The sequence below is a fragment of the Dama dama genome, chromosome 22 (genome assembly GCF_033118175.1).
Source record: "Dama dama isolate Ldn47 chromosome 22, ASM3311817v1, whole genome shotgun sequence".
Classification (NCBI taxonomy): Eukaryota; Metazoa; Chordata; class Mammalia; order Artiodactyla; family Cervidae; genus Dama; species Dama dama.
The window spans coordinates 43,108,236-43,169,183 of NC_083702.1; the positions used below are offsets into that span (position 1 = coordinate 43,108,236).

The following is a 60,948-nucleotide window of genomic DNA, read 5'->3' on the forward strand; positions in this document are numbered from 1 at the left end:
CTCACGACACTTCTTGCTTGACCTTTCCCCCATCTCTCCATTTCTTTCTGTCCCTTCCTCCTCCCTCTCTTCCTCTCTCCTTCTCTCTATCCATCTGCCCTTGTCTCTCTCAGATTTCAGCTTCAGAGGGATGTGCTTTTCCCAGCCCCAGCCCAAGCTCAGGTGTTTTTCATCTGTATGACCTTTGTGGAAGCAGGCCCATCTGTCAATGACCTTGCCTGGGCCTCACTTTTCTCTTCTGTACAATGGGGTTAATACCCCTGGTGCCGGCCTCTCCAGGCTCACCGTTCCTACAGAAGCCCCTTGAGCATTCAGCAGGTGCTCGCTCTGCAGTAGCCGCCAGACGGTGATGGGATCTGTGGTAGAATTCACTGGACTCCAAGCACCTCGCCGCCTACCCGCCACCTGACTCTGACACCCGCCTCTCTCCGTCTCTCCACCATAGCGGGGGAGGCTGGACAAGTGCCCTACTCCTGCTGTTTCTCCCCTGGAGCCTCCCAGGAGGTTAATAGCAGTTTCTCACGGGGCTGTTTGGCTTTTTTCAGAGCCTCCTTTGCCTATTTCTACACTGTGAGGATATTCCCAGGGTGGGCTGCAGTGGAAGGGAAGGAGGGGAGACTCTGGAGGTATTTGCTGACTAAGGCAGGCACTTTGGGATGGGAGGGGGGCCTGGTCTGGGCAGGATATATATCAGGCAGTGCCTGTTTCAGAAAAGCATAGGCTCTGGAGTCAGGTTGCAGTTTCCACCAACCCTAGCCCAGGTTGTTGGACTGTGGGAGGGTCTCTGAGTCTGCTGAGGCCTCAGTCTTCTCTCCTGGAAAATGGGCCTGATGACCCATGCCCTGCCTCCCTGGGAAAGGGATAGAGTTTTGCCGAGTTGCAAATGGAGGTGCAGACAACAAGGACTTGGCTGGTAGAGCACTCAGGATCTCCCTGGCTCATCCCTGGGTCCCCAGGCTCCTGCTCTCCACCCGCCCTGGGCTCAGGGCCTGCCTGCCTCAGGCCTGAGGAAGAAGGCAGAGGAGAGGTCCCAGGAGCTCTTCCACTGCCCTGGGCTCAACGCAGCCCCTCACAACTCAGATCCCACGCCCTTTCCCAGCAGGGGCCCAGCCAGCCCTTCGGGATAAGGGCTGATCGCTTTCTTTGTTTTGTATTTTTTAAAAAATGTGATAGAAAGATGTAACATAAAACTTAACTGTCTTTAATCATAATACTTAATAAATTGTTAAATTAAAAAAAAAAACTTAGCCGTCTTAACCTTGTTAAAATGCACAGTTCCATGGTACTGAGCACATTCACAATGCTACACAGCCATCACCAGCATCCATCCTCAAAACTTCCTCACTTTCCAAACAGAAATTCTACCCATTAGACATACCTCCCCATTTGTCTCTCCTCCAGGCCCTGGTAACCACCATCTACTTTCTTTCTGTATGAATTCACCTATTTGAGATACTTCATGTAAGTGGAATTAGGCAATATTTATCCTTTGGGGTCTGGCTTATTTCACTTAGCGTAATCAGATGGCCTCTTTTAACAAAAGAGAAAACCGAAGCACAGGGAGACCATGGGCCTTCTGAGGCTGGGCTGTATCCCGTGCCCTCTCTGCCACCTCTTTTCTTTTCCCTTACAGCCCTGGCAGTGGCCCAGTTCACCTGGCATGCCCCCATTTCACCTGGCATGCCCCCATTTCACGGAGGAAGAGACACTATGAGGTCTGAGGCCCCGAGGGGCTAAGAATCCCTGGGTTGAGTGACTCCAAGTACAGTGTTCACACAGTTCGGGAAGCCACCCAGCTCTCCTCAGGAGGGGCCAGGGGCTGGATCACTCCCAGGGCTTGATGGGGATCATGCCGTGTCTCTTTCAGGTCTCAACGGCTCTTTCCCCTGAGACTGACCCGCTGATCAGACCCTGTGGGTTGCCTTGGGCTGTGCTGACATCACCCCTCCCTGGGGCTCTCAGCGTAAAGAAGGGGACAAGCTAGCAGAGCAACATGGCCTGAGGGGCCGCTCTAAGCAGAGAAGAGATTGATCAGGGCTCTGGGTGACCCACGCTGCCTGACACAGTCCCCCATGCCTCCCTCTCAGGCCTCCCACGCTCAGTATGTATGTGCTTGGAAAGGGTCAGGGTGGCTGGAGAGTTTTTAAGAACTGGCAAACCCATTTACTGTGCTCTTAATGTGAGCTTGGGGACATCAGCCAAGTCAGGCATCTGATGAGAAAAAGAGGAGGTGGAAAGATTTTCCTCAGGTCCCACTCACTTTCTTAGTGTAGTCTAACACTTAAAGCATTTGGTGATCTGGCCTGGCCCCTGTGTCCATCTGCAAATCCTACTCGACACTGACCCTTTCATAGATTCATTCATTCATTCATTCATTCAGCAATTACTGACTGAGGATGGCTATGCCCAGGAGCAGTAACAGACACTGGGGCCATGGCCACAGCTGTGAGAAGGCAAACATGCCTTCACACTAGGCGTTCCTGAGCCTGTGGTCCAGGGGCTAAACCCAACATTTAGGAAACACTCAGATGATGTGTAACCACAGGCAGCACCCAGGGCTTTGAAGGAAAAGATGGGGCCTTGTGAGGGAAAAAGAAGCAAGACTGGGAGGTGGAGGGGGCTTCCTTAAGCAAATGCTAAGCAGAGGGATGGATGGACCAGTGAGGCAAAGAGCTTCAGGAAGACTGTCCTAGGCAGAGGGGACAGCATGTGAAAGGGCCCAGAGGCACCTGGTGAGAGACTGGGGAACCTACATGAGGTGCTGGAGCAGCAACCACAGAGAGAGAGCGTGTGGGCAATGGGGTTGAGGTCTAGACACACAGGACCCATCATAGGGGCCTGCTTACACAGGATGACTAGAAGAATTAGAGGATGACAAGAAGAGATTCCCCTAGGCCAGGGGTGACACAGGAGGGGTAGAATTACTGCAGTTTAAGGGCTTGTATGGATGTGAAAGTTGCACCATAAAGAAGGCTGAGCATCCAAGAATTGACACTTTCCAATTGTGGTGTTGGAGAAGACTCTTGAGAGTCCCATGGAATGCAAGGAGATCAAATCAGTCAATCCTAAAGGAAATCAACCTTGAATATTCATTTGGAAGGACTGATGCTGAAGCTCCAATACTTTGGCCACCTGATGAGAAGTCAACTCATTGGAAAAGACCTTGATGTTGAAAAAGATTGAGGGCAGGAGAAGGGGGGCGACAGAGGGTAAGATGATTGGACGGCATCACTGATTCAATGTACATGAATTTGAGCAAACTCCAGGAGACAACGAAGGACAGGGAAGCCTGGTGTGCTGCAGTCCATGGAGTTGCAAAGAGTCAGACATGACTTAGCAACAATGACGACAAGGACCTTAGGATGAGGCTGAGCATTTCCAGCAGAGCTGGAGCCTTGGAGGAGACACAGCCATGCCCAAGGCAGACAAGGAGGCAGAAAGACCCAGACTTCTTCCTTCCTCCCATACTCCAGGCTCCCAGCCATTGGCCAAATCCAACTGGAAGCCAACTGCGATGGGAGCCCAGGAAACACAGCTTATGTGATCTTGAACAAGGCTCTTAACCTCTCTGAGCCTCAGTCTCTTCATCTATGAAAGGGGTAAGACCTGCATTGCAGGAGGTGGCCTGGAGAGAGTAAGGCTGGAGACAGGGAGACTAGGGAGGAAGGTCTTTCTAGGGGTCCCCAGCCATCCCCATCCTGCCTTCCTGGGGCTATGAGGGTGATCCCTTTTCCCTTGCCCCCAGCACCTGGGAGGTGCTGCTGCTGGGATTCTGGGAAGGTTCCCAGTTCCTGGACCAGCCTCACCCTGCTGTGGGTTGAGGCCACACTGGCACACCTCAGACTGGGCCCACCTGCTGATTACTTATTGCCATTTCTGGGTACAGTCTTGCCTGTATTGCCAAGAGGAGAGCTGGAGAAGGCTGGGGAGGGGAGGGGAGGAGAAGCCTAGGAGAAGAGGGAGTGCGAGGGGCCCCAGGCTCCTCAATGTGCTGCCCAAGGGTCCCCGTGATGCGACGACGGGCTGGTGGGACGGGCCTCTATCTCGCCCCCTGGCTCGACTGTGAAACGTCCCTGGCGCTTAGCTGAGATAAGCTGGGGTGTGCGACAAGGTGCTTTGCACCGGAAAGGCTTGGGGGGAGAAGAAGAGGAGGGGAGGGAGACGACAAGAGGCCAGGAGAAGGTGGGGGAGAAAAGAACAGAAATTGAAAGCAGGAGAGGGCTAGCGAGCCGGCAGTGACAACCAAAATAGAGACGGATCATTGAAATTTCCGTGTGTATGTCTGCTTCACACATACACACATCTCACAACACCTCCGGGTACCAGTATTATTTCTGAAGTTCAATTTTGTAAATGTTTGCCTTTTATTTAACCTAGTCATTGGAATTGCTAATGCATTTATATATCAAAATTTAAAAGACGCATGTGTGCAATGTCTCTGTGTTTCCGTCCCTTCCCTCAGAAGGCCAGGCTCCTGCCCCTGGAGGCAGACAGCCAGCTCCGCCCGCGACTTCGCTTTCCTCCCAGGGTGTCCGCCCAGAGATATGCAAACATGTACACTTTCCCCTTTTTAACCCATTAAAGGATGGCATTTCATCACTGGGGTCTTCCGATTTTTTTTCCCCACTTAAATCTATAACGGAGGATACTACAAAGCTCAGAGGGGTTAAGACACTCAGCTAGGGTCACACAGCAGGACGCAGAAGTGGGCCGAGACTGCGGTAAACCAGCCGGGTGGGGATCGGGGCGGGGAGAGGACTTGTTTCCGGCAAGAGAGTCTGGAGGAGGAGGGGAGCGCTCCGGAGAGGGGGAGGCTGACGGAGGCGAGCCGGGGCGGGAGACGGAGCGGCGGCGGCGCTGCGGCCCGAGAGGTTTGGTTTCCTGCCGCTTCCGCTCTGGCGGGTGCGGGCGCCTTCCTGCATGTCCTCCCACGCCCCTTCCAAACCCTCTAATAAGTGCGGGTCAGGTCCTCGCCTCCTCCTCTCATCCCTAGGCTCTCGATCAGGTCTGGAGATGGGGCGGAGAGCAACTTCGTTCCCGCTCGCGACCTCGGGCGAACCACCTGTAAAATGGGTGTTTTGAAGGGGTGGGTGGGTGGCTGCCGGAACGAGTGAAAGGGGATCGGGGTAAGTGGACGTTCCAGGGCTTCTCTCTGTGTTGGCATTGCCCCCCAATTTGCAGGAACCCTCTCTTCTTCCCGCAGTGCACTTGCCCTCTTCCGGCCCCCTCCCCGGCTTGTTGGAGGGGCGGTCCCCGAGGGTAGGGGACCCTGCTCCACCTCCCACCCCGCGCTCCCCTCCCAGCTGTTCTCCCGCCCTGGGTGCCGGGAGCGCCTTGGCGGGGCCGCAGCGGGCATCCTCCGCGTAGCTGAGCTTGAACGAAGGCCCGCGTGGCGCCCGGCTAATGAGCTCTGGGGCCCGGGGTGCGCGCTGTCCGGCCCGGTCTTCCTTGCGCCGCCTGAAGCGCTGACGCCGCTGACTGGCACGGGGTTCGAATCCCGACAGGACCGATCCTCCCTGCTTGCTCTGCTGTGAAGGACCCCTCTCTGAGTCTCACTTTGCTGCTCTCTAAGGGCTGGCGGGGGCAGGGAGAGGCTGGAGAATAAGAGAACCCCTCTTAGGATGGTGGGAAGGATAGACAACTCCATGCCATGCAGATGGTTTCGCTCAGTGCCTGGACTCAGGGAATGCTCAATACATGTCTGCCCGGTTGATGACCAGGATTGGTGGTGATGACCATGATGGTGGTGATGGTGACTCCAGCTGGCCCGACTGGAGGAGCCTGGAGCCAAAATGGACTTTGGAGAGACCTCATGTGACTCCCCAGCCCCCTCTACATTTAGGGATGGATGAGTGACTTGCTCAGGATCACAGCCAACACTGGGGAAGGGATATGGTTCCAAGTGGAAATTCGAGGGTTCTCAGCCCTGGACCCCTCCTCAACCCTTCCTCTCCCTGGCATTGGTGCCACACCTGAGCCCCGTTCACTCTGTCTTTGCCACTTTATTTGAAGTGTTTAAACTGGAAGAGTTATTAGGTCACCTGGTCTAATCCTCTAGTTTGCTGTGTGACGATGAGCTAGACACTCCTCCTCTCTGAGCCCACATTTACATCTGTCAACTGATTGGGCTGGACTACCCTCAGTTGGCAGTACTCACATCCTCCAGCAGCATATTAGCATCTTTTGAAGAAATTTTTTAAAAAAATGTCAGCTCCTGGACCCCTTTCCAGACCTGGTGTGCCAGTATCTCAGGATGCATGTGAGAGAATTTGCAGCAAGCTGAGTCCTGCTCCCTAGGAGGCACAGACCAAAGAGCCTTCTAGCTCTTGATTCAGCCCCTCCCCAGTCTCTCCAGGAAAGATGAAGACCCTGAGACACAGAGAAGGGAGGTCTTCTGCCCTCCTCCCAGTCTCTTCTTCTACTGGGCCCCCTGTCCAGCCTTCATTCCATTCTCTTGGGCTGAGCTGAAGCATCTGAGGGGGAGTGAGAGCAGAGGGAGCAGCCATCACCCTGCCTGTGGCTGACCCTCCTTTGCCCCTGTCATCTGGTTCTGACCTCAGCGCTGGGGGCCCTGCCTTATTTTTTTGAACCCACAATTGTAGGAATCTCTTGGGTGGTACCTGGGTGATGCTAGTGGTAAAGAACCCACCTGCTGATGGAAGAGACATAAGAGGTACAAGTTTGATCCCTGCGTCAGGAAGACCCTCTAGAGGAGGGCATGGCAACCCATCCCAGTATTCTTGCCTGGAGAATCCCATGAACAGAGGAGCCTGGTAGGGTATAGTCCATGGGGTCACAAAAAGTCAGACATGACTGAGGCGATTTAGCATGCACTCACGCTTGGGTGGTACCTGGGAAGGACAGATGTGGCTCTGGTGGGGGAAGGGTAAGACAGGCATAGAGGAAGTAGGTTCATCTGTCTGTGGCCTTGAGGAGCCTGTGTTCTGGTCCTGGCTCCTCTTAGGAGGAATGGTTTGAGAGAGGACCTGATTGAAATGTACTTTTCGTTTCGGGAAATTAAAGTCCTCAGTTTGAGAGCATGGTGGCAATTAGTGTTTAATCATGGGAGGGTAGAGCGTGGGGAAACGTTCCCAGCACACGGATGGGTGGGCTGACAATCAGCCATGCTTCCTCCTGGGGAGCCTGAGGCTCATTCCTCACCTTCCCCAGGACAGATTAAAGGTGTAATTTGATGAATCAATTTGTTTTCTGGAGGGGAAAAGAGGGAAGCAGAAATATGATAACTTGAATCAAGTTGCTCCATCCTGTCCTACAGGAGTCTTTAGGAAGGGGAGCAGGGAAAAGAGGCAGATCCAAAAGGTGGGGTCCTGGTGTCTTCTTTCAGCTATTTGCACTGATGTAGAGACCTTTGAAGTCTCACAGACCTGAGTTCAAATCCTGGTTCAGGACTGTGTCAGCTGTGTGACCCTGAGAAGTGACCCACTTTACCTCTCTTTGCCTCCATTTACTCTTCTTCATGAGGGTGACAGCCCAGCAGGGTGGCTGGGCTAACATTTGTAAATATGCCCCTTGCAGTGTCTGCACCTAGTAGGTGCTCAGGAAAGGGGATAAGAGACAACCTTGGGTTTGAAGTCCAATGGGCAAGGATGGAGAAGGAAGCTGGCGTCAGGTTGGGTGGGGCTGAGACAACTGACCCTTGTGGCTGGGCTTGTGATGGTGGGCCAGATGGCTCTCTGGGCAGCACCTTTTGGGTTCTGGAAGACAAGCACGATAATGGGAAACTTCTAGGCAGAGGGCAAAAACTCCAAACAGTGGGTAGCAGGAGCAACCTGTGTGGTGCTACTCCCAGAAGTCTTTCCCACCACCCTAAAACAGGTTGGATCCCCCAGTGCATCTCAGCATCCCCTTGACTTCGCTTCTGTAGCCCTGTGAGTCATGGTGGGTACCTAGTGAGCCAAGCATACCGCGGGTCCTCAATCAGTGTTGAACACTGGGGAGAGCTGGGCAGCAGCTGCACGGATCAGGAGAGCCTTGGCTGCAGAAGAGAGGCCTCAGGTCTCAACTGGGCAGACCTAGGTTTGAATCCTGCCTCTTTCTGATTGCATTTGCACTGCCTTTTCTAAATCTCCTCTGTAACTTACATTTTCCTGGGCTGGTTATTAATAATGACAGCAGTTGCCTCCTGCCTCCTCCTACTGAGGGTGTCCTGGAGGAGACCTAGGTCAGCTCCAAGGGATGGTTTTGAGCACTGAGAGGGGCAATGGGGATGGAGAGAGGGTCTTCTCTCCACTCACTGAGTACAAGCCACATGCCAGGCTCTGTGCTGAGGCCTCTACACACTTCATTTGACTCCACCACTCCCCTGTAAGACAGGGATAGTTATTCCTACTTTCCCAACAGAGGAACTGAGGCTCAGAGAGGTTACGTGGCTTGCTTAGGCTCACCAACAAGGAGTCAGTTGTCAAACGTGGGCCTTTCTGGCTCAGAGTCTGGGCTCTGTCCCATCCGGCTGGCACCATGGGAAAGGTGGGTGATCGGGGCTGGAGGCCACAGCCGAGTGTGGGTGGGCGAGCCCGTAGATCTTGGCTAATGATCCCTGGTGGGCCTGGTGCTAGTGGGCACTGGTAGTATCAGGCACAGATTTAGTGGGAAGGCAGGTGCAGCCTGTAGTGGGGCCAAGAGTTTCTCTGTTTTCTGCTTTCCTACTCCCATTCTGGCCAGGAAGGAGAGGGTTGAAGGTAGGGTCTTAAGGAGAGCATATATACCCAGTTTCACCACTGTCTCTCTAGTTGGGCTCAGCTTTCCTGTCTGCCCAGGGTGCTAATGATGCCCACCTCTCAGGCCTCTTCTGAGCACTGAGAGCAGTAACATATGGGAACCAAGTGTGTGAAAATCAAGGGGTCAGATGGAGTGGTCATTCTGTCACTTCCCCCTCCCCCCAAGAAAATGCACTTTCTTTGGAGATCCCAGGGTCTTGAGGATGCTGGCAGGTGTCCCCAGACTGTGCCAGAGCCCAGGTAGTCCTAGGTAAGGGACCTGCACAGCCTGGCCTGAGTGGGTGAGAGGGTGGGTGGTTCTAGCTCAGCCAGTGAAGTGTCTGCTTCTGATTGGAGCACTGGTTGCTATGGCGACCGATTGATTGCCCGAGCTGCAGAAACTCAAGGGGAATGAGCAATGGGCCTTTCTCCCAAGCTGGACAGTTTAGGCTTGGGCTGAGAGGCCAAGGCAGGGGAGACACCCACTGGGAACAGAAGGGCACCTAGGCTCAGTCCAGGATCTGCTTCTGGCCACATGCTGTGTGTGGGTGTGTGTGTCCTGAGCTATCAATGGGCTGGGAGAAGGTACTTATGAAGCAGCTACTATACAAAAATGAAGCTGCTGGACAAATAACATATGATATCACTTATATGTAGAGTCTAAAGAAAAGATACAAATGAACTTATTTTCCAAACAGACTCACAGACTTAGAAAACAAGCTTATGGTCAAAGGGGAAATGTGGAGGGTAGGGATAAACTAGGAGTTTGGGATTAACATATACATACTACTATATCTAAAATAGATAATCAACAAGGACCTACTGTATAGCACAGAGAACTCTATTCAATATTCTGTAATAACTATATGGGAAAAGAATCTGAAAAAGAATGGATATATGCATATCAGGGCTTCCCAGGCAGCACAATGGTAAAGAATCCACCTGCCAATGCAGGAGACAGGGGTTTGATCCCTGGGTTGGGAAGATCCACTGGAGGAGGAAATGGCAACCTGCTCCATTATTCTTTACTGAAAAATTCCATGGACAAAGGAGCCTGGAGGGCTACAGTCCATGGGGTCACAAAGAGTCAGACATGACTGAGCAACTGAGCACATATGCATAACTGGATCACTTTGCTATACACCGGAAGCTAACACAACATTGTAAATCAACTATGCTTCCAATACAAAATACAAATTAAATTAGAAAATGAAGCTGCTGGGACTTGAACCTGGCCAGGTGGAATCTCAAACTGTTTGTGAGGACTAAAGCACATTTATGGGGGACCAACATGCACTTTGGATCAGCAGAATGTAACCCCAGTAGCATCAAGTCCCGAGGGTAAGGGAGAGAAAGGCATTGTTGAGGGAGATCAGGGCTGCACTGTCTGAGGGCCTGAAGAGTCAAGGTGCATGGACAGGGGATGGTGAGTTGAGACTGGAGGGCATCAAGTGTTTGGAGTGGAGGAGATAAAGGCGCCCCTGGGGCAGGGGATTGGGGGAGCACCGACTTAAGCAGAAGTGGGGAGGTGGGATGAGCAGGGCAGGTGGCAGGAAGCGGACCAGCCTTCTGTGATGCGGGCTTGCACCAGCTGAGAGGAATGGCAGGGGTCTCTGGTTTGTTAGCCCCCAAGTCTGTGCTGGTCCCACCCTGCCTGCTATTTCAGCCCCACCCACTCCCTCTGCCTCCTCTCTGAGTCTGGAGGTAAGCTGATCTCTATTCAGCTTCCTCTGTGTGTGTGTGTGTGGAGTGGGGGTTTAGGTGAGTCCCTGGCCCCCTCTGGCTGTACTGGCCCCACCTGGCAAGGGAGGAAGTTGGCACAAGTGGGGCTGTCCCCAGGACTCAAGTGCTGGTGGCTTCCTCCTGTTCCCTCCCTGCTCACACTCCCCTCTCAGGTTCCTTTTTTCCTCCAACTCTTTCTCAGACTGCTTTCTTCTCACTCCTGACCTGGGAGGACCCCTGACTCTCTCACAGTCTGCCCCATGCGTGTGGTGTGATTTTTGTTTGGATCCCTGTTCCAGCCTCTTCTCTCCAGTGAGCCCAATCTCTGCTCCAGCCATTCTGGTTCCTGTCCCAGGCCTGCCTCATCCCAGCCCCATCCCGTGCTTCTGGCAGCCCCTGCCCTGCCTGGCCCTGCTCTGCTCTGCCCTCTGTATGCAGCCTCTGCCCCACCTTCATCCAGAACTCCTTCCCCACTGGCTGCCCCTCTCCTGCCCCTGCCTGTCCCTGCCTTGTCTTCATCCTTGAGCCTTGAGTTCCCAGATGGGCTTGCTTAGGCCTTGGCCTCATTGTCATTCCGTCCACGGCAGCATCAGTCGCTGGCTGCAGGCGCTGTCGGGGGTGAAGGAGAGAGGGGAAGAGAGAGGTTGGGTCTGCAGACTGTGGGGAGCTCTAGGTCTGCTCCCCCAGCCTTTTCTCGGGCAGAAAAGCTCCCACCAGGCCTGGAAGAGCTGCTGTTTATTGAACACCTACTGTGTGCCAGAATCTTTAAACCACAACATGTCTAACCTTCCAGCAACCCTACATGGCAAGTGTTATTCTCCATTTTATTGCAAGAGGTGAAGCGATGTACTCATAGTAAATGGCAAGATTCACCCTGGACCCAAGGCCTCCTGCTCACTGAATTTGCTGTGGGATCTGGTCAATGTGACGGTAGTTGGCTTCCCTACTTCAGGTGCCTCTGTGTCCCGGAAGCCTGGGCTCCCATAGGCACAAATCAGGGTGAGTTAAGAGGATGTACAGGGAGCAGGAAATGCACGGGCAAATGCTTGGAGACTGGGGCTGTTTAGGGAAGACAGACCTGGGGGATCCAGTTCTGTTCCTGCCCGCTTCCCCCACCCCCTTTCCCGTCCTTCACTGAGGTGTGTGGTCAGAGTCACTGCTTATAAGGCTTGAAGACTAGGCTGGGTGCCTGGCCTTTATAGAGGAGAACTGGGGAGCCACTGAAAGTTGTTGAGCAAGGGAAGGGCAAGATCCCATATGTCTTAATTCCTTCCTGCCTGCCTTGTTGCATTTACTAAAAATTTTACTAAGAACTTTCTCTGGGCCATGCCTTTGCTAGGACTGATGATACAGAAATGCCAGTCGTAGTCTCAGACCTCAGGGGACTCGAGGGCTCATGAGGAGCATGCATATTCATGCATTCATGTTCATGCATATTCATAATGGCACTGAAATCCCACTGGTGCCCGAATAGTTTTGTAAACTGAGGCCATGGAGGTGGGTGAAAGATCTGAAAAGTTTCCAGGAGGAGTTTGGGACTGAACTGAGTCTTGGGGAGGGGTCGAGTAGAGGATGCCAGGCCCATTGGACTGAAGGTAAGGAAGAAGAATCCAGGTGAGAGTGAATAGCATGAGTAACTACCTGGAGGCTAGATCCAACCTTTGGAGTTCTGGGAAGTACTAGCAGTTTAGAGGCTTGGTAAGACTGAACAAGGCCGGTAACTCAGCACCTTGTGTGTTGCCCTGGGAGCATGGCTTGAATAGAGGGAACAGTGAGGAGCCAGGGGGAGGTGTGACACCGGAGAGAGCGTGAAGGGGTGGGGGGACCTGGCAGGAGATGATGGAGGTCAGAACAGAGGGGATGGAAAAAAGGGAAAGACTGCCCATCCATTTATCTAGACTGTGTTTGCTGAGCATCTACTGTGAGCCAGGGACTGTGCTGGGAGCTGAGAGGAAGCCAGTCAGGCTTGATCACTGATTGGATGAGGGCTGGGGGCTCAGTTGGTATGAATGGAAAGAGGGCAGGCAGGGTTAGGCAGTGGGTGGTGAACACTTTGAGTTCAAGGTGCATTGATCTGGTAGCTCAGCAAGTAAAGAATCCTCCTGCAATGCAGGAGATCCTGGTTCAATTCCTGAGTCAGGAGATCCTCTGGAGAAGGGATAGGCTCCCCACCCCAGAATTCTTGGGCTTCCCTGGTGGCTCAGCTGGTAAAGAATCTGCCTACAATGCAAGAGACCTGGGTTCGATCCCTGGGTTGGGAAGATTCCTGGAGGAGGGAAAGTCTACCCGCTCCAGTATTCTGGTCTGGAGAATTCCATGGACTGTATAGTTCATGGGGTTGCAAACAGTCGGACATAATTGAGCAACTTTCACTTCATCCAAGTAGCTGAGATTTGGGATGGGAGGAGCTACAAGGAAATGAAAGATATTGGGTTGGCCAGAAAGTTCATTCAGGTTTTTCATGTTGTGGAAGACTTTGAACGTACAAACTTTTTGGCTAAACCAGTATTTCTGAGGTGGGCCTAGAAAGGAGCTAGTTGCCTGATGCTTTGCATTTAATGATGTCTTTTCATTTAATCCTCATTTAATGTTGTTCTCATTTGTTCAGACAAGGAAACTGAGGCTCAGAGACTTCATCACTTGTCCCATTAGTAGAAGGATGGGCAAACTTCCTGGAAAGGGTGAGGTTGTAAATATTTTTAACTTGGAGGGTAATGTCTCTCCATCAGAACAATTCAACTGTGCCATGGTAGTGGAAAGCAGTGATTTCAGTGGCCAATATTAATGGGGATAGCTGTGTTCTAATAACACTGTATATATGAACACTGAAATTTGGATTTCATATAATTTTCACGTGTCAGGAAATCTTATTCTTCTTTTGATTTTTTAAAATATTAAAATATGTAAATATCATGCTTGGTTCCTGGCAGCTTGGTGGACAGGATTTGGCTGGCGGGTTGCAGTTTGCTTACCTCTGCTTGGCATGTGGTAGAGCTGAGGTTCGAATTCAGTTCGGCAAGCCCGTGGACTTCCAGACCAGATCAGCTCCAGGTACCGTGCAGGACCGCGGCATTCCTTTTGTGGGCTCTGTGCAGTCTGTCTCCAAGGTCTGCTCATCTTGGGAAGCGCGTGCACCCTGCTCTGGAGGAGGCCGCAGGGTAGGTCTCGAGCTCTGGATCCGCCAGCCCCGAACCGGGTCCTTGCTCAGCCACTCATCAAAGGGAAGACCTGAAATCTCTCCAGGCCTCAGTCTCCCCATCTGTGAAGTGGGTCTTAGCAGAGAACCCCGGAGAAGGCAATGGCACCCCACTCCAGTACTTTTGCCTGGAAAATCCCATGGACGGAGGAGCCTGGTGGGCTGCAGTCCATGGGGTCGCTAAGAGTCGGACATGACTGAGCGACTTCATTTTCACTTTTCACTTTCATGCTTTGGAGAAGGAAATGGCACCCCACTCCAGTGTTCTTTCCTGGAGAATCCCGGGGACGGGGGAGCCTGGTGGGCTGCTGTCTATGGGGTCGCACAGAGTCGGACACGACTGAAGTGACTTAGCAACAGCAGCAGAGAACCCACTCTCAGAGGCTCTGTGAGGCCGCAGTGAAGATTTGCCTCCGCCCTTGGCTCCCCAGTTTCCCCGCTCTGCTCCTGTCCCTGGGGCTGGTCTACACTAGCTCGACGTCCTCTCTGCTGTCCCCCACCCCCACCCCCTTTAATGGAGAGAGTGACGACCCTGATGTATCGCAGTTGCCTCCCGCGCCCACGATTTCTTGTAAGCTTTTAAAAATGAGGCTCCCTCCTGGGCGGGTCGGCGGTGGGTGTGGTCGGGAGGGGGGCGCCCGGCGGCAGGAGCATTCCTGGTGGGCGGCGGCTGCGGCTCCCGGGCTTTTCGGAAGATCTGCGGCTGATTATTATGGAAATCAGGCCCCAGCAGCGCGCCTGGTGGAGGTGGCGCGGGAGCGGGAGGCGCGCGAGGCTCATCTGCGTGCTGCTGGGCCCGAGACCCGCTCAGCCGCCCGGGGGAGATAGGGGTGGGCGCGCAGCCGCCTCTGCGCTTCCCGCACCGGCCTGGCCTATCCGAGCCCGGGAGCCCGGGGGGCGCCGGCAGGGATGATGGGCTGAGGGTCTGGGGTCGCGCTTGGAAGCCTGGGCGCGCGATTGCCTTGAGGCACTGAGGTTCATTTCTGCGGAGACCTGGGGACTTGGGGCTCGCAGTGTTGGTATTTTCAGTCCACTTAGAGGAAAGGCTGTGGGGCTCATGCCCCCGCCCTGGAAACAGTCCCATTTATTTGAGCGCTTTCTTTGCACCCAGCAGTGTGCTAAGCGCTCCATGGCTGGTGACCTATTTGAAATTTACCATCAATTTCAGGTATTATCATTCCCATTTTAAAGGTGAGAAAATAGAGACTCAGGCGAAGCTTACAGGGCAAACACTTGAGAGATCTGAACCCGAAGCTGTCTAAGGCCTTTGGCCAGTTTACAGTTTTACAGTGGCCCCATCCAAACCTGAACTGTCCAGTGCCTCTCTAAGGGGGGCAGACAGGCAATATGGCTATGTCTGGGGCAGAGCTGAGGGTGTGCGGTGGTGGGTGTTGCTGAGAGGCCCTGGATTTCTGAACATGCCCAGAGGCATAAACCAGAGGGTTTGAGTTGGGCCAGTAGGGCACCCTCTTCTCACTCCCCACCCCACCCCCAACTGTCAGTGTGCACCAAATTCTATCATTCAAAATCCAGTTCCTTTATATTTTTCACATTCAGGGTAAGGGAGACAATTTCAGCTTAAAAGTGAGAGAGGAAATAAAAATGGAAAAGTCAAATGGATTTGGCCACTCTGTAAAATGACCAGAAAAATGACCTCAGTAGAAAGGCAAGCAGCAACCTTGGAGAATTTTTTGTAGCAAACAAGCCCAGCCATGGGGTCTGTCTGTTATCTTTGCTCTATAATGAGCTAGGGCAGACCATGAGGAAAGACAGAGAAAGCTGAGGGTAAGTGGGCAAAGGACAGGAGCTGACAATTCACATTCAAAAGGAAATACAAATGTTACATCACCGCATGGAAAAAAATTCATCCCCATTCAAGACATAAAAGGCACAAAAACTTTAATAACTGAAATTATATTCAAATTAACAAATATTTTAAAACATGAAGTTATTCAATCTATTGCTGAAAACTATAACCGTCTTTAACAGAGCTCTTGTGACACGAATTTGCTTTTTTTTTTTTTTTTTTGGCCTTGTGGAGTGGCATGCAGGATCTTTGTTCCCCAACCAGGGATCAAACCCATGCCTCCTGCATTGGGAGCTTGTAGTCTTGACCACTGGCACTGGGAAGTCCCTGATATGCTTTTAAAAGCCCTCCAAATGTTGCGTATGCTCATCCTCACAATGGCTCCAACTGACAGATGAAGAAACAGCTGAGAGAGATGAGTTACACAATTTTCCCAATCCACAGATGGTGTGTAGTTGAGTAGGATCACCTGTCAGATTACAAAGCAGGGACACTGAACCACTAGTGCAATGGTTCTCAAAGTGTGGTCTTAGAGCCCCATCACCCATCACCTGGGAACTTGCTTGAAATACAAGTTCTTGGGACCACCTCAGAACTACTGAATCAGAAACCCTTGGGGTGGGGCCCAGCAGTCTGTTTTAACAAGCCCTCCTTAACAAGAAGGGGATTCTGCTGCAAAGATTGGAGAATGACTGCCCAGGGTTCCAGGTGAGTGTTCAGGAGTGGACCTTGGTTTTGCTGTAGAAGGCAAGTCATGTTGTTCCAAACTCTTTTGAAATATGGAGGGACAGTGAGCATTCTGAGCCTGAAAATTGGCCAGTAATTGCACTTCTGAGAAGCTATATGAACAAGATTTTATTCATGAAGCTATTAAGACAGTGGATTTATAAACGTGTAAAACTGGAAACAATCTAAGTCTCCAACAATAGGGGATTAGGGAGAAAAACCATGACTCATCTACTAGATGGACTGTTGTGCAGTCATTGAGAAATGAGTTTGTAAAGAATATGTAACACCGTACAGGAAGGGTGAACAGCTTGTCCTGGTTTGCCCTGGACTTTTTCAGTTATGGCTCTGAGAGTCTTGCATTCCAGGAAAGCCCTTGGTCCTGACAAATGAGGACAATTGGTCATCCTAATTATAATGGGCATTAGTGCTGCCATTCAAGTATTTCTGTCGTCCTTTCCTGGTAGGCTGGTGGTAGAGGGTAGCTCACTGGCTCCTTGAAGTTAGGTGGCTGTGTGATTTGCTTTGGCCATTGAAATGTAGGCAGAAGTGATATCATGTCCAGACAGTACTCTGGATGGACTGTGTTAGGATGGCACCACCCCAGTCTGGGCCCCTGAGTGACTGTGATAAACAGAGAGAGGCCCCTGTCCAACCCCCACTAAGCATACAGTGTGAGCAAGGCATAAACTCTTATGTGTGAAGGTACTGAGATTTAGGGGTTATTTGTTATTACAGCATAACCTAGCCTGAGCTGACTGATAGAACTGGGGAAATATTGCTTCTGATATGTTAAGGACTTTTACAAACTTGTCTATGCAGTAGAAGCATTGCAGAGATGTGACACATAAAGTGTATAAGTGTGTTGGAAATAATCTGAAATGTTTATGATATCAGGTTGAAGAATTCTTGGTCTAAGCTTTTTTCTTCTTGATCATTGCATTTTCCAATTTTCTCCAATGAGCATGTTTTATTCCTTTTTCATAGGAGACATTTTATTCAAAACATAATTTCCTTGGGTCAAAGCTGGGTCCTTTCTGGGCTCTGGTTTATTAAATGAAGATCTTTTGGAGGAGGCAGGAAGAGAAGAAAGTTAAGCGTTAGTTTCAAAGGATCAAGGGGACTGTAAAGGTCACAGAGTTAATCCTCTACTTCTGCTGGAAGCTCCCTGCAGTTTCCTGGATCCTTCCGGCCTCAATAGCTCAACGAAAACAAGCCGATCAGATGCTGCTTCCTGGCCATGTTACTCTGGGCAAGTCATACACTCACTGAGCTTCCGCATTCTCATCTGTTAAATGGAAATAATCCTGTCTACCCTGTGAGCTATCAGATCAGATGAGATGAAGGATACTCAATAAATACTGGTACTTTCTGCCTCTGTCTTCCTCATGGAGCCCCCATGGCAGGTAACCCCTTAGCACATGCCCTTTGACCTCTGTGAGCCTCAGTTTCCTCATGAGGAAGAAGGATGGTTTTATAGGCCAAGGCATTTGTGAATGAAGCTGGAGACTCTCTGTGTAGCAGTAGAGAGATGGGGAGAAGGGGCTTGTGGGCCTTGGAGTCCAGCAGCAGAATCAAATCTTATACCCTTCCTTGAGCCTGAAAGAACCAGATCATGGAGCCAGCTCTCCCAAAGCCACAACTGTGAATATCTGAGACAAAAGTAGGTACTGAATCCCCTTAGTGGGTCCTGGGGCTAGGGGGCCTGTGTTCTGAAACTTCTGGGAGTCTTGAAGGAGCCCTAAAGGCTAGAGTAGTCAGGGACAACTTTCTGCAGGAGAGGGATCTTCAGCTGGACAGGGAAGGATGGGATGGGCAGCCTCTGGCATCTGTGGCAGTTCTGTCCAGAGTCCCCATTGTCAGTCTTGCAAGAAAGACCCCACTCTCATACAACAGTGGCTGCAAATTTCTGCAGAGGGTGTCTGGTATACAAATGCAGCCTTGCTACATTCATGATCCTTCCATATGACACCGCTTTGGGGCAGGACTTGGGAAGACTCATAAGGGGGAAGTGTTCCTTGGAATTAGGTGGTGGTAGAGCCCCATCTGCTCTAGATAAAACAGCTGCTTTTGCTTGTCCATGATTAAGCAACCCTGGGTCACATCCCTTCCAGCCCATGGGTCCACCTAGCATGTCCCCACCTCCTTGCTGGTCCCTAGTAGATATGTTCAGTATCCAGAGTGATCATATGTCTTGGGGGCCTGGGACAGTCCTCGTTTGCTCCTGTTGTCCCAGCATCCCCTCTCATTTGGCATCCTAGTACTCTCAGAAGGGGCCCATTTTGGTTGGTAATTTGATGACTAAAATCTGCATAGGTCTCAGGTCAGATGGTCTTGGTTCCATGTTGTCCCTTAGTCATTTCCCCCAGCATCCCATGCCCCTGCCTTCATGTACCTCCTTAATCTGTCCCTACCAGCAGCCAGAGGGACCACCTGGAAACAACCTCTAGCTCCCCTGTCTCCTGCTGTGACCCCTTCCCCAGCCCCTCGTGCTAACTGCTCCTTGGCCAGTCTCATCCCCGCTTCTCTTTGGCTTCCTAGTGCTGGTGTTCCAGGCCCCTCCATGCTGGGTGAACAGTTCACTGCACCTGGTCTGCCCCATCCATGCTCACTGCTGGGCAGAGGACCCACGCCTTTCCCTCAGCAGTCCCTGCAGTGCCCCCTCAACTGCCTCTCTTTTTCCCTGAGAGCCCCTCTTCCTTTGGTCCTCCCAGGTCCTCTTTCTACCCCCTTACTGCAGCCCCCCAGCCCTTTGCCCCACGAGGAGATCAATTCTCCCTCTTTTGTCTGCCCTGCCTCCAGCCTCTGACTCTGATTCATTCTTGTTTCTCTCAGAGCCCAGCACCAGCCAGGAACCCGGCACCAGAAGAGCGAGTTCTCTGGAAATGAGGCCCTGTGGAATCTGGCTTGTCTCCTGGAGGGAAGTTGGTAGATTTTAGGCAGAGGCGGCTGTGTTCACAGCTGTCTGAAAGAAGCCAAATTGGGTAGGAATGATACTGTCAGACAGGGAGACAGGCCCTGACTTGGTGGGGATCTATCCTCCCTGGTGGATGCAGGACCAGAGAGGGTCAGTCACTTGTCTAAGATCACGCAGCAATTTGGGGCCAGGCCAGGACTTCGACCCAGATATGTCTCACTCTGAAGCTTCATTCTTCAGCCATTCTGGAGAAGTCTGGCTGGTAAGGGGGCAGGCAGGGGATGCTGGCTGGAGGAGTGAGGTCTCTGCTGCCCCCTGAGGACCCTGCTCTCAGGGCACTCTGGGTGGTCCTTCCATTACAAAGGACAGGCTCCAGGCTGGCAGAGCCTGGGTGGGAGGAGGCCTGACTTTGATTCCTTGATACTCACACTTTGTGGACCCCTGGGGAATGCCTGAGTCATCGCTGAGCTGGCAAACATATTTAGCTCCTTTCATAGTCTCTAATAAATCAATTTCTCCAGGTCTCTCACACCTGCCACTCGACTCCTGGCTGTCCGCCCCCTCCCCATTTCCTGGCCCCAGGCATCTGGGCACAGGGCCCCAGAAACAGCTCTATGCTTCCAGGCACTGGGCAGGGGTCTTTCTTACCCACTCCTACTCCACCTCAGGCCATCCTGTGCCAAGCTTGTTCTCTCTCTTTCTGTGATGGCCTCATTCAGCAGCCATGTTACTGGGTCCCCAGTCAGAGTTTCATGACAAAGGGCAAAATAGCCTTGGAGACACAAGGGACTACAGCCTGGGGCACACAGCTCAGCCCCCACTCAACCTTTCACCTTCTTGCTTTGGGGTCTTGTTCTGGGACACTCAAGGGAGTCCCAGAAATACATTGCTTTATCAAGCATCCTTGTTTTGGCTCCTCCTGGCTAGAAGAGCCAGGCCTCCAGCTATTTTATCTTTCATGGGCATCTCTGCCAAGAAACTTTCCCAGATCTACCAGTCCCTCAACCCCTGCATGAATCTTTCCTCCTCCAATGGTCTAGCCTGTTTTGTATCTTCATCAAAGCATGTATATAGTTTGCCTTGAAGTGATAATAATAATAATGGCACTTAACCCTGAGTAGGTCCTCAGCACTGTTCTAAGTATTTCTATTATTTTCATTTTATAGATGGGAAATCTGAGGCTCAGAATGCCTAGGAAACTTGCTTAAGACACAGGGTAGAGTTGGGCTTTGAACCCATGGCCTCCGGATGGCCTCACTACTGCCCCCTGTGGCCTATTACAGTAAGGGGCTTTTGTGGCACCTTCTCACTTGCCACCCAACCCCCCCCCCCCCGCCCCACACACCAGTCTAAATTCATCTCAGGGCAGGGGCCACCTGGAACCCGTGTCTGAGACTTATAAGGAAGTCCCCGTTAAACTTTTATGTCCAGAAACGCACCTGTCTGAACCCCTCAGGAAGGAAGATCACATCTTCCTAGAAAGGAAGTTAAGTAGTAGAGAGGGCAAGCTACTAGTTCAGGGTCACACAACCAGAAAGCCAGAGAGACAGGGTATCCCGACTCCTAGGCTGAGAAGGGGTGACTGTGCCCCACCTGAAGGGAGTGGGACGGCCGATGAGCATCTGTGCCCTCAGGTGCTTGGGGCTGCTGGAGTCCACAGGTCCTAGTTGACCGGGTGCATCCTTCTCCAGGAGGCCGACGTCAAGGCTCTACTCTGGGCCTCATCCCTCCACGGGGCAGCCAGTTCAGCTCCCCTCTGGCTGCGTCGTGGAACCTCTCATCCACGAGTGGTGGGAGCCCCCTGCTGCCCAGAGCGAGGAGTGTCAGAAGGACGGGAAGGTGGGCAGAAGCCACCGGAGCTGGGGAGTCCTGGGCCAGCAAGGCAGAGCTGGACCAGATTGCGATGTGGCCCCGCCCACCTCCCTAGCCACGCCCCCACTTGGCCACTTCACTGTTCCCACAGTTCCCTGCGCCTCTAGATATTTGCGCTAGTTAATGCTGAGGCCCAGAGAGTCTTTTCAGTTGACTTCAGTCAAAGAATTATCGTGCCTGTGTGCCAGGCACCGAACAGTGACAGTCTGGCCTGTGAGGAGCTCGCAGTCAGGATGTGTGCGATGGGGAGGGGCAGACTTGACGTGAGCTCCCTGCCGTATCAGGTGCGTGTCTTTTCTCCTACCTGGCTGCCAAAACTCAAGTCCGGCTCCTTCGAGAAGCGCCCAGGATTGCCTCTCTGCCCAGCTCAGCCCTCCCCCGGCCCATGTGCTCCACTCTATGTAACAGCATGAGTTGAAATGGGCTGTCTTTTTCCCCACTAGACTCGAGTTCCTCTGGAGGGCAAGGGCTTTGCCTTGCTCATCTTTGGATCCTTGGTTCTGTGTGTGGAGCCTGGCACATAGTAGGTGCTTCAAAAACCTGGGCCGAATGAAAGTTGATCAGTTCAATGCCTTAAGGTCTTCAAGGAGTGACTCAATGGTGGCATTTCAGACAAGGGGCTGGATTAAGGTGTGGGGACCATCTCAGTGCCCTACACACCTGAAGGGGCTGCCTAGAACTCAGGACTGCCAGAACGTCAGTCCCATGCAAGCATGGCTTTGTCTTGTTCTACCAGTGCTTGAAACAAGGCACTTAATAAAGAGTGTGGAAAATATGAATGAAGAGTAACAAATTCAAGACCCTCTGTGACTCCCCAAGTGATCACTGTATCCAATCTGTACTTGTATCCCTTATCGGACAGGGAACTCACTACTTATCTCCTGAGCAGCATCCTTTCTCTCTTCAGACAGCACAGGCTATTGGGAAGTTCTTTTGCTTTCCCCTGGCCTTGGCAGAACCAGTGCACTCTTGCCCCTGCTCAGAGGGACCCTTGCTTCAAATTTAGCCCCTGGAGATTTCTGTCCAGGTGGCAGCCCCCAGTGGCCAGAGGATGAGTGGCCAGGGTCTACTGAGTGTCCACTCTTCTCCATCTGACCCTCCTGCTCTCCAGCTGGGAAAGGGATGAGAGTGAAGGGTCCACATTGGCCTCAAGTGTGGCAGATGTGATCACGGAGAGGACAGAGCCCCACCCACGAGTTGACTCATGAGCTTTATTCTCTATTCTGAGTGATTCCGAGAACAGCCACTCATGCCCAGAAAATCCCTCATTCCACCCTCTCAGTGACAGGGGAGGAACCCGAGGACCAGAGAGGGGAAGAGAGTGGACTAAGATTGCACAACCAGTGGCAGGAGAGGACCTCAGAGCCCATGATCCCTGGCTGCCCCTTCAGGGGCCAAAAAAGGCAGCAGATGTGGCACTCAGCTCCCATGCTGCCATGGGGCCTGTGGAAGACTTCAAACATCCTGTAAATCTTCTTCCTGTCACACCCAAACAGATCCTCCTCAGTGCAGTATCATTACGAGGTGCTTGCACACCTCCAGAGACAGTGGCCTCACCACTTGTAAGGCAGCTACTCTGTCCTGACCCCACAGAAAGTGTGTACGTGTGTGTGTTGTGAGGTGGGGGAAGAGAAGTTGCCTCCCCTCCCTGGGGGAATTCACCTTGTCCGGCTCACCTACGCAGGCTGACAGTCGAGCAGAGGTAACCCCATCTCCTGTTTTCCTGCGAGGGAACTTCCCTCTAGGGACTCCCCCAGGGCCTGAGTGGCAGGGTAAGTCGTGCTACTGAGAGGAAACCTGTTTGTGGAATGCTCCTCCAGGCTGGGGCCTCCCTGGAGACGGAACTGCCTGCCTGTGGGTAGTGAAGCCAGCTTCACTCTTGATGGTGCTGTGCCAGAGAGTCTCAGAATGCTAGGACCCTGCTGGGGCAGCTGCTCATCACCTCAGGAGCCCTGGGCAGTGGTCCGGCAGGGAGACTGTGGCGGAGACTCTGCTACAAGGGTGCACATCACTCATGGCATGGTTGCTGCCTCCAGGCAGCCCTCCTGGTAACCACAGATCACAAAGCTCTCTTCTTGGCTTCTTGGTTGTACCACCATTTCTGCTTGAGTATGTCTGTTTGAGATGCTCTCTGCCATTTGCTTGAGGAGTCCCACCTGTCCCTTCTCTGAAATGAACATCCTTGAGGATGGGCCCACTCTGCTCTCCGCCTCTCAGCAGTCTTCAGTCCAGAGCCCCTTCCGGCTCAGTAAACAGATGTAGACACCTCCAGCCAGAAGCTCCTTGGGAGACCCAGCACATTCCTGTTCTTCCACGGACAGGAAGCAGTCTGAGCGGGGCCATTGCTGGCAGGTTGAGGGGTGGAGTGCACAGAACCAGAAGCCAGAAGGATAGGCACATTCCTATCCAAGCACCACAGTTTTCCAGGAACCAGAGAAGGAGTGTGACTTGGTTGAGGGCACACAGCAAGTTGAGACGGAGCTAGGACTGAGACTGTGATGTCCAGGCTCCTAGTCCAGTGCTCTTGGGTCTCCCAGAGGTCATGTCCATGGATCTGAGATGTGTCTCCTGTGTCCCTTGGGCAGGGAGGGCCAAGCTCCCACTGAGGAATGGGAGGGGCAGGCTGAGAACCCCCTGAGCAGAAGGAGGAGGCGTCGCCATGGTGGAGGGTAGGAAGCACTCAGGCCCCTCCTGCTTTGAAGGCTGATGGCATTTCAGAGGGCATGGAGACTTCTAACAAAAGAGGAAACTGAGGCCCAGAGGGCAGGGTGCCAGGCTGTGGCCGCTTTCCTTACCCCTTCCTGTAGTGGACTTGGGGCAGGGGTGGGGCCTTTCCTGGATGCCCAGGGCCAGCAGCCTCATGATCGGGCTCTGAGATGGTGGTTCCCACCCACCCCGGCTCTTGAGCCCTGCCTCCCCCACCCTTGCCCCCCGCTGTCAGGTCAGAGTGAAGGGGGTTGAGGGAGGATGTCTGCGGGCCCTGGGGTGGGAGTGGGTCTCCAGGTACCACAGGTCATGGGGTTCGCAGGGCACCGGGCACCACCTCCAAGGAAGCTCACTGCTTGCTGGCAATCTTCTTCTTCCGAGCAGAGACCAGGTCGTAGAAGGGGACACGAGTGATGCTGGCTCTGGAGTGAGGGTAGGGAAAAGATTTCAGGGCTGGATGGGCTGGCAAAGGGGTCTCATCTCCCAGGGCTTGTAATAAGGGCATGCTTCTCCCAGGGCGGGGTTGGCCTGCCCCACTGCAGGGGAAAAGCCTGATGACCCCACCAAGGACCGAGCCTGGGTATGCCACAGACAGGCCTGAGAGCCTCCGGAATTCTGCCCCCATGTATCTTTGGACACCTCCCCAGGCCCCGTCAGACTCGGAAGGAGGTGACAAGAGCCCAGGTGGAACCAGCAGACCTGCTTGCCAGTCCTAGCTCTGCCCCTCTCTGGCTGTGTGGCCCTGGGCAGGTCCTTTCCCTCTCTGGACCTCAGTCCTCATCTGTAAAATGAAGGTGAGAGTAGGTTTGGCCTGGCAGGCTCACAGGGCTGCTGCAAGGTCAGAGGGAAAAGACCCTACAAGTCTCTGGGACATACATGGTCCCCAGCCCATTGACCACTTCCATGTCTTCCTCTGTCGAACAGGACTCACCCCCACTGGTATCTCCCCATGGACTCAGAGTCAAGGTGTTATCCTGCCCCTCCTCCTGTCCCTCCACTGCCCATCACACCTGTCACACTCTAGCCTCTGCACGGTGGTCTTTCTCCCCTGGCCACACCTGTCTGTGGCTCTCCAGCACACTCAGGAGAAACCTGAGCTCTCTGCCATGGCCACCAAGGCCTCGCCATTCTCTGCAGCCTCATTTCCCACTGCTCAGCCCCCAGGCTACCTGGTCCCCGCATAGCCCTACCCCCTGCACTGCCCGGCATTGCCCAGTCCCACAGTGCCCAGCACCAGCTATCCAGGAAGATGTCCAGGCATCCCTATGCCCGACCTGCCCTTTTGTTTTGGCCTGCATTGCTCCTTCCACCTAGAAAGTCCTCCTCCCCACCCTACACCAGGTCTTTCCAGGACCACTTAGGATCCTGATGCTAACAGGCGCCGGGCAAAGAGCTTTACTCGTAACATCTCCCATGATCCTCCACCATCCCCATGAATTCAGTGCCTTGCTCCTCTGTGTTCTGGGCCAGAGAGGATGCTCACGGAACATGGTGGAAGGGATTTGCATGCCAGAAACAGGAGGGAAGTTCTGGAGTTAGCCCTCTTTACAGACAAGGAAACAGGACCCTGAGAGGAGCAGGGGCTTCTGGAAGGTGACCAGAGACCCCTCCCCACCAGCCCAGCCACCCGTTACCGAATAGCTTCGATCCATTGGTCCCGCTCCTCGGCGCTGGAGGCTGAGATCCGGTAAGACTCGTGCTTGCCCTCCACCACTTTTCCGTCGCCATCAGTCTTGCAGGCCTTTATCTTCTGGCCCCGGCAGCTGGGGTTGCAGAGCTCCAGGCAGAACTGTGGGCAAGTGACCAGGTGAGGGCAGGGCAGGGGTGGGAGGAAAGGGCAGCTCTGTGGGCTCTCGGGGAGGCTCGGAGAGGCCTAGACACTTGGGCAAGACCAGCATCTAGAAGAGCAGCAGATACACCTGACTGCCAGGCCTTCCTGTGAGAGGAGAACGGGCAGGCGCTGCGGCTCCTCATGTTGAAAACTTACTATGTGCCTGACTTGACCTAAATCCATGATCCCTCTTAAAATCTCCAGTTGACAGATGGGAAAATGGAGGTTCAGAAAGGAGCAGAGACTTATTGAAGGTCCCAGAGCCAGTATCAGGGGCCAGGCTCTGCGAGACAGTGTGGCCAGGCCCTCTTGAGGCCTCTTGACACCAAGATCCCCGTCCCTAAGAGGGAGGCTGAGGCAAGCCTGAGCTGCTGGAAGGTGTCGCAGGCATGGCCTCGCCTCCTGGAGAGCCCAGCCCAGCCTGCACTCTGTTTTGGAAATTCCTACAGCTGCTCTGGCCTGAGGCCACCTCGCTGACACCTACTGGCTTCTTGGGGTCGTCCACCTTCTGCACTGAGAGATTCTCAAGGGGTATGATTCCCCGAGGCTCCTTGTCCTGCAGGAGAATAAGAAGGAAGATCAGGATCAGCAAAGGGAGTCTGGAGTCAAGGGCAGGGAGTGAACTTGGAAGTTTTAGATAAGTCGCCTTTAACTCTTTGTGACCCTATGGACTATAGCCTGCCAGCCTCCTCTGTCTGAACTCGGTGGCACCCCAGACCTCAAAGAGGAGTGTGCCCATCTTCCCCAGATTCTGACCAGCCCTGGAGAGGGCAGGGGAGCAGCGTGGGAAGAGCCCTGGCTGGGAGTTAGGAGGCCGGACTTTAAGCCCCAGTTCTGCCTTGCACCTTGGCCCAGCCCCTTCCCCTCTGTTTAGTAGCTGTTTCTCCCATCGGTAAGATGGGTGTGGAGGAGGACCGAATGACCTCAAAGAGGCCCCAGCTCTACAATGGACTGCTTAGTGAGAATCTGGAAAGGGTTTGAGGGGAGGGACAGGGTAGGGTGAGGCTCACAGTGGTGAACTCGAAGTAATAGAGGCAGCTGTCCGTCAGGATGAACCAGCGTCGCTTCCAGGTCTTCACGCGGCCGCCTGCAAGAGCCAGCCATGGAGCCAGTGAGCCCTCCTCTGCCCTGGGCTCCAGCACTTCTCTCCACGGAAGAGCAGGGCCTCCGATGCCCACCTCTGGGCCCCCACCCTGGCCCCCTAACCCCTAGCTTGCCACACCTCCCCCTCATCTGTCTCTCCCCAACTTAAAACCTGAGGGGTTCCATCACCTCCAGGCTGCCCCAGAGCTCCTCCCTAGTCTGGCCCCAGGGGCAGGCTGGCCATTCCTGCACCTTCCTCCTGCCCCCACCACTCTGTTCGTCCCTTGGCCTGCTCCCTGCCTGGTGCTGTGCTAAGCCTTTCATCTTTCACTTGCCAGGCAATGTTCTAGAGGATTCAAGAAACATTCACTTATTAATCCCTATGACTGCCTATGAGGAGCGGACCGTTATTAACCCCGTTTTACAGATGAGGAGACCGCAGGGCAGAGAGGGTACGTCATCTGCTCAAGGTCTGGCAGCAGAGCTGGGAATTGAACCCCAGTGTCTGAGCCCCAGAACCTAAGTGCATGGTCATTTCCCCACATGTTTAATCCTCCCAAGGATGACTGTTACCATTCCACAGCTATGGCAACTGAGGCCAAGGATGGATGGAGGAGCTGGGATCTGTGACTTAGAGCTGCCCTGGGGCTGAAAACTGTCAGCTGGGCAAGAAAAGGAGGTGGATGGACTGGGAGGTGGACCTGGAGAGATGGCGGGTCTGCATGGGCCCTCAGGCCAGGGCCCTGCTCCCACATACAGCGTCTGTCCTCCCTTGACTTGGAAAGCCTCTGTGCCTGGCTGGCTGCCCCTGCCCAGAGGTGCCCAGCATGTGTCGGGGTGGCAGGCTCAGACGGCCAGGTCCTGCAGTTCCGCTGCTAGAACCTGCAGCAGCTGCTGCCGTGGCACCCACCACAGCTCCCCTCTGCAGGCCCAAGGCCCTCCCTGCCCCCAGTCCTGTTGAGGAGAGGTTCCCCAAGCCACATCCTCTCACACTCCCTCCCCCCCGTCTTTCAAGGACACCCAACCATCTGCCCACCAAATTCTGCCACTGGCTGGCTATGTGGCCTTGGGCTGGTCCCTTAACCTCACTGGGCCTGGGCTTCCTCAGAATCACTTCAGGAAGAAAGATCTGCGGTTGAAGGGCTTATCTATGAATCTGTCAGCTTTCCGTCTCCCTTCCTGCTCATTGCTCCCTCCCCCACTGTCCCCTCATCCCCAGGACAGATGGAGGGAGGGTTGGGGCAAGGAGACTGCTGCCCTGGGGCTCAGGAGGTGCTCAACTCCACCACCCGAAGCTTCAAGTCAAATGGGTGTGTGTGTCAGCCGTGTTGCATGAGTGTGTAGGCACATCAGTGCATGTGCCCCAGAATGCAGGAGTGTGTGTCTCACCCAGTTTGAGCAGCCAGCCCTCGCGGTCGGGTTTGAAGAAGGTGTGGGTGAGGTCATTGCCATCGTCCTCGGGGATGGAGAAGGGCTCGCTCTTGATGCTGTCGAAGAGGTTCTGCCCCAAGAGAAGGGAGGGAAAGACCCGCTGTGACATTTATCCAGGGCCTGGGTCTGGCCTGTGTGGCCTCGGGCAGGTCAGTGACTCTGTGCCTCAAGGTGGGAAGCTGATCTTGGCCCTAACAGACCCCTCTCCTAGGAAGAGACCAGAGATCTCTTCTGGGACATGGGAATTTCCCAGAAAGCAGATTTCAGTTCTCCGTGAAGGACTTTCTAGTTGTTAGAGCTGCTGAAATATGGAAGAAGCAACTTTGTAGGACAATGGGTTCCCTGTCACCAGAGGTATGCAAGCCAGGGCTGAGAATTCCCTGCGGGAGAGTTCTAGATGTTGGCAATGATCATCCCTCTGTGTTTTGAACCCCCCTGCTGTGGGACACTGCCTTCCATGGACAACCTGCCCAGATTTCCAACTGTTTGGGAAAAACATTCTAAATTGTCTAATTCTGCTGATTAAAACCAGGCACAATGGTGGGTCACCATCATCGACATAATGAAATCATTTCCTTCTGTTGTGTTTGTGTGTGCTGCTGTTCAGATGGTTTCCTTGAAATGTTAAATGAAAAATTTCACAAGTACTGTTCGATTCCCCAAAGTTTTAGAAATGGTGTTTGCTGGTTTTAAAACGTCTTTTCTGCTCCAGGAGCTTAGGGATGGTGGTAGGGTAAGAGAGTAGGGGAGGAGGGTGCTGGCCTGTAGCAGGTTTTCCTGGGTTTGATGGAGAGGACTCAGCTGGCTGCGGTGGGTTGAGTGGGGAAGGGCAGGGACCACTTTCCCTTTTTGGAGCCCCCACATTCCTAGAGCAGCCAGGAAGCCCTGCTGCCCCTCCCGCTCTGGCCCAGCCTGGCCCTGAGGTTTCCCTAGTAGCGCCAGCTGGTTGAAGGAGTTCTGTTCTCTAAGACCTGTTCTCTGTCAGCAAAACTGGCAGCCCATACAAATATTCTGAAGGCCCAAGGGGGCAAGCAGGGGGACAGACAAGGCCTCATCCTTCACGACACCCACAGGGAGCCCCTGGCAGCTTCTGCGGGCCTCCTACAGCCTACACATTCTGCCCCCACAAGGAAAGAAGCTCTGTTCACCCACATTTCCTGTGCCTTGTAAAACCAGGCTCCCCTCACCCCCTGTAAGAAAACACCCTTGCACCTGCCACCACCAAATCAGGCTGTCTTTTCCTGGCTGGGTAGACATGATCAGAAAGACAACAGCCACTCACCAGTGGTTGTGCTGGCCTTGCATCCACCCTTCCCCACCCACTCTGTTCTCCTCTGGAGAATCACCCCCTTACTTTCTGTCCAGGTTGCTCAGGGGTTTGACACTGCCCACCCAGCACTCCCTCGAGGCTCCAGAAGACAGGGAATGACTCCCATCTGGCTAATTAGAGCATTTCTTCCTACTGGTCACAATGACTGATTCAGAGAGGGACTTGTGACCCACACCAGCCAATAAGCCTTCATTCTGGGACTCTAAACTGTTAGGCAAGATGGAAGCCTGGAGTTGCCCAGGTCCTCTCTGGGGAACTTGGGGGAAAGCCTGTTTAAGAGGGAAGCCAATTTGGAAGAGGAGAATGCTCAGAGATGGAGAGACCAGATTGAGCCCTGACCTCAATGAAGCACCTGGGTCTAGCCGAACCTGAAGCTGACCATCAGTCCCCCATCTTTTCATTGACATGAGTTGAGAATTCCTCCAGCCAAGGAAGAAACTGGAAGCTGGGAAACAAGTCAACATCTGCATTCCCAAATCTTCCTTTCTGGTCTCTGCAGAGAGGAGGACTCAGGTAGACGTGGGTTTGAACCTGGACTCCTCACAGACTTAGCCCCCCTGGCCAGCTACCTCTATTGGAGCTCAGTTTCCTTTGCTGTAAGCTGGGGGTGGGGTGGGGTGGGAATGGTACCTGATGCCTGTGGTTGTCAGGAGAACTTAAGGAGCCCGATACACAGTCATTTCTGATGGAGATGCTTGGACAAGAACCCAGGAGGTCTGGCCCTACCTACAGCAGAAGATGCCCTGAACTGACTGTTTCCTTTGCTGGACCTTGATTTCTCCACCTGTGACACCAGAGGGTGGATGAGCTCTCCTCCTTCCCCTCTTTCTTTTCCTTCTCCACCCCAGGTCCCTCTCTGGGCAGCCGTGTCATGGTGAGTGGAGCCAGGCACTTGAAGTGCTTTGTCTGCTTCTCAGGAGAACAATGTAAGATCAGTGTCATCAGCCCACGTTGCAGATGGAGAAACCGAGGCTCACACTCAAGGACACGCAGCCATAAAGGCGGAGCTTGGATTTGACCTCCTGTCCTCTTAGTCCACAGCCTGTGCCTCTGCCCTGAGTCTCTTAGGCACTCTGCCCTGTCCCCATCAGGATGGCCAGGGCAAGACTCGCTCACCTGCCTGAGCCCCCAATCCCATCAGGCACCTCTCCAAAGCCTTTCCCACCTGCGTACCTTCTTGGTCACAGAGTGACCTCTCTTTAGGTGATGTGTCTATGTCAATTTAATTTCCTAAATCAGGTCACTTAAAAATGTTATATGTCCTGGAGAATCCTTCCACAAAGCCACAAACTGATACTTAAAGATACTTAAAGCTGAGTCCTTGCTTTACACATGGGGAAGCTGAAGCCCCAAAAGAAAGCAAGAAGACCCCCCAGTCCACAGCAGCTTTCTGTAAAAACCTTGAAGAGCAAGGACTAGGCCAGTGTGGTTCTCTTTGTGCCCTGAAAGCTTCTGGATTCATTAGCCCGCCTAGAGACATAGGTGTTGTGCTAAATACCTTACATGTCTACACTAATCCCATAAGCTGGGAGCTCAGAGAGGTCAAGCCTCTTACTTAAAGTCACACAACTAGAAAATGGAGGAGCTAGCACTTGGATGTGGCTGTGACTCCAACGCTCTGTTCTTTTCCCTGCCTCTCGGCTGCCAAGGAGGATAATAAACCCTTTCCAGACCTCCCAGGCAGAGTTTGAAGCTAAATTGAGATAATAGACCCAAAAGCCCTGTGAGAAGAAAGTTACAAGCTCTATACAAATGCAGCGCATTGTTATTAACAAAAGACTTGAATTGGGAAAAATACCTAAGGAGGGAGCTGCTGAAGGAGGCTCTCCCGGGACAGAAGCAATAAAGTGGCACCTGGGAGATCCAACAGGACTGGTGCTGGCAGGCTGTTAACTCATTACCTGCCAGACCAGCTGTGCCCAGCTTCCTGCTCCAAGTACCACAATGAGATGAGTTTTCAAAGGCCTTTCACATTTCAGGCAGTTTACTAAGGGCTGGGATTTTAAATAATTATTAATGATTCTTAATAGCGACCTAAGCTACCATTTAGAGCTTGTGCTACGTACCTGGCATGGGCTATGCCCTTTACGTTTTTAAAAATTACCACTCACAGCAGCTCTGTGACGCAGGCGTCATTATTCCCCGCTCTCCTGGTTGAGGAAGTGGTGGCCCCGAGAGGGTGAGTCATTGCTCAAGGTCATCCAGGAGGCGAACAACGGGGAGATGGGACTTGACCTGAGCTCTAATCTACTCTCAAGCCCTCATTTCATATCATAAAGTGAAAAAAGTGAAAGTGAAGTCCCTCAGTCGTGTCTGACTCTTTGCAACCCCGTGGACTGTAGCCTACCAGGCTCCTCCGTCCACGGGATTCTCCAGGCAAGAATACTGGAGTGGGTTGCCATTTCCTTCTCCAATTTCATATCATGCCCCCCTCCAAAATAAATTTTCTCTGGGGATCGAGGAGGGTGAAGGGCTAAGGGCATAGCTGTTTTCAAACCCTGAAGAGCACCAGAGTCATTCCAGATCCAGGCTCTCCCCCACCCCCACCAGACTTCTGCTGCAGAACACACACAGGGTGCTAAGCTGCCAGGGTGGGGTTCACATTGTCTCCTCCCCTCCTGCCAGACTCTGACCCAGAGGGAACTGAAACTCTATAGAGCTCTGGGCACCTCTAATCCTAGAAATAAATTGTCAGTTCATTTTTGCTAAGCCAGACTTTGAATCTCACTCCTGTCTTTCTAAGATAGTTCCCAGCTCCACTTTGCCCATAGGAAGCAGGTAAACTCTGGAGTCTGTAGTTCAAAGCCCTGGGCACTCTGGCCCCACCTTGGTGCCCCTCACTGTCTGTCTGTACCCAGATGGCTACCTCGGATGCCCCTCCCTTTCCCTACCAAGTCAAGTGCTGGCCACTTCCTCTTTCTGGAATGTCCTTCCCCTGCTTCTCCTCTGGGCAAACTCCCACTCAACCTTCAAGGCCAGTTCAAAAGTCACCTCCTCTGTGAAGTCTTCCAGGATGGCACTCTTTCCCTGCCCCTGGGAGAGTGATAGTATTGTCTGCTGGGTCTCCATAGCTAGGTTCCTATGGTCAGCATAGCTTGAATCAGGCAGGGCTGGAATTCACATGTGTTTTATCTTCCCACCAGACCCTGAACTTGGGTTGATTCATCCCTGGATATCGCATGCCAGGCCAGAGCCTGGTGCAGTGTGGCAGGGGTGGGGGCTGTTTAGGATGGGATAGGAAGCCTGGTTCTGCTCAACTCTAGAGCTGATGTCTGCCTATGGAAGACCCGTTACTTCCTCTCTGGAAGAGGGAGGGGTTTGAGCAGAGACTGGGAATTTTCTGCTCTGACCCACTGAGAGTCTAAGACTCTGGGATTCCAAGAAACAGACTAGGTGGTGTGAGGCATCCTTTCGAGGAAGGTGTGAATGATGGGTGCCTAGAGCTCCCCAAAGGCTGAGGTCTGGGCGGACCTCCTGGGTAGTTCAGTTTTGGACTTCCTTCTTAAGATGGGACAGCTTGCGAAAGCCCATTTCAGGACCAAACTCTTTTGTGATGGTCCATCCCCTGGACAGAGGAGCCTGGCTGCCAACAGTCCATAGTGTCGAAAAAGTCAGACACAGCTGAAGCAACTTAGCACATCTCAAGACAGTTCTTGACCTGGGAGGGCCCCCTCCTGGAAAGGCCTCTCTTAGATGAGCCCCTCTTGGGTCATCCGCCCAAAGACAGGCTCCTCCTGGACGCCTGGAGACCAGCTGGCCGGGGCCACGCCCCTCTTACCCGCAGCTGCTCCTCAGGCAAGTCACTGCCGTCATTGATGCCACGGTTCATGGACACAAAGCGCTCGAAGGGCGGCCTGTCCCGGACGTTGGGGTTGTGGAGGCTGGTGTTGAGCATGATGATGGAGAAGGACAGGACGTAGCAGGTGTCTGCGGGACGCGACAGCGGTCAGAGTCCTGGCCCTAACCCCTCCGGGACAGAGAGTTGGCTGTCTCAGTGCCCTGAAGGTCCACCCTGTCCTCCCGGCTTGGCATTCAAGTCCTAGCCTCACCTCCCACTCTTCCGGAGCTCCCTGCTGCAAACAAGCTTCAGCTGTCAGTTGCCCGGGCCCCTGTGTGCCTCCCGCCCGGCACTTCTGCTCCTGCTGGGCCCCCTGCCTGGCACGACCTCCTCTCCCCTTTTCTATCCATTTAAACCCTCCTGCTCTTTAGTCTCCTGCTCCAGCCCTCCTCCCCGCCGAGCCCTTCCTGCCCCCCTGCCCACTCTGTTCTCTGCCTCCTTGGAACTCAGAGGATGCTTATTGTTTGCTACCCTGTTCAGGGCTGGGTCACGTGCTGCTTGGTAATCTTGCTAGCATTGTGGGGCTCCCAGAGCCGAGCTCCTGTTCTATTATTCAGACTTTCACGTGCTTGTGCTCAGGAGCCAGGCTGGGCTGAGCGTTTGGGAGGGAGATGATCGCTACTCTGTGATGTTTTAAATCCCTGAGTCCAGAGCCAGCGAAGTTCAGCTGTGACCCCAGCTCTCTGGTTGACCTTGAAAAGCGCTTGAGTTCCCAGAGCCTCAGCTTCCCCATCTGCAATATGATGTGTGTTAAGTCACTTTAGTTGTGTCTGACTCTTTGTGACCCCATGGACTGTAGACCGCCAGACTCCTCTGTCTATGGGATTCTCCAGGCAAGAATACTGGAATGGGTTGCCATGCCCTCCTCCAGGGGATCTTCCCGACCCAGGGATCGAACCTCTGTCTCTTATGTCTAACCTGCATTGGTAGGCGGGTTCTTTACCACTAGTGCCACATGGGAAGCCCCTGAAATATTTTAGAAGGTTTAACTTTGAAAGAGCTTCATGTTAATTAACGATTTTACCTCTGATAACAGTGGCTTTAATGTTGCTGGTGCTTGCCCTGTGCTAAGCTCTTTACATCCCCTGACAACACTATTGAGGCCAGCACTGTTACTGCCCCCACCCATTTTACAGATTAGGAAACTGAGGCACAGGGAGAGTAAGTTACATGTCCCAGGTCACAAGATTAAGTAGTTCAACAGTGATTCAAATCTGGTGCTTTAAAATTCCTTCCTTCCTACAAATATTTATTGAGTAACTAATAAATGCTACAGAATGGGGATTCACTGGTGAAAAAATCTGTATAGTCCCCACACTTGTGGGTTGTTTAAAATTGTGGGGCTGATAGATAATAGGCAAGCAAATCCCTAATTTATGTATAACCACAGGCTGGGCAAATGCTCTGTAGGGCTTGTCCATAGACACACTGCTGAGAAGCCCCCTTCATTTCTCTGAGTCTTTATGTGCAAGGATGAGAATACTGCTGACCTCACGGAGTAGAGGTAAGGATTACATGACTTGCATAGGTAAAGCACTTAACATCTGGGGAGTGCTTAGTACTTGGACTTGGTTATTGCCATGGTACCTTCAGATCCAGAGAAGAGACCAGGACAAGCCTGCCATCATTTCTCTCCCACCCTGTTGGAAAGTGTGGAGGACTGATTTTTGCTGATATCTATCTTATCCACCCTGGCCCTGTGCATCCTGCCCAGTCTGTTTCTGCTTCCGTGCCTTTGCTCAAACTAGAACCCCAGTCCCAAAGACCCTTTCTCCCCTTGACCTCCTGAAGAACTCCTATTCATCCTTCAAAACCCCATTTAGACATCAGGTCCTCTGGGAAGCCAGCCTGGACATGCTGAATCCCCCACCCCCACCCTCAGATGAGACACTGATACCTTAGCACCCCACACCATTATTTCCTGCCTTCTCTCCCAAGGATCATGCCCTTGGGAGATGTGTGTGTAGGCAGCTCTGCCTGACACACACCCAGCAGAGGGTCTGGCATGGATATGGTGGTCAGTGAGGGCTGATGACAGGATCTGGGCTCCCAGGGTCTGGGTGCTTGGGAGAGACCTGGCGCCTCAGGAAGTAGGTTCGCACCTGGCAGGGTCCCCTCCCACATAGGCACCTGTGGACTGGAAGACGCCGGGGTTGCAGAGGCAGTATCGGGAGGCGAAGGTCTCCATCATGCGGTCGATCTTCTGGGCCTCACCTGGCAGCCGGAAGCTCCACAGGAATTGTCTGGGGTCAGGGAACAGAGCCATGGGCAGTGGAGGTGGAGGGCTCTCAGAGGGGGTAAGAGGGCCCCCCATCCTTCCCCTTCAATAAACTGCTCTGCCTCTCTCATGCTTAGTCTCTTTATCCTGTAAATGGGAGACTCTGCACCTGACATCTAGACTCATGGGAAGGGTCAGTGGAATTTGTGCTGTGAGCACCAAGTCTGCAGGAGGGATCCAAGAAATGCCTTTTCTTCTAGAATACAGGAGCTTAGTGGACACTCTTCTCTGCCCATCTGTGGCCTAGCACCATTTGTGGTCCAGTCCACCCCAGCCCAGGAGGGGACCAATGCAGATTCTCAGGTTCTAAGGCCTCTCTCCACCTGGCCACTGGGCCCTGGGATCTGTGGGACCCTGGAGAGGTTGTCTTTCCTTGGCTGAGCTTCTTTTTCTTGGAACTGAATGATATCCACAGCTTCCAACTGAATTCGCCAAGGTCAAGGGCCATGCCTGCTCCTCTCACATCTCCCGCTGAGCCTTGAACACTGGGACTGTGTTTACTGAGCCAGTGCCTGCTCAGTAAAGGCTTGTTAAATGAGCGAGAGAATGAAAAAAATTAATAAATGAACGAATGAATTTTGGAGACTCTCAACCTACCCCTCTCCTTTAAAAAGCATGATAGTTGGAGGGAAGGTCACATTGCTTAGATAGTGGTGGCTTTTTCCTTCTCTGCCTTGCAAACTCCTAATCGTCTGTCCAAACCCAGATCAAATGCCCCTACTCAGGAGATGATTTTCCTGACATCATCTGCAGCAGCAAGACTTACTAAACCCTTACTGTGGATCAATTCTAAGCACTTTCTTACTTAGTCCTCACCACCCTATGAGGTTGGTATTGTTATTAAGTTATTAATCCCATTTTACAGATAAAGAAACTGAGGCACAGAGAGGGTTTTTTTTTTTTTTGGTGACTTTCCCCAGGGGTGAGTAGCAGATATAGGGTATGAACTGTGCAGTCTAGCTCCAGAGTATGTGCTCCTTACCCATATATATTAATGCCTCCCATCACTGTAAAAATAAGTAGCAAAAATAATATCCTAATTAGAAAATGATAAGTAATAATAAATGTAGTACACACCAAGCTGTATTAATAAAATAAATAAAATAAGCACTAATTCAAAAAGCAGTGGGAATAGCAGTCATAATAATAGTACTAGTGATTAAAATGATTAAATATTATTATAATAATGATATAATAATTAGCAGTAGTAGTAGTAACAAGCCAGGTGCTGATACAGGCAGTCCATGCCTGTTGTCACATCTAACCTCAGCTCTCTTTGGGGATACTGTCATCAATTACTTCTATTTATTTATTAAAAACAATTTTTTGGCCGTACTGCACAGCTTGCAGGATCTTAGTTCCCTGACCAGGGATTGAACTCAAGCCCTCAGCAGTGAAAGAACTGAGTCTGAACCACTGGGTCCCCAGGGAATTCCCTCTTTAATTAATTTTGCGCCTGATGCTTTGTTTGTGCTGTTAGCCATGTGGATGATGGTGCCCCCAACACCCCTCTGACCCCTTGGGAATCAGGCCCCTGCCCCCTGGACCACTCACCTGAGGGCCTGGACGAGGTTGAGGTTAGCAAACTCATGGCAATCTACAAAGGCCTGGAGGACCTGCAGGTTGATGGGGTCCCTGGAGAGGAGACAGAAGGGAGGGTGGGACACATTTGAGCATTTGTACCCCCTTCTAGAGGGGTTGAGGTGGGGGAGGCTGAGGAGGGGAGAGACACCCTCCTTCTGAATCCAGCCACCCTCCGGTCTGTTGACATGTCTGACCCTGCATCACCATCCTCCCACCGCGATCTGCATCCCATGTCCTCCCACTCACAGCAGACCCCCCACCCTCCTGGCTCACCAGCACTGACCTCAGTCAGGAGGGGGCTCTGGCTTCGGAGTGGCCCGTGCTGAGTCACTTTCTGTCTGGGTGACCCCTCACAAACCACCCGACTTCCCCAAGCCCCGGTATTCTCATCTGTAAAATGGAGAGAACCATGTCCACCCCCACTTCCTCTGTCTTCGCAGATCTGAAGTCAGAAAGCCCTACCCTTCTTGCCAGCTGCATTCCTGGCTTGCTTAGGAGAAGGAGAGTGTTATCTGAGGTGCCTGGGAGAGGGGGTGCTGGCTTGCCGGCCCAGCTCCACACCTGTCCTCTACAGTCTATGCCCTCCCCCAGCAGCCAGAGGGGTCCCCTCAGAGTACCCCTCGGCCCAGTACCGTCTCAGGGATCCCCACCTGTCACTGACTACTTCCTCCCACCCTCCATCCCGCTACTCCTGTCTCACTGGCTTGCTGTTCCTTCAGCGGGCTTCTGCCCCAGGGCCTTTTCATGTGCTGTTCCCTCGGCCTGAAATGCTCTCCCCCAGAGCCACACTGCTCACCTTCTCTAAATTTCAGTCAAAGGTCACCTTCTCTGGGAGACCCTTTGTGTCCACACTATTTAAAGTCACAGTCTTTGAAGAGCGGTTCTCAGAACGTTCTCATCTCCCTTTCTTGCTTTGTTTGTATTCCAAAGAACTTTTAATTTTTTCTAATTTATTTTACATATTTTGGTACCTGTTGTCCCCACTAGAATGTACCTTCCCTGATGGCAGAAGTTTTTTTCTTTTTAATTGAAGTATAGTTGATTTACAACTGTGTTATTTTCAGGTGTATAGAAAAATGATTTGTATATATATACATATACATATAGGGACTTCCCTGGTGGCTCAGATGGTAAAGGGTCTGCCTACAAAGTGAGAGACCTGGGTTTGATCCCTGAGTCCGGAAGATCCTCTGGAGAAGGAAATGGCAATCCACTCCAGTACTCTTGCCTGGAAAATCCCGTGGACGGAGGAGCCTGGTAGTCTACAATCCATGGGGTCACAAAAAGTCAGACACGACTGAATGACTCAACTTTCACTTTCACTTTTCACATATATATATATATATATATATATTCTTTATTTTCAATTCTTTTCCATTGTAGTTTACTACAAGATATTGAATATAGTTCTCTGTGCTACACAGTAATTCTTTGTTGTTAATCTGCTATGTATGGTATTGTGCATCTGTTAATCCCATACTCCCAGTTTATCCCCACTCCCCCGCCCCCGGAGCTTTGTCTTGTTCACTGGCATAAATCCAGGACTTAGAACACTGCCTGGTGCACCTAATAAACCTAATAAAGGTAGTGCTAAGTCGTGTCCGACTCTTGCCATCCCATGAACTGTAGCCTGCCAGGCTCCTCTGTCCATGGGATTCTCCAGGCAAGAATACTGGAGTGGGTTGCCATTTTCTTCTCCAGGGGAACTTCCTGACCCAGGAATTGAACCCAGGTCTCCCACATTGCAGGCAGATGCTTTACCGACTGAGCTATGCAGGAAGCACAGTAGATATTAAAAATATCTACTTGTTTTCTAAATGAATGAAGGAAGGAATGAAGGCAGACATGCTTTGGTTCAAGGTCTGGAAGGACAGTGATCACTTAACCTGCTCAAGCCTCAGGAGTTACGACTTTCCTAACATGCTTCATTCCTTAGTTACCTGCACACACAACCCACCCCTCACACGTACCTGTGCACACCTGCACATCCTCATTCCCTGCCTACCTAAGGCCCCACCCTCCTTACCTCTCCCCCAAGTAGGTGCCGATGGCTGTCTTGTTGAGTCCCTCGCCCTTGTACAAGAACTGGGCGATGTCCTGGACGTCGGGGGTCAGCAGCTTGTGCTCAATGAGATACTGGATGCCCTGGAGGTGGTACACAGAGCCTGTGAGCAGCCCCCACACAGCAGCTGGCCTGGGAAGGGGGAGAGGGAGTGCCCGTGGCCAGAGCTTTGGGGCCTGGAATTCTAGCATTGGCACAGCTTGTTCTGGGAACTGTGACCCTCCTTAATTGAAGCTGCCTTTGTAAGGTGATGAGTTCCCCATCAGCAGAGGTGTGCAAACAGACATGTGTTCCTGCCATGAACCAGGTTCATGCCAGCTGCTCCCCCAGACCCCTCTCGGTCTGCCACTCTCTGATCATATGCTTTGATGATTCGATGAATTTATAATTTTAAGATTGAATGATTCAGCTTAATGTTTGTATTATTTAAAAACAGTGTTTCATTTTTTTCTCACGAGTAATCTATGGCCATTGTATAAAAATTAGGGAAAAACCCAGCTCAATCAAAAGGAGAGGAAATTGCTACGGCTCGGAGGTAGACACCCCGGCAGTGCCTTTCCTCCCCTTGCTGTGTGAAAATGGGAGTGTGCCTTGCCCCGCTTTTCGGATCTGACAATATCAAAACATCTCACCTCACAACCCAGGCACTCAAAGTCTGTCATTCTAATTTTAGGAGTTGGAGGGGTTGGGCTCTGGTTTTCTGTGATGAGGCCTTTGCATCCCTGTTCCTTTGGGAGAAGAGGCTGCTTGGAAGAGTGGGGACAGACTGTGGAAGGCTCTTTGTGACAGGCAGATGGCCCAGGGTACCCCTCAGAGGCCCCTCCCTGAGGGGCACTCAGGCAGGAATGTGAGTGTGTGTTTGTGTGGTCTGTGTGGTCCATGTGGATGGGAGCAGGGGTCCATTTCTGTGTCTGGGAACACAGGAGATCTGTGATGCCGAAGAGGCAGCCTTCTAAACCAGAGCAGTAAATTTCCAGGGACCCTTGGCTGCCCTGACCCCACTTCAGCGTGTCAGATGTGGCTTCCTCCTGTCTCAGTTCCTGCGGGAAAGGAGCCCAGCTGCCACCTAGCTGGGTGAGGGGTGGGGGCTGCGGTTGCTCTGAGGCCAGTGGGGGTGGGGGTTAGACCATAGCTGAGATCTGAGCATTCAGGGCTCTATGCCAGCCTCTCAGGACAGGCTGCCTAAGCTGAGCAACTAAAGGACACTTCCAGAGACTGAGCCCCAGAATCCAAAGGCCCAACCACTCACAGAGTAGGAGACAGGGGCCCAGAGTCATGGGACCCCAAGTTCAAAAACATCCAGAGCCCCTATCATCCTCCTGGCTCCCACCTCAGGCCCCGGGGCTACTTGGCTGTGGGGTGGCGGAGCTCCCAGCCCTGATGGCGTGGGGCACTGGACAAGATGCTGAGCCCGCGGGGCCTCAGTTTCCTCCTCTGGAAAGTAGGTAATTGTGTCGGTTGAGGGGAAGAAGGAGACACTGTGGCGATGCCCAGCGTGCAGCTCCCTTGACCCCCCAACCCGAGCCCCCGCATTGCCTACCTTCATGGGGTCCATGTTGAATTTCTTGCGCCCAATGCACAGCTCTTTCTCCCTCTGGGCCATGCGGCTGTAGATGGAAAGACATCAGCCTGGACGCCCCTGGACCCCAGGGCACCCCTCCAATCCCCAAGGATGCTTTCCTTGGCTAGAGCCAGTATTCCTTAAGGACCTCCAAGTGGGGTCAGAGTCACCTGGGAGAATGTGAGAAATGCAGGGTCTGGCCCCCTTCCTGAGCCAGGAAACCCAATTTCCAAAGGGCTCAGTGCCAGCATTTTAACCAGTTCTGAAGCTGTAACCTCGGGAGCCAGAGATGCTCCCAGGGGAGAGGATTTAGAAGGGCTTGGAGTGGAAGCAATGTAACAAGGAGGCTGGTGGGTGGGGTGGGGGGTGGGGAGGAGAGCATAAGTTCTGGAGCCAGACTCCTGGTGCAAATCCCACTCAGGGGGGAGTCACTTCATCTCTCTGGGACTCAGTTTCCTCTTCTGTAAAATGGGGGGTGACTCCACCACTGGCATCCCAAGCATTGTTGAGAGGTTAAAGCATTGAAAACAACGGGTGGTAGGAGCTGTGTAAATATTATGTTATTGTCATTGTTGGGGGCTGGAGCAGGGGATCTAGAGACATGGGGGCTGTGCACATGTGTGTGTGTGTGTGTGCATCTGTGTGCGTGTGTGTGTCCTGCTTGGAAGGTCGAGATCAGAGGCATCAGAGAAATGAGGCTGGCAGGGGCAGGGTGGGGATCTTCTGAGACACCAAACATAGGAGTCAGTGCCCTGAGGCCCTAGGGGTTATGTATGGACCAACCTTCTCATTGCACAAGTGGGGAACCGAAGCCCAGAGAAGGGAGAGGACCAACCACAGGTTACAGAGACAGGGGGCATCTTCCCACAGAAGGGGTGGAGTGGATGACACCCATGGGTGGGGTGGGGTGGACCAGCTTTGGCCTGACCATAGGCGTGGCTTCTGTTCTCATAAGGCCTTTGGCTTCCTAGTCCTCATCCTTGGGGCTGAGTTTTCCTCCTTCCTGACCCTCCCCAGGATGCTCCTGGCCAGTGATTGGTCAGGGGTGGGGTCAGGTGGGCTGGGAGAGACTTGGGGTGGAGGAGGCAGGAGAACAGGGGTTGATACTGAAGAGAGGGGGCAGTCTGGAAGCAAGGACCAGACCAGACCAGAGGCTGGACTGTCCGAGCTGCCGCGTTCCTATTTCACCCCAGAGCCTCTCCTCTGGGGGTCTGATCCCTGATTTCACCAGGGCCTGGGCTCATTCACGCTCACTCATGACATGTGACATCTTCGAGAAACCACCGTGGCAGCTTCCCTGGGTCCCCGGCCGGCCCCTCACCTCTCCTCTGCTATCTCGAAGCAGTCGATTTGGGCAAACACATCTGCAATCTCATCCTTCAGCTTCTGTGGAGTGGCAGGGGTATTACGAAGAGGGAGAGTCAGGGGGTGGAGGCCAGGACAGAATGGGCTTCACAGCCCTCTCCGTCACACTCCCCCAACACAACCACTCCCACCCTGGGCATGACTCCCAGACCTCTGTCTTGAGCTGTAACTAAGGGTCCCTCTGCAGGAAGATCCCTTTTCCAGATGTCTCTTATCTTCAAAATCCAAAGCCAAGCTTACTGCCTCTGTTTATATCTAATTCTCCCGGGGCTCCTGTCTCAAGGTGAGGGAGTCCCCAGTCTGCACTCTATTTCTAGTCTTCCCATCTTTTGCCTCTGCTGCTCTAAAGTGTCCTGCCCTGAGTCAAACCTTCCCCACAAGCCCTCCTCCACCCAGCTGCCATTTTTCTGAAGCACAGCTTGGTGTCTGCCCTTCTTCTGCTCAAACTCTGTCAATGGCTCCCTACTACCTCCGTGTCAGGAAGGACAAATTCCTGCCCTGTGGTCAGGGCCCAACCCCTCTCTGGTTTCCCTCCCTCCATCCATTTACCCCGCCCTAGACTCTGTGGCCACTACAAGCCAGATTCTCTGGATGCACCATGGTATGAGACAGTCTAGGCTCTCTTCTTGGGGACTTTGCAGTTCCAGCAGAATTTACAGAAGAGGACACTAAGGCCCAGAGTGGTGAGATCATGTGTCCAACATATCTCCAGGAGACTCCCTACCTCTGCCAACAACCACCACTGGGTAGATGGGGAGGTGTGGCAGCTTGTCCAGCATCCCTCTGCAGGGCAGCAACATGAGCACCTGGCAAGAGCCCCTGAAGGCACCCCAGCCCTCCCTCTCCTCCCCCAAGACCTTGGAAGGGGGGGTGGTTCCTAGGGGTTTGTCCTGGGACCTAGGGGCAGCATGGGACCTAGAGCTTCTAAGCCCAGTCAGCTCCTGTCCATGTGATCTTGGACCAGTTACTGAGTGAATTCTCCACTAATAAAATGGGGGGTGGGTCCATGCAAAATTATTAATTGAACACCTACTATGCTCTGACCATTGGGCTGGGGATGCAGGGGTGGGAAACAGACCCAGGCTCCTCTTACATGGAGTTCATGGTCCAGTGGGGTTGGAATCTTGGGACAATTGAAATGACCACACAGAACATGGTCAGAGCAGTGGTCTAGAAAGAGCCTGTCAGGTGGTAGGTACTTGTTGAGGGAATGATCCCATGCCTTTGTCTTTCTCTGGAATCCTAGGTATATGCGTGGTGGGGTGGAGGGTGGGGTTCCAGCAACTACAGCCAGGGTGGACAGGGCAGCCCCTAAGAGGAGAGACATTTGAGCCAAGAATGAACTAGGAGAAGGAGGAGCTTTAAGGAGGGCTTGGAGAGTCTCAGGCAGAGGGAACTGTGAGTGCAAAGGCCCAGGGGCAGGACTGAGCTGGGTGGCTCATTCCAGGAACAGAAGCAGGGCCTGTCTCAGAAAGTTTCTGGGAATCAGATGAACTAATGCCTGAGAGCTGATGAGGTGGCAAAGTGCTAGGCAGATATTGGCATTATCTTGACTAAATGGTCTACATGTTATGAGGGTGGAAGCTGAGGCCCAGGGTGGGGATGAGACCAGATGGAGGCCATGCAGGTGGGGCTCTGCACATAGTAGGTGCTTAATCGATTGCTCCCTTCCTCTGCCCTGCTCTCCTGGCTCTCCCTGGGCCCTGGAAGCTGAGCCAGGAGTGGGGAGTTCCCTTGCAAATTCTGTCCTTCCCACTCCTAAGGGCCAAGGCCAAAGCTCTGAGGGGGCTGGAATCTAGACCTGCTCTTGGTCCTGGCTGGGTCAGGAGCAAGTAAGAGTTTGCTCATGTGTGGGTGTGGTTCAAGGGCATGAACACACATGTGGACAAAAGCGTGTGTTTTGTAAGCTGAGTGTGAGCACACCTGGATGTCCTCCAGAAGCTGCTTCCGGTGCCATTTGATCTGCTGCAGCTCCTCCGCCTCCCCGCTGCTCAGCTCCCCTGGGTCTGGAGAGAGAAGAACTGGTGGTCCCCTGGCTCGTTTCCAGCCCTCCCCTCCATCCCTCAGCTCCATCCCTAGCCACCCAGCTGTCTCTCCTTTCCCCAGGGCTCTTTTCCCTCCAGAAACCCATGACTTGCTTGCCCTCTTCACTCAGGCCTTGGCTGAGATGCCACCTCCTCCACGAGGCCTTCCCTGACTGCTCTGTCTAAAGCAGTTCTTGCCCCACCCTCACCTTCCACCAAGCTTTATGTTTCTTTTGCCCCTCTGGGTACAGACTCGCTCAGACTCGTTCAGCCATCTGTTTACTTGCATCGTTTGTGTTCTACTCATTCCACTCAACCCCATGACAACAGGCGCTTCAATAATTTTGCTCATTGCCATATCCTCAGCATCTAGCATGGGGCTTCCTAGGTGGTGCTAATGGCAAAGAATCCACTTGCCATTGCAGGAGACACGGGTTCAATCCTCGATCCAGGAAGATCTCACATGCCACGGAACAGCTAGGTCTGTGTGTCACAATTATTGAGCCTGTACCCTAGAGCCCGTGCTCCGCAACAAGAGAAGTCACCACAATGAGGAGCCTGAGCATCACAGCTAGTGAAAAGCCTGCACAACAACAAAGTTCAGCAGAGCCAAAGAATAAACACATTAAAAAAAGAGAAAAGAATCCACTGGCCAAAGCAGGAGGCCCAAGAGATGAGGTCGGGAAGATCCCTTGGAGGAGGAAATGACACCCCACTCCAGTCCTGCCTGGAACATGCCACAGGCAGATGAATCTGGTGGGCTATAGTCCACAGGGCCACAAAACATTGGACATGACTGAGCACACACACACAGCACCTAGAAAGAGCCTGACATAGCAAGTCCTCAGTGCCATACTTGCCAGAGGCATTCATCCTTCGCTGTAACTTTATTTCTTCATCGGATCACGTATCTCTCATCTATTCGTATATTTGTGTGACCAGGAGGTGGCAATCATTTTCCCTGATATCCCATTGGCCAGCTGTTGTCACATGGCCACAGCTACCTTCAAGAGAGGCTAGGTAATGAGCCTTCAGTGGGGTGGTCCTGATATCGTTACTATAAAGATGAGGAAACTGGATTTGGGGGGACATTTCACTCAAGCTCAGAGAGGTGAGGTGGGCTGGCCAGGGCTCCAAAGGGGCAAGTTGCAGCCAAGGTGGGACTTGGGTTGGGGTGACTACAGTTCACCTGGAAATGAATGAAAGGAGATGCGGGTGCGCCAGTGTCCCGTGCAAGGTGCTATGACCATTTCCCTACCTGGGACAGCTGACCCACCTCTCTTCACCCTGCTGTGCTTTCTGTCCCGTAACACTCTCCTGGTCAAAATCTCCGTGGAATCTTGATTCCTTAGAGGAGAAAGTCCTCGTCCTGGTCCTGGGGCCTCCACAGTCTCCCAGGCCTCTCTAGCCAGCCTTGTTCCCCACCATTCTCAACAAAAGCCCACCAGTGCAGCCTGCCCCCAGATGGTCTAACGGTTTACTTCCCCACTTTGGCCTCTATAGCTCCTCCACCCTAGGATGCCTCTTCTTGTCTGTTCATCCAAATCCTCTTGACTCTCAAGGCTTCACTTCGGGAAGTGCCTGATCACATTTCTTAAAGGTTTTGCAAGTACAGACATGGTCCCTTCCAAATAAAAGCAGAGAGAATATCAAGGGGTCCCTTTCCTGACGTCCCCCTTCTGTCGACTGAGCAGCTATCTTGGACTTTGAGATGTCAGCTGGGTATCGAGATGGCAGGGCATCGGGCTAGAAGGAATCTGAGCTCCAGGCATCCATATGGAGAAAAGTCATCATGTTCACCTCCACCAGCTCCCCCTTGGACTTTTCAATGAAAGAGATAAGTTTTGAGGATGTCTCAGTCACTGTTATTCTGAGCCTTTTTGTTACATCAGCCAAACATGAAATAACTAATACAGTGTCCTTATCTCTGAAACATGAACCATAACCTAGAGGGTGGTTGTCAGGATTAAAAATGCTGACTTTTGCCAAACACTCTGTGAGTATGTGACATACGGTAAGGGTACAACACACATATAATGGATGCCACGTTGGGCCTCCCAGTTCTCCCTTGCAGGACCAAGGCACCCACTGCCTCAGTGGCTGGGTGTGGGTGTGTGTAACCTGCTGAGGACTCACAGCTGAGTCCCTCCTCAGAATTTACCTCAGCCCCAATGGAGCTGCCTCACCCACGGATACACTGCTCCCATCGGGCAGTCACTATAAAAAAAGTCAAGGCCTCTTGCCTGGTTTGTGGACCAAGCCAGTTTTTAGACCCAAGCCCTGTTGACTGAAGGAGAGGCCAAGCCCCCGAGAAGGAAGACTTCTGCAACACTGCAGCAAGTACATATGGTAATGATCCCCTCATCAAGCAGCCAAGATGGGTCTGTCTGACACACCAAGTGATAAAGTCAAGTGAGCCCAACAGCAATCCTTAGAGACAGAAGGATCCAGTAAGCCCTAGGGACAGATGACCCAGACCCCCATGCCATCCACTGCTGTTATACCCGGTCCCTCAGCTCATACTGTGTCTTCATGGATGGGTCCTTTGTGACCTTATGACAAAGGAGAAAAATGCTGCACTTAGTTCTGGGATGGATGGCTCAGGGTTTGGTTACAAGTAAAACTGAATAGCTATTGAACTACAACCCTGCTCCAGGTGTTCCAGAAGGACAATGGTGAGAAGTCCTTCCAGTAGGCAGAGCTTTGGGCAAGGCATTTATTTCATGTGGAAAGAGAAGCAGTGTGAAGTGAGAATATACATGCATTCATGAGTAGAAGAAGGTGCCTTGACTGGTCAGAAAGAAGGAAGACTGAGAACAAAAAGGCCTGGGGAAGAGGCAAGTGGGTGGCTCTATGGCAGTGGGCAGAGTGTGAAGATTTTTGTAAACACACTGATGTTCCCCAGGAAACCGCCACCACAGGAGAGTCACTAAATCACCAGGCAGAGAGAATGACTCAACCAGTTGACATCAGCCAGTCTCTGCCTGGCTAGCCCAGTGCTGGTACCATGGTACATGGATGAAGCAGCCATGTGGCCTCTTTGGAGGCTCTGTGTGGACCCACTCATCCAGGGTCCCCAAGCTACTGCCACTATTCCATATCAGACCTGCCAGCAACAGAGATCCACTGTTTTTCGACAAGACCAGCCAGCAACTTGGCAGCAAATCTTTTACACTGGATCCCCCATTCTGCTTATGGTGGCTTTTCCTGCCCACAGAGCATGGACCAACACTGCTACCCAAGGCTCAATCTGCTGACCCAGAACACTGTGAAACATCCCACTGGACCAAGGAGCCCTCTTTACACTGAAGGAGATGTGGGAGGAGCATGCAGCCTAAGGACCCAATGGTCCTCTCACACATTTCACCACTGGAAGATGCTGGCCTGATGGAGTGATAGAGCAGCCTGTTCAAGATGAAGCTGAGCTGTCAGGAGGTGTTAAACTACTCAGATGGGGCACCATCCTTGCAGATGTACTACACGCCCTAAATCAATGACCATTAGATGGTGCTTTGACCCCAAGAGGTAATCTACTGGGATTCAGGAATCAGGAGTGGTACCGTCCTTCTAGTGACCTACTTGGGGGTTTTCCTCTCTCTCCCTGCATCTATGAGGTCTAGAGATCCTGGTTTGCAAGTGGGCGTGGGGTGGAGGTGAGGGGATGCAGCATTTACACCAAGTGGCAAAGCAAGCATCTCATTAACCTCTAAATGGATCTTTCTCAGTTTAAGACACGGAGACCCAGAGAGGTGAAGTGACTTGTTCTGGGTCACACAGCCAGGAAGTGGCGGTGCTGGCATCAGAACCCTAGTTTTCCCACACCTAAGCCTCCATCCCAGGAGAGGTAGATTCTGCATGCCTTTGGAGACATGCAGGGATGGACAGAGTGAGGGGCCATCTTCATGGAGACTGGGGCGGGGCCATTGTCACTGCAGGGGAGGCCGTGCTAGAGACTGCGAACTTGAACTCCTCTGTCAGGAGTGGAGGGAGGCTGAGCTCCACAGTGGAAAAACCCAATCACTTCTAGTTGACTTTGGGGTGAAAGATCAAACTTTTGTGTTTTGTTTGTTTGCTTTTCATTGTTTTCCTGTTGGCAGGGGCTTGTGTCCTGAAGGCCCGTTTCTCATCCAGGGTACACCTGCTGATGGAAGCCAAGTAAATTCCTGACTGGCTGCTTGTCAGGTAGAAGCCAGGTAGGAATTCCATGCTTCTGTGGATGCTCCCCAAGGTAGATAGTCAAGGATGAGCCATTGGGATCCCATGGCTGGGTCCCATGCTGACTTCTCCTCTCTTCCTATGGGGTCTCATTAATACCCCCTCTCCTCCTGGGCCAAGGAATCACACCCATACCCTCAGCTCCAACTCCTTGCCCTAAGCTTCAGACCCTCCCACCCCTCTTGTGTCCTGACCATCAGCTCGTTTGTCACTGCAACTAAAGCAGAACTCCTAGAATGTCCCCTCAACCTGGCCTTCTTCCTGAGTTCTCAAGCTGTGGGAATGGCCCCTCAGATACCCTGGCCAGAACCCCAGGAAGCACCTTGACACACACATCACTCTCACCCTCGTGTCTCCTTCATCACCAAGCCCTGTTTATCTTCTTTCTGTTTCCATAACCTCCACCCTCACCCAGACCCTGGGCTACTCTCTCCAGATAACTTAGAGCCTCCTGAAGCCTCCCTGCCTCGACTCTGTCCCTCCCATCCAGTCTCCCGTGACATCCCATTGTCCAGTGGCTAAGACGCCACACTCCCAACGCAGGGGGCCCAGGTTTGATCCCTGGTCAGGGAACTAGATCCCACATGCTGCAACTAAGAGTTCGCATGCTGTGGCTAAACATCCCTCATGCAGCAACCAATACCTGGCATAGCCAAATAAATCAATATTAAAAAGAAGACCCCAAATCTTACCTGGCCGACACTCATCTCACACTGCACCCACCCCTGCCCTTGGCCTGAGGGCCTCCTGGCTGCTCTTTCCCTCCACAGGCCTTTGCACATTCTGTTCCTTGGGTCAGGAATGCCCGTCCTTCTCCTCCCTGCCTAGCAGCTCCTACTCATTCTTTCCATCTCCTCTGGGGCCCTCCTGTGCTCCATCTGTGCACCACCAACCCCCTCTATCCCCGCAGCAAATCTGGGATCTTGCTCCACAAACAAGCCAAGCTGCTGGCAAAGGAAAGACATGCTGGTTGAGCACCTACTGTGTTGCAGACCCTGGGCACTCCAGGCTCTTGCCATCCACTAACTTGTTTGATCCTGACCCCCACTCTGGAGTCAGGTATTTCTAAATCTCATTCTATAGATGAGGCATCGGGGGCTCAGAGAGGTTAAGTGACCTGCCCAAGGGGACACAGCTGGAAGGTGGCAGAGTTGTGGCTCACACCCCGGCCCATCTGGGGCTCTGAGGCCACAGCTTTGATATGCATCTTGACACCCATCTTCTGCAGCCAGGCATCTCTGTGCAGATCGTCAAAACCCCCTCAAGACACTAAGTGTGGGTCTTCTGACCCAGAACTGCTGACCACCAAGGAGGATGAAGACAAGGTGCAAGGTGATGTCCACAGTCTGAGCCCCCTTCTCTTTTTGGGTAAAAAATAAAACGAGGCCAACATCACAGAGCTGGGGAAAGTGCTATTTTTTTCCATCTGGGAGAGTGGAATGACACGGGGTAGAGAGAGGTTATTTATTTAAAAAATTTTTCTTTTAAGTCTCAATTTTATTTTAATGATTTAAACTTTTTGGCCACATGGCATGCGGGATCTCAGTTCCCCGACCAGGGATCGAACCCATGCTCCCTGCTTTGGAAGTATAGAGTCTTAACTACTGGACCGCCAGGAAGACCTGCCTTTTTATTCATGTAGCCTCTTTAATGGTTTGGCGGGTGTGTTCCTGAACCTTCTCAGGCCACTGTCCCCTTCTATCAGGTCCTGACCCCAACAGCTGGCGGCTGGCCAAGTACATCTAACTCCCCTCCAACCCCGAAGCAGTGCTGACTGCCCCAAACCTGCTGCTCTCCTCACGTGGTGGACAGGGGCCTTCTGACCCTTCACCTATTTGCTTAAAAGTGGGGATTTCTCCCCATTTCAGAGCTGAGAACACTGAGGCTCAGAGAGGGTTACGAGGGCACAGCCTGAGAGGGGTCACTGCTGATTCCAATTCAGGTGATGATGAAGTTTCAGGCACTGGTGTGGCTCGTGGGAGATGGATTTTTAATAATAATAAAAATAGTGATGATAATGATAAAAACACAAGAATATTAAAATATTAGTAACAACTGCCGCTGCCAAGAGATCTGTTCACTCCTCACTGGGCTGTAAATCCACACCTCCGGGAGGCCGCCCTCACCAACGACTCCCCCTCACCAGGCTGGGCTGTCCCCCCAGCCCCCGCCCCGCCTCTCGTGTCCCAGGCCCAGGCTGGCGGAGTGTGCCCAGGTGCCGCCCCAGCCAGCTCCCCAGCTCCTCTCTACTTCCCCTTTGTCCTTCCTCTTTCCCAGCATATTTTTAGAAATCTGCTCATAGCCCCACTTCCAGGACAGCTGGACCCGCTTCCCCTTTCTAGGGCAGGAGGGGGTGCGATCCAGGGGCCTTGAAGGCAGAGGCTCCTCAGAATCCAGCAAGGGGATCTGGGGTGGGGGGCGGCCAGCAGAGCTACACTCGCCCCAGCCCCCGAGGCCCTGTGGGCCCATCGCATCGTGTGGCTTCCTCCCCTAGCCCAGCTGCCTCTATTTTTAACCTGCAGCCTTGCTGCACCAGCCCCACGGCTGCCTTTGGTCACACCGGGGCTTTGTTGCCCAGACCACTCAGCGTTTCAGCAGACCCGGGGGAGGGGACCTGCGGGTATCAGACACCCACAGCTGGAGGTGGGGAAGCAGCCCCTTCACCACCATCCCGTCCATTGTACGAGTGGGGAAACTGAAACCCACAGAAGGAAGAGGCCCATCGTGACCGCTGGCAGGTTGGTGCAGAAGGGGGATCTGAACCAGGTCGCCTCCCTAGGTGAGGCTGGGATGACGGTGCCCACTTAGAGATGACAAACCGGAGCTCAGAAAGGGAAGGTCACCAGGCTGCGAAGGAGCTCCAATAAAGACCCAGTCTGGGTAGCAGAGAAATGACCTTCCTTCCCTTCATTTCCTCCAGGAAGTCCTCCCAGATCTCCCTTTCCCTGGGTGGAAAGTGTCTCCCTCCCAGGCTGCAGATCTGTGCCCCTCTGCACATCTGCCCTGGGTCACCGTCCGGCAGGATTTTTCTTCCCCTCCCCCACATCCCAGACTAGCAGCTCCCGCAGGGCTGGGCTTGTGGCCTGATCATTGCTGTCTCCAGCATCGCACAGCCCAGGACCTGCATACCCAAGGACTGCTTATTGTATGAGTGAATGAATAGATGAACTGATCAGTGGAATCCTCAGATCTCCCAAGAGACTGCCTGCAGTGACTCCGCAGGATCCCTGTCCTCCCAGGACCAGCCTGAAGCAGAGACTCACCTCTGGGCCTTCCCTGGGAGGCCCCGCCCCTCCCGCCCCTCCCCCACAGCCCAGGCTAAACTGGGGCTCTCGCTCCTCTCAGATCTTGTCCCTATTCTGCCACTTACTGCCTGCCTGACTTTGGGCAATTCCATCCTGTCCTCCAGTTCACCTCTGTGAGCTTCAGTCTCCTGAGGACAACCTTCTTGCATGGTGGGGACAAACCATCCCAAAGATTTTTGTATCTGAAGATCCCAAGAATAATGGTGCAAAGACAGGTAGTTGGGGGGTGGGAATTACTTCACTGTCTCCTGTCGCCCTCGCATCTGCTGAGTGACCTTGATCCTGGCACTGCTCCTCCTGGGGCTCCTATTGCTCCCCTGATTGCCACTAAGAAGTTTTCACTGAGAACATGCAGTCCGAGAGCCACCTGGTCCCAAAAGCCCCCAGGAGAAGCACAGGGGTTGTGGTGAGAGTGCTGAACAGGCAGCCGGGAGGTGTGGAGTCTTCCTGCCTCAGCAAGACTGTATCCCTCCTTTTGTTCCATTTGTAAATGAGGGCTTCCCAGGAGGCTCAGGGGTAAAGAACCCGCCTGCCAATGCAGGAGACTCAGGAGACATGGGTTCGATCCTTGGGTCGGGAAGATCCCCTGGAGGAGGAAGTGGCAGGCCACTCCAGTATTCTTGCCTGGGAAAATCCCATGGACAGAGAGGAGCCTGGCGGGCTACGGTCCATGGGGTCACAAAAGAGGCAGACACAACCTAGCAGCTGAGCACACAGGTAAATGAGGGCTGTTGAAACAGATCAGTGGTTCTCTAACTGCGTTCCCCAGAACCCTGGGGCAAGGGGAGGCCCAGTGGGCGGGGTCAGAATGCTCTGTCTTAGGTTTTGTTTGAAGGAAGGGTTCTGTTGCTAACAGGGTTCATGTCATCTGGACCTGGGGAACTGGACAGCTCCAGGCAGCCTATGTCTTCTGGAGTTCAGGCCATGCTGGAACATTCTGAGATGCAGGGCACAGAGGCTTAGTCCCAGCCCTTTCTGAGTCACAGGAACACAGCACAACACAGCCTGGTTCGGCTCTCATACCAGCTGCTCAGCCTCCTTGCCTGCCTACCAGGCAGACTCTCAGCCACGGCCCCTGCTGCTCATCCCCTGCTGCTCCCTCCACTGGCAAAGCTGGTGTCCTCAGCCTCCCCAAAGGCCACCATCACCCACCAGAGGCCAAACGGGCTGCAGGGTTATCATGTCACCCAGACAGTTATCATCCTCGCCAACACCATCATCCTCAACACAAACCACCTTTCTCAGTCCCACCTCAGGGCCTTTGCACTGATGACTCCTTTGCCTGGAATGTTCTTTCCCCAGAAACCCACATGGATCACTCCCTTCTCTGCTACAAGTCTCTGCTTGGCTACCCTCTCCCATCTTCCTTATCTCACTTTACTCTTCTTCATCCTGCTTGTCACCGCCTGATAGCACATTCATATATGTCTGTCTCCCTCTCTGGAGTGTAAGCTCATGAGGGCAGGGGCCATGCCTGCTTGGTTTGCTGGACTCCCAGTACCCGCAGCACAGCTTGGCGCCTAGGCTGAGCTCATAAACGTCTGTCGCCTGCTTCTGCAGGTCCCACCTGTGTTATATCTATTTATACATGCTGCTTCCTGTGAGGCAGGCACTATCATCCCCATCCTACAGAATAGGAAAGTGAGGCCCAGACAGGTCGGCCCAGGTGCTTACCTGGGTGGCACAGGTCCATTCTGCAGCCCCCGGGGGAGGGTGGCCTGCGCTCCCGCAGCCCGCTGACCCCACTGCCACTCGGGCTGCTCGGGCAGGGATGTGTCACCGCAGACACACCAGGCCCCTTACCGTTCGCTCCGCCCAGCGCAGCGTGGGGAGGAAGTCCTGCGCGCTGGGCTCTGGTGCGCAGGCTCTGGACGTAGCGGCACTTCCTAAAACCTGCAGAGCTTGAGTGGTGGGGATTCTTTGCATTTCGAGTGCAGGCAAGGGAGGAATGGAGGCAAAGGAGACAGAGGGATGAGAGGGTGGGTAAAAAGAGGAAGACAGTGACACTGAGAAACGCACACACAGACGAAGATGGTTACTAGAGGACAGAACCTCCCTGCCTATAAACTTAGGGGCCTTTCAGGGGATTTCCCTCGTGGTCCAGTGGCTAAGATTCTACAGTCCCAATGCCGGGGGCCCCGGTTCAATCCCTGGCCAGGGAACTAGATCCCACATGCTGCAACTAAAGATTCTGCATGCCGCAATGAAGAACAAAGATCCTGTGAGCAGCAGCTAAGACCTAGCACAGCCAAATACATACATAATTTTTTTTTTTTTTAAAGGGATCATCCAACTTAGACGGTCCAAGCTGAGCCCCATCAATTCCACCCCCTAAATTCTCTTTCACCAACTCTCCCTCGAGCAAAGAAAAATTAATTCAATGCTAAGCAGGGCTTTGCTTCCCCTCAATGAAATACCTAGTTTTTTCTCATCTAGTTATCCACTGGCCAGTATGTTTAGTTTCCCTTTTCCCCCAGGCTGCTAGGAAGCTCTATCAAATCCAAAGCTCTTTTACAGCTGCTCTGTTGTCGCACACAGACTTTGAGGCCAGACTCAGCAGTGAGACTCAGCCCTGCCATTTAGGACCCGTGTGAACTTGAGTGAGTCATTTATCTGTCATGAACCTCGGTTTACTTAACTATAAAAGGGGTATAATAATCTCTCCTCAAGCTTATGAAAAAGATGGAGGGAGAAAATATGTGTGAGGTGCTTGGCTATTCAGTAAACATTATCTTCTTTCTCATTTTGGTTTCAGTTTTCTTTGGGGGCTAAAATGCATTTTATTGCTTGTGCCTTTTTGGGCAGGCTGATTCAATCCTTTATCAGAAAAAAGTATGGTGTAAATAAAGATCTGTAAACACTCATTCCGTGTAGCTTTGTGGCACATGTTGGCTTGCTTATCTGTTTCCCCATCAGTCTTGAGGCCCCATGAAGACAAGGTCCCCTCTGTGTTCCATGTCTGGGAAATGCCGGGAGCCTAGTGGGTGGTCATGTATACAATGAATGGATGGATGAATGAATGAATGAGTGAAGGGCACACAGATGAGATGGCCTGGTTGATGCAAAAGCTGGCTAAGATTTCCACCATTTGCTGTCTCCACACCCCTTTGCATTGTGACATTGCCATTCTTCCCATTGAGAGATGGTGTCTGCTTCTCTTCCCCTTGAATCTAGGCTGGGCTATGTCTTTCTTCAACCACTAGAATGTGGCAAAAGTGATGTTACATGATTTTCGAGGCAAGGTTTTGAGAAACCTTGTGGCCCAGCTACCCTGAGCGGCCTGTTGAGGATGGAGACATGTGGAAAAGAGAAAACTGGGGCTCCTTTCTGGGAGATGCTTGACCAAGTTGGAATTTGAGTGAGTGGCCAGCTCAGGACCAGTGGCTGGGCCTATTCACTACTGGTCTAGAACTCTCAGGACTCTCCAAACCTGCCCCCATGCTACTACCCCTTGCCCACTGGCTCTTGCCTAACTCAAGTTTGTCTCTTAGGAAACTTATTGAATTTATGTTCATGGTAAACTAGAACTTCCTCAACAAATCTGGGCCTCAGGCACAAAAAAAATTTCCTGGGTCACTTCAAAAAGAGAAATGGGGAGAGAGGTACCATTCTCTGTGCAGAAAAGTGTTAACAATGGGTCTGAAAATGTTATCCTTTAAAAGACTTGCTTGTATTATTACCGTAGTTAAGACATTGAAACAACCCAAGTGTCCATCAACAGAAGAATGGATAAAGAAGATGTCACACACACACACACTCACACACAGGAATATTAATCAGCTGTAAAAAAGAATGAAATAATGCCATTTATAGCAACATGAATGGACCTAGAGATTATCATACTAAGTGGAGGAAGTCAGAGAAAGACTAAAGTCATATGCAATCACTTATATGTGGAATCTAAAAAAATTGCTACAAATGGACTCATTTACAAAACAGAAGAACACTCATAGACACAGAAAACGAACATATGGCTACAAAGTGGGAAATGGTGGAGTGTGTGTCCTCAGAGGCTCAGTCATGTCTGACTCTCAGGCTCCTCAGTCCATGGGATTTCCCAGGCTAGAATACTGGAAAGGGGTGCCATTTCCTACTCCAAGGGATCTTCCTGACACAGGGTTGAATCCACGTCTCTTGCATCTCAGGTACTCTTACTATTACTGGCAAAGGATTTGGTAAAGTCAACAGTAGGGGAGCTATGGAGACCTGGATTCAAATCCTGACTCAACATCTGCCGGTGTGTGAACTTCTCCCTTGTTTTGAGCCTTGTTTTTAGTCATCTGCAAAACAGGGACAGATAAGACTAAGTTTGTTTACATGAAACAGAAAACCCAAATAACAATGGTTTAAAGAAACTAGAGGTATATATACTCTTAGGAGAAAGAAGCCCAAGGTAGGTAATACAGGACTACTCTCATGGAAGCCTGGTAATTGGTGATGCAGGCTCCTTCTAACTTACTGCTTCTGTCCTCGAGGTTTCCTCATGGTCCAAAGTGGCTGCGTGATCTCTAGCTGTTATGCTTGAATTTGAGATGAGGAAGAAGAGTGAAGATGAGAAGGGCTCCCCTTAAAGGGCTGCTCCTAAAGTTCTTTCTGACCTGATGTCAGAAGCCTCTGTTTCCTCCAAGTACACCAGGTGAGGGTTCATAGTTGGTTATGGGCCAACACACAGCAATCCCCAAACAACCACCACAACCGTTTCTGGAGGGCTCACTACCTGGCAAGTGATGTGCCAAGTGCATGTCATCTCATTTAACCCTTTTTACAACTCAATGAAGTGTGCTACAATTCCTGTTTTATACAGGGGGAAACTGAGTTCAGAGAGGTTAAGTCAATTATCCAAGGTCATGCAGCCAAGAAGAGGCAAAACTCAGATTGAAGTCCTGTGCTGACTTCCTTGCCACTCTGAATTTATGCAAGCATCATTTTGAACATTTAGAAAGAAATTCAGCAGCCTGTCCACACCTTAGGGGAGAGACAAAAAGCACTTAATCAAATTGTAGCAAAACTATGTGGATAACACCTTTTGTTTGCCACAACAGTCAGAATTCCTCATCTGAACACAGTTGGCTCAGGGAAAGAGACCTGGAAGGAGCTTCAGTTCAGTTCAGTTCAGTTCAGTCGCTCAGTCGTGTCCAACTCTTTGTGACCCCATGAATCACAGCACGCCAGGCCTCCCTGTCCATCACCAACTCCCAGAGTTTACTCAAACTCATGTCCATCAAGTCGGTGATGCCATCCAGCCATCTCATCCTCTGTCGTCCCCTTCTCCTCCTGCCCCCAATCCCTCCCAGCATCAGGGTCTTTTCCAAAGAGTCAACTCTTCGCATAAGGTGGCCAAAGTATTGGAGTTTCAGCTTCAGCATCAGTCCTTCCAATGAACACCCAGGACTGATTTCCTTTAGGATGGACTGGTTGGATCTCCTTGCAGTCCAAGGGACTCTCAAGAGTCTTCTTCAACACCACAGTTCAAAAGCATCAATTTTTCGGCGCTCAGCTTTCTTCACAGTCCAACTCTCACATCCATACATGACCACTGGAAAAACCATAGCCTTGACGAGATGGACCTTTGTTGGCAAAGTAATGTCTCTGCTTTTTAATATGCTATCTAGGTTGGTCATAACTTTCCTGCCAAGGAGTAAGCGTCTTTTAATTTCATGGCTGCAGTCACCATCTGCAGTGATTTTGGAGCCCAAAAAATAAAGTCTGACACTGTTTCCCTTGTTTCCCCATCAATTTGCCATGAAGTGATGGGACCAGATGCCGTGATCTTAGTTTTCTGAATGTTGAGCTTTAAGCCAACTTTTTTACTCTCCTCTTTCACTTTCATTAAGAGGCTTTTTAGTTCCTCTTCACTGTCTGCCATAAGGGTGGTGTCATCTGCATATCTGAGGTTATTGATGTTTCTCCCGGCAATCTTGATTCCAGCTTGTGCTTCTTCCAGCCCAGCGTTTCTCATTATGTACTCTGCATGTAAGTTAAATAAGCAGGGTGACAATATACAGCCTTGATGTGCTCTTTTCCTATCTGGAACCAGTCTGTTGTTCCATGTCCAGTCAATAAAGCAGAAATAGATGTTTTTCTGGAACTCTCTTGCTTTTTCAATGATCCAGAGGATGTTGGCAATTTGATCTCTGGTTCCTTTGCCTTTTCTAAAACCAGCTTGAGCATCTGGAAGTTCTCGGCTCACGTATTGCTGAAGCCTGGCTTGGAAAATAGAGGTAGGTTAATTCAATGACCTCATTTTACATATAAGGTAACTAAGATTTGAAGAGTGTTCCATCCTCCCACTGATGCACCATCCAACCACCCATGCATCCAGCCACCCACCTATACATCCATCTACCCACCCATCCATCCATCCATCCATATATCCATCCATCCATCCACCCATCCATCCATCCATCCATCCACCCATTCCTCTACCCATCCATCCATCCATTCACCTACCCACCCATCCATCCAATCATCCACCCACCCATCTATCCATCCACCATCCACCCATCCATCCCTCTACCCACCCATCCATCCATCCATCTGTCCACTCATTCAGTTGGTGTTTATTGAAGACTTGCTACGTGTTGTGTGTTGTTTTTGGCAGTGGCATATGACAGACAAAATCTTGGCCTTCATGGGGCACGTGGTTAAGTCAGCTGGACTGGGTGGGACGCAGTGGGTAGGGTGAGTATCTGGGATGAATCATCTCTGAAGTCCCTCCCCTTCACAATTTTCTCTGACTTCTCCTTTTTCTCATGACTCGTAGCTGGAGATAGCACTGATCTGGTGGGTGGGACAGTCCTGTATTTGGGGGCTGCTGGGGGTCTGCCCTGTGAAACCTGAGGAGCAAGCAAGGCTCTCGAGGTCCATGGGCTCACCAAACAAGCCTGATTTCCACCAGACCTGTCACTCCTCATCTGGATTTGACTACAAGACTTCCTGGGAGCCTGTAGGACAGACGGACAGAGGAACCTAGACTTCTGGGAGGATCAGTGGCTCAGGCAAAGACAGGGTTGGATGAACAGGTGTATGCACAGTGAAGCACACTTTCATATTCAAGGTCACATCCAGAAATTGGTTCTAGTGAGATAACGGCACATATGTGGAAACGGGTGAGCGAGCTCACAGAGGCTTCTCCCAGTATCACTGATAATCAGGGAACTGGGGATGAGTCAAAATGCAAATCAGGGACTAAAGGCTTAATAAATTATTTTGTGCCCAGATGATGGGTCAGTGTGAGTCATTAAAAAGAGTGATGATAATGCAGAATTCAGCATCTTTTGTTTGTAAGTAAGAATAACTCAGTCTGGATTTAACTGGAATATACTGACTCAGTTCCTGGAGAGTCAGGGGTGGGATTGGCTTTGGGCCAGAAATTGAAAATATCCTAGTTCTCTCTTCTGTCTTTCCCTCGTTCTCTGTCTGTCTTAGCTATTGCCCCATAGGTTTTCTCCATGGGCAGCCAATCTGGCCACAGAAAGCTCCAGGTTCATATCAAGTCACCTTTGCCTTCAGAAAGAGGACGTACCTAAAAAGATTCTCAGGGAATGACTTTGATTGGCTAGGCCTAGGTCACGTGCCCATCCCTGGACCAATCACTGCCACACCACTCAGTGAGGGTTCTTCACAGAGCAGGGACGCTGGTCTGGAGTCTTGGTATGTGTACAAGGAAGGAAAGAATTCTCTGGAAGTTCAAGCAAGAGTCTGCACTTCAGAGAAGGTGAAGGAAGGGTGTTGAAGAAACAGCACAAGCCAAGGCTTGGAGGCTTGAGTTGAAATGGAGGGTGGGACTTGGGATGAATCCAGGCCTGGATCTGGCTTTGCCTGAGTTCTGTGGCTCCCCTGCACCTCTTCCTCTTCCCTGGCCTCTGCCCTCCACTCAGCGGTTCCCTGACTCCCACTTCCCCTTTCCAATCCTTCATAATTTTCTCTGATTTCTCATTTTGGGCTGCAGTAGTTTGGGGACAGAAGTTTCTGCTGGGCACAGGAACACACACGTGCACAAATCAAGGACACTGTGTGTATAACCCACATGCAGAAGGTGACCCAGGTGCCACCCTCCTCCCAAGTTCACTGAAGTGGGGACAGGGAAGAAGCAGAAGGTCTCCAGTGGGCCTGGGTGGCTGAATCGTGGGGTGGGATGGGGCTGAGGTCTGAGACAAGCCAGAGGCCATGTATCCCTTGTGTCCTCCCTCCCTTGTGGTCACTAGATTGCTGCAGCAGCTCCAGGCATCTCATATTTACTTGACTGTGCCCACCAGGGCTCTGTTCATCCCTTGTGGCCCGGGCAGACGCATGCTCACACCTGGATGCCAGGGATCCTGGTAAACAGAGCGCCTGGTGTTGGCAGCATCTAGGTAGTTGGTGGGCTCTCCCAGCCAGGGAGCCAAGGTGTTGGCCTGTGGGGCCTTGGAGGGAGAGGTCACCATGGGGATGGAAGAGGAGCAGCTGGAGAGACAGAAGGAAACCTGGGTTTGGTCAGAGACCCTGAGATGAGGGTGTCCCCAGCAGAGTCAGGGGGCAGAGTCGAAGGTCCCTGAGTGTCCATTGCATTATGGCTGGGTGGCTGGAGTGGGAAGTGGCCAGGCAAGGGCAGCAGGCAGAGGCGCTGAGGAAGTGGAGGCAGTGAAGGGTTGTTGTAGAAGAAAGAGTGAGCGTAGGGGCTGCTGGTGGGCGGAGGAGGGCACTCTAAAGAAGGGAGTGACTTTACTTGAGCCAGGCTAGGGATCCAGGGTGTTTGTGACTGGAGAGGGTCCCAGGAAGGAGGAGAGGATGTACCAGAGTGGAGGGCAGCTGAGGGGGAGGGCAGAGGAGTCCCCCAGGCCCCTCAGCTCCCTGCGCTGTGGACTAGGAAACCAGCTCAGAGATGCCGCACCTCCACCTCGCCCCCTGGTTGCAGGCAGGGATTTGGCCCAGAATTTGGTTCTGACTTTTGGGTTACTCTGGTTGAGGTTGGGTCATCTCCCTGGGATATAGTTCTACTTATTTGGAGACCGCTCTTCCAAAATGAGTTTCTGTCAGTCTTCAAAAGATGGAAACCCAGTACTTCAGTATGTAAATTTGAGTCAGCCTTGGTCTACCACAGTCTCATTTTTTGCTCAAAAGTCTCATTATAGAGCTTTAATAAAATGTTTAGTTTACACATGTCCTCGAGGGTCCCCCAGTCCCCTTTTCTGCAGTCCCTGGTCTGGGAAGACCCCACATGCCGTGGGGGAAATAAGCCTGTGCCCCACATCTACTGAGGCCGAGCTCTAGAGCTCGTGCTCTGTAGCAAGAGAATTCACCGCAATGAGAAGCCCACACACCATAACTGGAGAGCAGCCTCTGCTTGCTGCAGCCAGAGGAATCCCTCAAGAAGCAATGAAGACCCAGCACAGCCAA

At 52.3% G+C, this 60,948-nt stretch overlaps 1 protein-coding gene across 2 annotated transcripts; it reads right to left on the reverse strand.

The window, feature by feature from the left end:
- Positions 1-22,154: 22,154 nt before the first annotated feature.
- Positions 22,155-53,399, reverse strand: CYTH4 (cytohesin 4). 2 transcript variants are annotated; one of them, XM_061125285.1, is made up of 13 exons: positions 53,245-53,399; positions 43,950-44,032; positions 41,983-42,047; positions 40,641-40,707; positions 39,065-39,183; positions 37,009-37,089; positions 35,307-35,419; positions 33,117-33,265; positions 27,967-28,078; positions 26,505-26,581; positions 25,979-26,050; positions 25,298-25,452; positions 22,155-24,085 (listed from the first exon to the last, which is right to left on the reverse strand). In XM_061125285.1, the coding sequence occupies exons 1-13, from the start codon at positions 53,261-53,263 to the stop codon at positions 24,013-24,015; spliced, it is 1,185 nt and encodes a 394-aa protein (XP_060981268.1). In that variant the 5' UTR covers positions 53,264-53,399; the 3' UTR covers positions 22,155-24,012. The 2 variants fall into 2 exon arrangements, with proteins under 2 accessions (XP_060981268.1, XP_060981269.1); XM_061125286.1 differs by lacking the exons at positions 39,065-39,183; positions 40,641-40,707; positions 41,983-42,047; positions 43,950-44,032; positions 53,245-53,399 and adding an exon at positions 37,322-37,457.
- Between the last annotated feature and the right edge of the window lie 7,549 nt (positions 53,400-60,948).

Coding starts and splice junctions, on each gene's coding strand:
- CYTH4 (XM_061125285.1), bottom strand. Junction 42,048..43,949: donor AGCTTCTGGAGGACATCCAG/GTGTGCTCACAC, acceptor GCCACTCCACAG/AAGCTGAAGGATGAGATTGC. Junction 39,184..40,640: donor TCAACATGGACCCCATGAAG/GTAGGCAATGCG, acceptor TACCACCTCCAG/GGCATCCAGTATCTCATTGA.